The sequence below is a fragment of the Sylvia atricapilla genome, chromosome 1 (genome assembly GCF_009819655.1).
Source record: "Sylvia atricapilla isolate bSylAtr1 chromosome 1, bSylAtr1.pri, whole genome shotgun sequence".
Taxonomy (NCBI): Eukaryota; Metazoa; Chordata; class Aves; order Passeriformes; family Sylviidae; genus Sylvia; species Sylvia atricapilla.
Window position 1 is genome coordinate 120,497,697 of NC_089140.1, and position 72,089 is coordinate 120,569,785.

The 72,089-nt window shown below is 36.7% G+C and overlaps 1 protein-coding gene across 1 annotated transcript; it reads right to left on the minus strand.

The window, feature by feature from the left end:
* Positions 1–26,041: 26,041 nt before the first annotated feature.
* TRPA1 (transient receptor potential cation channel subfamily A member 1) lies at positions 26,042–57,517 on the minus strand. Its single transcript, XM_066332286.1, is given in 28 exon segments — positions 26,042–27,141; positions 28,988–29,085; positions 29,564–29,674; positions 30,281–30,349; positions 31,269–31,451; positions 31,581–31,710; positions 33,770–33,939; positions 34,169–34,258; positions 34,865–35,012; positions 35,437–35,507; positions 36,309–36,407; positions 37,350–37,409; positions 38,020–38,113; positions 38,961–39,127; positions 40,364–40,478; positions 41,133–41,297; positions 41,386–41,555; positions 42,848–42,948; positions 43,881–43,980; positions 46,994–47,042; positions 49,242–49,378; positions 50,636–50,781; positions 51,117–51,225; positions 51,645–51,752; positions 53,440–53,615; positions 54,676–54,838; positions 57,235–57,426; positions 57,428–57,517. Coding segments are annotated over 28 exon segments (3,543 nt in total). The 3' UTR covers positions 26,042–26,909.
* Positions 57,518–72,089: the final 14,572 nt, after the last annotated feature.

A 72,089-nucleotide genomic window follows, 5' to 3' on the forward strand; every position in this document is an offset into this window, starting at 1 on the left:
TCTGTTGCTGAAATAGGTTGATATATATTTCCTGGAATAAGTAGAGCTATGTCAGTTGAAAGCCAAAAACTTGGTATGGAAAAAAAAAATGTGTGTAGCAAAAAAACCAGTGTGGCAAAAAGCCTGTTTGTTTGCACTCACACTTAAAATTCTCAATATTAGCCCACTAGTAGGAATCAACTTCTACTTCGAAGAAAATATAGTTTTGCTCCCAAATACACAACTCAGGCTAGGCTTAGCCAAACAGACACTTGGAGGCTTTTCTTCTATAAAAAATACTGTAATTGCTTTCACATATGGGAAATATAATTATGTATCTCACTGGTGGGGTGGATTATAAATGCAATCCATGAACAATGACTTATATTTCAATAGATAGCAGCTGTGTTTCTGTAAGGAATGCTACAGGAACTCATGGCTAAAACTAAAAAAAAAAAAAAAAAAAAAGCAGTCAGGTAAAGGGAAAATGCAAGTTTCTGATCCTGAGAAAAGAAAGAGCTAGACTTAAATTAACTGCTCAGCTTGCTGTACCCAACCCTATTCAAGTATGCAAGAATGATTGATTTAAGAGAGTATGCAAAACTTGTCTCTCTCAGTAAGGGTACAGTTACTATTGAAACATGTGTGCCTTGTTTTAAAGAATCTCCATGAAAGAAAGGCACAAAATGCTCATTTGGGCTAAAATTATTTCACAGATTATGGAATTTACTGTGTCTTATTTATAAAAGTGGCTACCATCACAGATGTGAACTGTACAAATGGACAGAACTGATTGATTACTCCATAGATAAACTCATTTCACACATAATTAAGAAAAATTAACATTTGAAATATGGGAATAAGTACATAATCAATTCAGTTTCAAGCATAATAATAAAGTTGTTTGAGATGCTTGAGAAATGCAATTAAAAAGGTGTCCCAAGTAAAAAGTTTGTTATGAACACTTAATTTTCCTTTAGCTTTTTGTTTTCTTTTTACTATTAACAGATCACCTTACATTAGCCATAGACTGTTGCTGCTCCAAAGAATATCAGCAACTGAAGTTCAAGACAGTCTGTGAACACAGTAAGACAATACTGTACTTGTCTCTGTCTTCACAAAAGCATGAAAAGCATAATAAAGTGGTTTGTGACATAAAGGCCAGCAACAAGAGACAGTCAGATATGCATACACTATATATCTGTTTTGAAGCACAATTTATGATTTAAACCATGTTAGAAATAAAGTCAGTTTCTTTTTAAATATTTTACCCAATTGAAAATTAGATTTCAAGATTAAAATCCTGACTCCATTGAAGTCATGAACATTTAGTCGTCACCCTTTAACTTCTGTGACTTAAGATTTTCTACAACAGCCCCTCTATAGAATTTGACTGACATATAATGAGCATTTACATGGCAGTAGTGCCAAGATGTGCCAGGGGAAGTCAGAACCTCTCCGTGCTTTACCTGCTATCAGAGACCATCCAGCTTTGGAAATCCATAATTTCCATATATTATCATCTGCCTAGGCAAAGGAGACTGCAGTCATTGCAGTATCAGAGGCAGCAGAGGGATTTGCTGAAGCAAGTGATATAATAAGGGCAAATATCATCTATTACTTTTTGCTGCCATGGCTATTGTGATGTTTTGTCATGTATTTGAGTCTGCCCACAAAACATACTCTTCAAGCAATTCCCAGAAGCAGAGCTAATAAGCCTCAGAATTTTTCTTGCCCATTTTATTTTCTCTGGGATGTTCTAGGGAGCTAGTTTTCTCTGTAATTGTTGGGTTAAAAGAGAAGACAAAACAAAAGAAATTTCCCCAAATTTAATATCTCTCAAAGGCTGCACTGCTAGCTGAATTCACATGACTTGGTTTGTCTGGTAGACAAGATTTGTATTTTTTGTCACTCAAAAATTTTATGAGCAGTGAAAGTAATTTCCTCTCCTCAAAAGTGATATTTAGAAAAGGATTGTTTGCCTGGGCTCCAAGGTACTAGAACCCTCTTAAATGCCCACCCACAAACTCCAGATTGAGTAGGTCTGATCACACATCCAAAGGGTAGAACTTTTGACACTAAGTGGAGAAAAACAGTGTGGGCCTCTGGTTGTGCTGCTTTCTAATTCCATCCAGCCTCTTTAATCACTACATCAGACCCTCAACCAGAAAAAAATAATTAACTGCTCCTTTGTGTAAGATTTATTGCCCTAAAACAAGAAACCATTTCCACTGAACCATTGTCAGAAGTTCTTTTTGCCCCAGCTTGGTCCTGTTACTGTCTTTTCCCCGCAACCTTGCTCTGAGAGGTACATTATCTTCCAATATATTATGGGTTAAGTGTCACTCAACAACCAGTCTTAGGCACTTAGCAATCCCCTCTTCTGAACTGCAATCAATCAGGTCACCATTTCAACTGAGACTAAGTGGGTCTCTGTAGGAGAAGGGGATTTAGGTGACCTTGCCCCTGATAAGTAACAGCTGAGTTAATCACCCAATTTAGCCTCGCCCTGGATGTGTCACAGCTATATCCAATAAAAATAAGTGTGATAAAAGAGAGTGGGTTAGCTAGTGAGGGGAGGATCACAATGTGACAGTCATGAAGAAGAAGGATCCTGGAGATAGTCACTGCAGTAAGAGTGATTATAGCAGTGGGGCTGCAGTTAGTGCTGGTTGCTGGAACCTGCAGTCATAGTCTAGCTGGGTAAAAGCCTGCAGTCAGAGCCTGTACGCTAACACATGCAGTCATAGTGTAGCAGGAAATAACCAGCAGTCCGAGGCTGCAAGGGAAACCTACAGTGGGAGCTTGCTGTAGCTGGAGTCAGTGAATAGTTGGAGTAAGGATGACTAAGCTGTAAAGAGGAATAAACACCAAGATTCTTTTCATGCTGGGATAAACAAGAAGTCTGCATCATGGCTTGTTTCTACTCTCTAACAAGAGGGCTGCTGCCCTCACACCTTGTTCTGGCTGTGGCCCATGAGCTCCATTGCCTTGGGCTCTCAGCTGGCTCCACAAAATCATGTTTTCCCAAGATTGTGCTCTCCTCCCCCACCAGCCATTGCCTGCATGTGCATCACCTTTCAGACCCAGAGATCTTGTTTGGGTGAGCCTCAGAATAGCTTTGGATATGTAATCTCACCTTGTCCCCCAAAAGGAAATAATTGTCCAAGAGAAAAAATTTCACAAGTATGAGACATTTCTGTTAGTCTGCCCAACACAAAGACACCCAGCAACTCCTGGACAGTGAAGCTATCAGGGTGGAATTGTACTGGTGGTGTACAGTACTGGGATTGCTTTGAAGCTTAGCCTTACCCTGTCGTTGCTAAGACAAGTAGTCTTCTAACCTGTCCTCATGTTGAAGAGATCTTTAATGTTCCTAGCAAGATCAGTGTTTTTAACACTGATAAAAACTCAGCTAAAAATGACAGGCATTATTAAAAATGAAATGTGGGAAGTCACCTATCATAAATGTTCCTGAAGGATAAATATCTTGAGAGAGTAAGTATAAATGCCATAAAACCTTGGCTCATGCGTAAGGAGGAGACTCACAGGGAAGGATGAGGCTGCTCAGTATTTACATGCATAGGACAAGGCTAGGGACAAAATATTGACAAGATCACAACTAACACTCAGCTGTGTAACCCCATGGGCTGTTTCTCTACTTTTTATTGTGTGGTACAGATCTTTGTCTCAGAGCGTTTTGGGAGATCACCTGAAAGATGTAAATTTTAAGCAGTTTATCTGATGCTAAATCCAGACCAAAATTCGATCTTGCTCATTGTCTTTGTGGATATGAAAGTTAAAACCTTCTTCTTCAGGAAAAAGGAAAGAAGAATATGTAGATTTTCTGTGTGTAATTAGTTCTGTTAGCATAGATCTGACCAGTTCCCCATCACAAGCAAAGTGATTTTCTTTGAAGAAAGTGATAGCAGAAATGTTCATGTGGGAAATTGTACTACCTCATCCTCCCAAAATTTTTTGTTGCAGTGTTTGCCTACTGTTTGCTGGACTGTTGTGAATCCTAAACTGTATTTTATGTTTGTCTTATGGGGAAAAAAAAAGCCTTGACTAAAGCAATTCCTGTGTGTGGTCTGAAGCTGGTTATCGCGAGTCAATCAGTCACACTTTCAAACACCTCCAGTATAAGTCTCTGGGGTATGGGGAGAGTTATTTTTATACAAAACAACTATATTTCCCTGTACCTCCATTAAACACAAACCGTGTCTCATATTTTCATCACAGGCATAGGCTAACCACGATTCCCTGCAGCCCTGTGCAAGTCATACGTTGTGTGTGATGGAAACTGTAATTTTCTGGCATTTGTGAAACCAAGATGTGTATCCTCGTACCTTATCTTCTCCATTTTTCAGTTAAGAGGTTTGCTCAGACATTAAAACTGTTGTCAACTGTATGGCGAATAATCCTTATGAAGTTTAGCTCTTCTGCAGGGGGAAGTGTTTCTAGGGGGAGAACTATCTGAAGTTCTCAGCATGTAAAAGATTCAAAAAATCCTAGAAAGTATTCCCCATGCAAACCTGCAGATATTCTCTAGAGTCTCTTAAAAATTACTAAGGAGGTGATGCCTTCACTGAGTTTGTAGAGCACTTTCAACTTCAGTCTCTCTTCAGCACAAGGTGAAAAGTCCTGTGATGTTTGCTACTACCCACGTCTAATTTGAACGATTTAGCAAGGCCTCCAGTTCATTGTTTTAAAATCATACATCTTAAAGCCGCACAGCTGTTCACCTCTTATTGCCAGCTAGATAACAGCTATAAAATGCAAGCCATAAGACAAATATTTCTGCAGATTTGCTAGGTTATAACCATTCAAAAATATTCCCTCTGCTGCCCAATATGCAAACACCCTTTCTACTGTTAGGTTTTATGACTGCCAAAGAGGGAAGTTGTAAAGAATGTGATACCATTGTGCTATACCATAAACTGCTATTTCACTAGATTCTGCAATTTCTTTGGGGTAATCTAGCACCAAAAAAAAAAAAAAATTATGTAGAAACCCCCCTTAATTTATTAGAAATCCCTTCCTTCTCAGATACAGTCAAATACATTATCATAAATATGTTTTACAAATAGCGCTCCAAGTTCAGAGACCACCCTAACTAATGACCATGTACAGAAACCTGGGGTTTTCCTGCACAATACTGCTTCTCCAGTTCTAACAGTTATGCATTAATATGGTGTGAAAAACCTATATATAGAATGCTTTTGTTAAATCAGATTAAACTAATTCTATATGAAGTGCTTTAATGAAAAATGCATAATGGCTGAAATACTATAAGACTGCAGTTAGAGTGCAGGTGCAAAAATGATATTCTACACTCCCTGGAGAGCAAACTTGTACATACTGTGAAATATCAATTAAAGTTTATAGTTGCCTGTACCAGTTAAATGTCTTTTTCATGGGAAATTTTCATCTTCTCTTATAAAGCACTCACTCAGGTCAAAATGTGTAGTGAATTATGCAGGCATTTTGAGTTATTAAGGAATAGATTTGTTTTACAAGCAAGCGGTAAACATTCTTTGCAGTTTTTATGAGGTCATCTACATGACTTTTAAATGGTGCTCTTGGCCAACCTCGATTCTCAGATCAGTTCATTAATTCACACAGCTGTCTTTAAAAACTACAAGAATAATATATACTGGAGTCTGTAAGAAAGAGGTGGATTTCAGGGCTGTATTTCAATCAAGGGTTGACATCATAAACTATGAGAGGACAGGCTAAGCTGTTTTGTGAATAGCAGCAAGCTCATGATTGAAATACAGCCTGCTTAATTAATTAATTTAGAATATGTGGAGAAAGGAAGCAAAATTCACTTTCATGTGAGCACACCTCCCAGACAGTGTCAGCTGGGACTTGTGCAATGTTCAGCATTGAATAAAATCTCATATTTTATGGTATATGCTATGGTAGTCAGCCTGCTCACATATTTCTGGATCTGAATGGGGAAGACCTGGAATTAATTTCTGATTCTGCCACACTTCCTGGGTGGTTTTGGACAGGTGTCTGACTTCTCTGTGTTTCTGTTCTACATTTTTAAAATCTGGCATAGTGCATCTCATTTTTTCATTTCTTACCTCTCTTTTTTCTATCTCATTAAAAATTTATGCCATAGTCTGTCTGCCAAACGATGTTTGTATCACAGTTAATGCAAAATTGAGATCTCAAGAGGCTCTTGACTAAGCACATTAATACAGGAAAGACTCAGGGGGAATGTTTAAAAGAATGCAACACAGGTTGAAAAATTTGTATCAAAACTTTCTGAAAACAGCCTGTGCTCACTATTTTTAATATGCATCTCCATAGAGAGCAAAGGTCAAAATCTAAGAAATACTTGCAACTAAGCAGGTATATAGTAGAAAATGGATTCGTTCAGAATGTGGTGACTAAGGCAGTGAGGATCCACCCCAAGATTTTTACCTCTTCCCCTTCACTGCAAATAAAAACTGGCACAAAGAGTAAGTACAGAACTAGAAATTGAGATACATTTATACATCACTTTATTTATTTTTCCGGTGCATTTGAATTAAGCCAGATAAAGTTGTTTAGAGGTATATTTGAACTGAATCTCCTGCAGCTGATTAATGGATAACATTTACTAAATTCACTAAATTCTGAATGTTTTTTGATTGTGTTTATAATGATAGTGATCATGCAGTGTTGATTCCAGGTTTAAGCCCTTTACTTTCTTTGACTTTTGAGAGCTGTTTGCAGCTCATGTTTTAGAGCCTGTGTAGGCAAGGTGGATGATCTGAGACATGCTTCAACTCAGAAAACCTACTGTAACCTCAGTTCTACCTTCCAGCCTCAGCAAGTGGCTCAAGGCCAGCACGTGCCTCTGTCCCTGCTGCAGAATCAGAGATTTCCAAAGGTCTACTCAAAAAACAGAGTAACATCAGCACCAACAGGACTTTGTACTGATGCTGGCATATCCATTAGCCAAGTAAATACTTGGATTTTAGTCCTTGAGGTTCCTCTCTTTGGAGAGTTTCAGATCAGATTACCTGATTTCTACGGAAGGAATGGAAAACCACTGGCAGTGACACATTTACCACCACTTTACCTGTAAATGTGTGGCACACAGATTATTTGCCTTCCATTTGCTCTCTGCCTGGCAGCAGAGACTGAAGCAGGAAGATATGACAGAGCAGTTTTACTGAGGAGTTGTGCCATGGCTGTACACTGTCACTACTGACAATTGCCTGTCATAGTACTCAGCCTGACCCAGGACAAAACATGGGAGCAGGACACCAAGGTAGCCCAGCCTGCAGCAGGAATGGAATTTTCCCTGTCATGTGGTGAGACTCATAACGAGGAATGGCATCAGCAACCTGCTGGTGCATCACAAAGGTGCAATAAGGGTTCCTATCATAGATACTGTCAACCAAGCAGCATGAATGGGACACTGGAAAAGAAATACTGGCTACTAATCAAATGTACAGAGTTTGAGGAAAGAAATGGAACAGGGTCCTTCATTTAAAACATGGTGCAATTAAATACGAATGAGGGAAGAACATGAGGGATGCTGGACGAAGAGAAGCAGAGTTCCTATCCAGGGCATAACTTTATTAACTAGCCTGAAGAGAAACACTGTAAGAAGATAGCTGAGTCTCTATTACCACATCCTGTAAGGAAGTCACTGGGCACATTAAATGTATAAAGAGCCCATAAATGACATTGTAACAGTGGAAATCACTGAAGATCAGATATAGCCTGCTTTTTAACTTAGAACAAGGAGGAATAGCATAAACTATCAACACTGACTAATGAAAGATCTGAAAAAAATGCAGCATGTGTGCTCCGAGAAGTATGGAAACTATTCTACCCCCCTTATTGTCAGAGCTCAAGGGCTGGAAAGAGCAGGGCTTTGGGATCCTGCTAGCTACACCACTGCAGGACTTTGGGAAGGGTGATGGTTTCCTGCAGGGACATTCTTCCCTCCTGCTACCTGTGAGAAATCCAGAACTGTGTAATTTAAATAGCAGTTATAGTATATTATTTGAAGAATGCCTCCTTCCCTGAAGAGGAATGCTAAGGGCTGTCGCTTGGGTTTTGGCCCGTTTTTTTCATTTTAACCTCTTTATTATTTAATTTTGTGTTTTCTGAGCCTCTCCTGAAAGACAATGCTACTTAGTACCACTAGTAATATGCAATACGTGGGCAGCCAGTCCTACATTTTTTTTTCCAGCATTACCTCTCAAATATCTCATTTACAGTATCTTTAGTTCATCAGTGAAAAGTGCTGTGGTTTCTCAAAGTCCTGTTTGCCAGTTAGGAGAAAAGAGGCAAGTCTTCTATACATACCACACCACAGAGGAAACAGAGAAGTTGTGGCTCTTCCATTCCTGGAAGTGGCCAAGGCCAGGCCATGTGGGGCTTTGACCAACATGGTTTAATGAAATGTTCCCATGCCCATGGCAGGAAGATTGGAACTGATGATCACTAAGGTCCCTTCCAACCCAACCCATTGTATGATTCACAAAAAAAAATTTGCAAAAGCCTCTCAAGTACTTATTTAGAGTCTGACGTTTTAAATTGCGTCTCTCATCCTCTGCACAGGAACTCATGACAAGTATATTTGTGTCTAGAATGCCCTTAAAATATCTTTAGAAGTGTCTGGAAAGAGCTCTAGGCTCTAGCCATGCCTCTGTAAATCTCATTATAGTCCCTGACTCATTCAGGGCAAGCAGGCAGGACTTCTACCATCATGGAGAGTGTGATGAAAGCTGGATGGTACATGGATGATGAAATTCCACACATTGCAAAACCTGTGCCTTGTCAGGATAAATGGTTTCCTCTTCCAGGACAAATCCCTTTTTCATTTTAAACTAGAATCACTGCCACTGAACACATTGCAAATAAAAATAAAAAGCTAAACCCTGGATATAGGGCTTCCTTAGTCCTTGAAAGTGTTGGCATTTTGTGGAAAAGCAATCAAACAGGTCATAAAATACTTTGTGCTGAAATGGGCCTTTTGTAATAGTGAAACAGCGAGGACGGTGACACACATGGGCATCCCCAGACGCCATTGGAAAAACTAACCCTTGCTTCTTTGGCTTCTCTAAGTTTTCTGCTAGGAAAGCACCTAATGCATGAAAAAACCATGAAGATGCAATATCATTCACTCTTCAAGTCTTTACATCCATTGCTTCTTCTTGTTCCAGGAACCAGGTAACACTGGCCACAGGGTCTTTGTGGTCTTTGCTGTGTTTGGCAGGTAGGTGCCATTAAAAGGAAAGAATAAAAGGGCTGCCCAGTATTGCTCAGCTTGCCTGTTAGCTTAGATTTACTGTTCCCATTTCATGATATCTTTATTGTATACCTCTGACATACAATGTTCAGTCATTTGGCCTGATAGATCACTTGGACAGAAAATACACCTTTCCAAAATCACTTTCTTCTGTGGGTTATTTTCGTTATCCCAAAAGCATTCCTTCTAAGACCCCTGCACCTTCATGCTTGCCACATATAGCAGTTGAGAAGACAGCACCATTTCCAGCATTACATTTTTAGCACCACTGGCTTCCAGGAACATTTGAAAGTATTAAAATCACCTGCTCCAGCTTTCTGCCAGTTCCCTTCCAAACTCAGACTGCTTCAGTTGTTCCATTTTTCTCACTTGTGTACTTTATTTCTAACACTGTGTAAAAAAGACATGCTGGGAGTTTTGGCAAGGATGCTCAGGGCTTTTCCTCCTTGGGTCATTTCCAGGACATAGTCACGTGATTTTAAAAGATTTGTCCCTGCTTCAGGCATGAATTGGCCCACAGCAACAGCTGTACTCCACAGATGCTTTTGCCCCTCTCTCCTCTGGGTTTCAGGTGATGGAGAAAAGCTGACAGTCCCTAATTGTCCTAACTGCTCCTACATGGCTTTTTCTTCTACTATTGCCTAGAAGTGAGCAGGAAAAGCAAATGGAAAACACTTCTTTTTTGTTTGCAACAGTTGTTCTAGTCTGCAGCTGTGTTTAATTAATTACTTGGGTAAGTGAGATGGATAGAAGAGCTTTTCAAAGCTGTTGAGCAGAGAGCTGTCTGCAGCTAATTATACTGTTATAATAATCCCATGGCATTCCTCAGACTTTTCATCCTCTGACTGAATAACAGTTTAGCAAAATATCCAAGGATCACTTATAGTTTTGAATAAACAGCTGAGAAGAGTGGTAAAGCAGAATAGGATTCAGCTAGGAACAACTAAGTGATTTTCAGCTTGCTCACAGACAAATCATAAAAGATCAGATACCAGGAAAATACAAGGAGGATTTTCAAAATGTTTCTCCTTCTTCACCCAAAATATTTATTTAAGTTTGCTTTTTGTTCTTTAGATAGTTGACATGATTCATTTTAACAAAAATACCTAATACTTATCAGAACCACTTGTGAAAGTTCCTTGTAACTGCCAAGAGCGAAAACCAACCAGACTATCATGTAACATTTTTTGCTCATTTTGGGAAGAAAAATATATATTTGAAAACCGAAACAGTAATACCACAGAGCCAAAAGAAAGATTTTTCAAAGACTTAATAGCGTGGGTCTTTTTTTATTTTTTTTTTTCCAGAACATACTTTTTGTCAAACATCCTAGCTCACACCTGAGAAATTAGACTGGGAGGGCAAAAGAGAAACATTAAGGAGCTGGTGAATTGGGAGACCTGTAATAACAAAATGACAAGTTGCTTTGTTCTTCCATAAAATGCTGTAAGACAGGTTTCTTCTTCGCATGTGTAGCTTCACATTGCAAACTGCTCACACAAGAGACACAACACATGAATCATACTGTGAAAAGTAAAGAATAAAAATGGAAAAGATCTTCCAATCTGTGGCCACAGAAGTAGTATTATTTCAACATGTTTATCTCTGCATAAACCTTGGTGAGCTGTTAGTGCATAGAGCATTTCTCTATGCTGCTACCTATTATAAACACACAACATCCTAAGAGGCATATTTCTCCTAAAAACACATTTGAAAATAAAGTGGACATATGCAAGGTTAGTAAAATTGGTGCCAGCCAATGCCTGATGATAATCATCAGAGCCACTTCTCCAAAGGTTTTCTGTTCACTGAGCTTCCTTCCATTCAGGCAAAAAAACCATGATGGGAGATGATGGTTTCTTAACATCAAGTTATATCTCAGTTTAAACATCATGATTTTTAATTTTGCTGCATACAAAAACATGATAGCTCAGAACGTTCTCTTGAGCATGACAGGTCCAAATATTAACGGAAGTGTTAATTCAGCTTCTGTGTTGACATTCCAGCTAATATTCCAATTGCAACAGCCTTTTTCAAGAGACACTTATTTGCAGAGCTGGGAGTATGCAGCAGCTACTACTTTGACAATGAGCCAGTAGCAGACGCTGTAGGTAGACAGTGGAAAAATATTTCACTTTTGTGGAAATAAGCTTGAATATGAGGTAGGCAGAAAGGAGACATCAGTGTCATGCACAGGCAGCCAGTGCAGACACAGCCTGGAGATTTCATTTGGCTGCCAACTGTAGACAATTTTCTGCGATGGTTCAGAGCTCTACACACCTAGCAAAGACAACATTTTTCCAAGCTAAATTTAAGCCTGACACTTTCATTTAGAACATGTCATTATTAATCTCACCAAAAGGAAGTATCCGAACACCAAGCATCCACAAAAATATCCTTAAAGCCGCTGTCACAATGCAGCAGCTTTTTAATCCTATTGGTGATTTCTCATGTATTGATAAGTCCCATTAAGGAGAGACTGAGCTTGACAGTACTGTTTTTCGTCTATGCCACTCACCTTTCTCCCAAAGGAATAGGACAGTGGTTTCTTTTTTTTGAGGGTGGGAGTGTTCTCAGTGAGGACAATCAACACTTGAAGCCTTAGAGATGTAGCTCCATCTCACCATAATCACATGTGCTTATAATTTGGCCCTCTGGTGTCCCCTGAAGGTGACTTACAATTGTCTCCTGAAGGGTCCTAATGGAGGTAACCTCTGCCTGGACAGACATGGCCTCTCAGAGCTGCTTTGCATCTCTTGATCTCTGATAGATCTCTTGTAAATCTCTTAGAGATCTCTCTTGATCTCTTATAGATGATGCAAAAGGGGATGGAGTATGAGGGGAAATGCTAAACCTGCATCAGGTGAGGTCTTGTTTCTTTCTCTGACATTTCTTTTGCAACTGTTGTATTTTTGGTTTATAACGTGACCACACAACCCTCTCAAATGAGAAGATAGCTGCAAAGTCATTACCTGGACTTAAGTACTTATCCTGGAAACAGAAGCCTGGATCCTAGATGGGACTGGATCTCAGTCCTCTGTGGAGATGTAACAGATTCTGTTTACCTTGGTCAGGAAGAGAACTTGTCTCCAGCCTAGCAAAATGCCGTCAATAACTCAACAGTAACGATAAATAGGCTTTGTGTCATCTCCTTTAACTTAGTCCCTACAGAGTTTTCAGTGCCCTCTGTCTTTGCAGTTCTCAACTAGAACAGGTATGTGTAGCCAAAACAGGCATGCACAAAACATTTATTTATGGATTCTTGTTGGCAGTGTTTGGTTTTTTGAGGGTGTTTTTTGGTTAGGGGTTCAATTGGTCCTACTGAACACCTGAAATAGCAGCTTCCAATTTAAAGGGGAACAAATAGGGGTCTTCTGAGTTCTATTGTCTTCCACAGTCTTCGGAACGTGAAATAGAAAATTTTGCCACAATCAAGGGCAGATTATGATCACATAGTGACTGTGGGAAGCATGGCATTCAGCCCTGAGGGAAAATACGTGTAATTTCCATTTGATATTTCCACTGCTAGTTACAGCTGAAGTCAACCAACCACCATCAGACATTTTCTACAGCATGTTGCATGACTTGGACTCCCCAGTGCCAGTGGGAATAAAGTAAATGAATTCAAAGGATTCCAAGATGATATCAGATAGGCTATCTCACATGGGATTTGCACACTGAGAACCTTTCACAGTGCTCTGGACAGAGAAAGAGGCACCAGGCTAGCACATTTCACAATTCTGTAGTCATAGATGTACAGTGTCTGGTGATTGGTGATCCCATAAAGATGTAGAATATATGGAGTGTACTGCATTTTCTGTCACTTCTCTAGGGAATTTCCCATTTCAGTGACATATATCAATGCTGGAGACATTTCTCCCTGGAAAACTTTGTGCCAATCATTCTTTGCCTCTCGTTCACAGTGGCAAATGAACAAGACAGGGAATCAGAAGGTGATTGGTCTCCCTCCCACCTGGTCTTTAGATAACTCCCTCAAAAGGTAAAACTGCCAAGTGACCACTGAAATGGACAAGGCAGCAAATGTAAAGGCAGAAAATGTATTTCCCCAACAGCTCCACCACTGCTAATCTCATGTGACATTTATAAATGAACTGGATATAATACAGAAAGGCTTTGTTGATTTGATATGTAGCAGGGGGATTTTGGTTTTTTCTATCTCACTGACATAGTTTATGGACCACTTGGCTTTCCATTACTAATTGCACAGCACTCCTGGTGCAATGAGTGCTTACAGGGTAAGTTGATATTCAGGCAACATTTGTAGCATAATTTAGCTTTCTTTTGGCAAAAATATCAGATGGAAACCATGACAGGATTCAGAAACATGTGACCAGTCAGCCAGCCACAGCTCAGGGACTCTCAGCTGATGGTCCCTGTCCTGTGTCATACATTCACTACATGGAGGATCTGCTGTGGCATGGTGCTAATACTCTCTACAATAGAACTATGTTATTTTGATATGTGTGGTGTTATTAAACCCTGCTCTGCTTGTTTCAGAGAAGATCAATTGTAGAGAAATCAAAACTTGTGACAACTGTAGAGTAGAATTTATATGGATTCCAGGTTACTGAAGTTATTTTCAAAGGCAGTCACCCTGTGTTTCATATCTCATGAACAGCAATGATTTAATGTCAAGAAACCACAATTTATTCTAATGAAATTTTCTTCAGAAATGAAAGTTAGCTTCCAGCGGGACTTCATAGATTTTATACTTTTCAGGACTTGAATCATAGATTTTTGAGCTGGAACTGAACACTGAAAAATCCTACACTGTTATTAGATAATTTTCTCTTTAATTTTGGCCAAAAGAACACTGTTTTTTGAAATTCATTCCCAAAATCTTTGTCTAATATATTTTTAAATTACTCTTATGATGGAACTTCTCACATTCTTCTTTAGACAGTATTCCCTAATCTAATCAACCAATTAACATCTTTCCCCCCCTATTTATATGAACTTTGTTGCCCTTTAATATTTTTCTTTGAAATTCCACCTCAGTTAAAGATTTATACATATAATAATAATAAGTTCAAAAAAATTACTCCTAATAATGATTGTTATATGCATAATTCATTGCAGTAGTAGTGCCCTCTGTTCAAAAGAATCTGATCCATATGTCAGATGTTCCTGTATGGACAGTGTCCTTGCAGCCTGGATGCTGACAAGGAGATCGGCATCCTGTCAAAGCCAGAGTGCTTGAGGGTGAAATGAGGCACAAGCGAGAGGTCCACTAACCCAGTGAAATGTGTTTGATTGGCTGTGCAAGATCTCTTTATCTTCTAACTCCTTCTAGACTCTCCTCTCTTGCAAGGTCAGGCACTCGGAGGAGCAATTTATAAACTCACAGCTCATATGCTGGTTGCAGTTCCAGAACTGACACAAAACTAAATCAGCCTTGAGTGCAGTAGGATACAAAAATTACCTTCCCAGTCTACTGAGCCCTTCAAGACTTCCAATAAATCTCCCAGTGGCAGCATTCCAGTGCTGGTTGCCTATCTTCCTTGCCTTACAGAAAGACCTTGAAATGGAAACAGAAGGGTTTTCTTTGAAGTCATATTTCATAGCACAAAAAGACATGCACAGAAGCAGCTGACTTAAGTGGTTTCCCCCTCTCGTTCAAAGTATTTTCTGAAAAGTCTTAAACAGGACTTTTTAGTTAATCCCCAGAACTCTTAATTGCAGGGGCCACAGAACATATGAAAGCAGGAGCTGATATTATTGACAAAAGCTTCTTTTAAAAAAAGATGAAGGCAAAATACTTTAAAAATATGCAGACTAGAAGAAACATTATTATGCTTCATGTAATTGCATTCTTCCCCTGAAAGTTATAGCACTGCTCCCTAAAAATATTAAACTTAAACAAGTATATTCAGTTCATCTTAGAACTAGCACTGACTGCAAATGAAATATATCCCTGCCTAATTATTAAATTGAGCAAGCCATAATTACCTCTGGTAAGATTCTCTGGGCTTCAGTAAGAGGTGTGCTGTGTTTTAGAGCAACTCTTTCACTTTCTCTTTGGAGAAGCAGGAATGGGTCTCAAGTCTGGCTCTGGTCCTTCCAGAGCTCATTTTGCTGGTGTGTGTCCTGGCATGGGTTCCCTGCTTTATCTCATTGGCTTGTCCATCTTTCCAAAGAGCTCATGGAGCTGGAGGACTGGCAAGGCCACATGAAGGCATGGCCCCTGAACAAAGGAGCCCAGGAAATGCCCCCACACTGAATATTACCTGAGGATGATGCCACTCAGAGGAGGAACATCTCCCAGCAGAGAGAGGATGACTGCCCTGACACAGGTAACCACAGGCATCCAGAAAGTTTTCAGAACCTTCATGAAGGTCACCCTATCCTTTCGTAAAGAGCTGCTGTGGTTTCTTTAATGTCAGGTTTTCTGCTGCTTGAACCAGATTAAATACTGTGCAGTGGATAGGGACAACAGCCCTGGCATCTCTCAAACTTTGGTCCTGATGCTGATGCAGGCTTTAGCCTGGGACCCACTTCTATTTTAGGTGTAGAACCCTCTGAACCTGTCTGTGTGCAAGCAGGCTCCAGGAGGAACTCCCACATGAGTGACCTGTGAGGACTTCATTTTGTTTAAGGCTGCTTAAAGTGTTATTGGAAAATTCTGTAAGGCAGCTCAAGTGAGTGAAAATGATTTGCTTAGGATGAATGTAACCACCAGTGCATTACTTCACATAATCTAAACAGAGTTTCAGGCACACTTCATCTATCATTCCCTGAAAGAGGGAGGCTGAGTTAATGCTCTCTGACAAATATTATGTTTCTCAGGCAGCCCTGGTGCTGTCTTCCACATTTCCTGACCCACTTTGATTAGATATATAAACAGCACAACTAAAACACAGGTTGGATTTTGCTGTTGGAAATGCAAGATAAGGATACCATAAAGGCTCATCAACACCCCAGCCCTCTTTGGAAGAGACACCCAGCACTCATGAGATTGGAGATTCCTTCTCAGTGCTGTAAGATGAGTCACTTGGCTAATAACTATGATTTATATCAGCATTTTAATTGCTCCCTGGCTCTCTGATGAAGACAGAAGAGGGCAGGGTGTCACACCTCGGGACAGTGTCCCTCAGGGCAGGGGGAGAGGGGAGAGCAAGTGAACATCAGGAGGAAAGAAGGAAAGGATTCCAGGCAGAGCCACTGATGGCTCCTGGCAGCTGGTTTGCTAATGCTGACACTCTCCTCTGAATATAATATGAATGTCAGGGACAGGACTTGGACATGTAATGAATGACATGTAATGAAGAGGGAAAACTCCTGCTCTTCCATGTCACTTTTGCTACAAAAAGTGTGTCTAGCAAACTTTTTGGTGCTACAACTCTGTACTGGATGTTTGAGTAGGTTAAATTCGCCTTACGAACACCCACTGCATCAAATGTATTCATTCATTAGCTCTAAATAGGCCCATAGCCACATCTCTGGGCATGTATACAAAGAGTAATCAGAAGAAAATTAGGACATTTCTTTGCAAACATGTAAACCTCGTACATCCATCAAACTGCAATTCCCCAAAGTCAGTCCTCACTGCTCACTTTCCCAGAAAGAAGCATTACAGAGAAACTTGGAAGTCGGCAAAAAAATGTACAAGGCACACATCCTCACTATATTGCTAATCCAAAGGGCTCAGAGGTTAACTGAGAGCTGGCGGGAAGAACAAAAGAGTTTTCTCTATCTGGTTTCCCTGATACAATCATGCTGAAACATTGGCTGGAGCAGCAAAGGCTTAAGACAGCACTCCAGAGAACTGGCCTTGTGCCCTATCTTCAGATCTTCACTCAGTTTTTTGGGGAGGAGAGTACAAACTGAGCAATGCCACCTTCCTCAGGCTGTACAGATCTTTCAGGCGGATAAATTGTCACTTGTTGTAGCCAACTGTACAATCTGTCTACCCTGATTAACCAAACCCAGATTTAATTCTTCATTTTGCACAGGAAGTAGGAGTCTTATCTTACTGTATCCTACTGTCTTGTCTATCAGATATCCAATTTACATTTCTACTGAATATTGAGATGGGAAGAAGAGCATCCCAGGGTCAGTGGTATTGCCTTATGTCGGTTATAATAAGGGGATCTTTTATTGCATTGGTGAAATCTTTGCATCAAGAGACCAAAGATTTTTTAATGGCATAAAGGAAAAAAAAATAGCAAACACAATTTCTGTCACTGCTAGGAAATAAACAATGCCTGTGGCTGTCCGCCACAGCAACAGAGAAATAATTAAATTGGTTTTAACTGCCCCCAGAGACTGCACACCAAACTGATGTGGGGGGGATCTGGCTACAGACAGTTATGTTTGGCCAGGTCATGCACAACCCCAGCAGGCAAATAAATCTGTGACCAGGATAAATTTACAAAAGAGAGGACAATTTATTAGGGGTCAGTTTTTACAGTTAGCACGGACTCTCCAGCCTGCAGTGGGCTGATGCAGCAGGGGTAGGAAGAGGCCCAGTCACGAGCTCAGTCCACAATCAGCTGATTGCTCACCAAGCCCTGCTGCCCCTGCACAAAGGGTAAATTGGATTCCATGGAGCCTGCTTTAACCTTCTGTGGGTGAACATTATTGTCTGAAGCTCCCTGTGAGCACAGCAAGGCTCTGTGATGGGGGTCACTGCTCTGTGCAGGGGCAAGGGAAACTTGGGGCAACCTGGAGTCTTGTCCAGGGTCAAAATAGCAGAAAAAGAAATCAAGACAAATATTAGTCTGCAATGAAAACTGAATTAATTTAGGAATTATGAAGAACAGGCTAGTGTTTTGTGTTTTTCTCTCCTGCTCCATTGGGACTTGCTTTCATTTAATTAACCCATTTTATTGACTATGCTTGAATCATCTTCAGGTTGCTGCCCACATTGAGCCTCCTCTGGAAGATGATTTCAAGCTCTCTGAAGTAAAAATGGAACTTTGTTTTCAATGGTCTGTGGGAGTTTCTGCCATGGTCATTATTGTGCTGTCACTTCTGTGCAGTTATTAGCTAGCTTAACAGCAAAATATGACTGGGAGAATGAAGAATCACTGTTGGGTTTGAGGCAGCTACACCATCCCTCCATGGTTGCAAGCTGTGTTACAAATTCTAGCAAGCTGTGGCATTACATAAAGGGTGTCCACAAGGCACTGCAACCCTGAAAGCCTCTCAGAAAACATCCTATTGCTTCAATTTGGGAAAGACCACACACGTTACAATACTTGTGACACCTGCTACACCTCTTGCCAGTCACTGCCTTGCCTTGCCTTGCTGGTTCTGGTATAGAAGGTGATCTTAAAAAAATATCTTCTTATTTCTATACCATTACCACAGTAATACATATTCTTATAAATATTCTGAGGTTGCGTTGCAGGAAGTGTGCAGGCCACTGAGCCAGTGAAAGCCAAATGGCAGAAGCTCAGTTTCTACAGAAGATTAGAAGATTCAAATTGATTAGGGTGGCCACTGGTGCCACCACTGCTTTGGGAGGTTATTTTTGTCCTGGAATATGTAACTCATGCTGCAGCACCTGTTGTTTGGTTTTCCTGGCTGCTGGTTGTTAAGTGCACCCCACAAATGGAGATGAGAGGTCTGAGGGGTGCCCAGTGCAGCACTGTTTGTGTTTCACTGCTTGCACTGACTGACCGACCTGATCTTGCTGTTAGAAGCCAAGAGTCAAGTGCTGTGCTGTGCTGGCATGGAGACAGTGGCAGTGAACAGCCACTTGATGCATTTTGAGCAGCAAGAGACCATATACTCTACTCATGCTTTGACAGAAGTACAGGTTTGCTACTTCTTCATATTAGAATCATCTTGGTGGGGGATTATGCAGCAAAATGTCAGTGGTAGTTCTCCCCTGGGTGTATTCAGACATCCTACACACGCTCTCAAATCTGGCATAATTTTCTGAAAAGTTTGCATGAACTTCTCCAGCTTTTCTGAAGTTTTTCAGACTGGGAATGCCATATCTTAACTAAGGTGCAAGTACCTGTGTGTGTCTACTGCCAGGGACCAGGATTGCCACCTGCCATCAGAAGGACCTTCAAGCATTTCCTAAATTCCTAGGCAATGTGAAGGTTAAATGTGATAGCAAAGCAGGGAAAACTCAGTACAAGAAACACCTCTTATAACTGAAACAATGGAGTATCAGAAGTAAACTCCCCTAAGGCTCTCAGTTGTATTTGAGTAAAACAGCAGAGGAGCTACATGTCCTCCTCTTTTGGGGTGCAGGTAAGCAGATGGACCTGGAAGGCATGGGACAGGGCTCAGAGCAGATTGCCTGTGCTGGGTGAGGGTTCAAGTCCCATCACATTGGTGTGGCATTCAGGCTGCATCTGGGGTACTGTGTCCAGGTCTGGGCTCCCCAGCACAAGAAAGACAAGGAACTACTAGAGCAGGTTTAGCAGAGAGTTACAAAGATGATCAAGGGACTGGGACATCTCTCTCAAGAAGACAGGCTGAGGAAGCTGGTCCTGTTTAGCCCAGAGAAAGAAGACAAAGAGGGGATCTCATTAATGCATACAAATATTTATGTTAATAGCCAGACTCTTCAGTGGTGCCCAGGGCCAGGACAAGGGGCAACAGGCCCAAACTCAAACATAGGAAGTTCGATCTCAGTATGAGATAGATTCCTTCAGTATAAGGAAAACCTTTGTTCCTCTGAGTGTGACAGAGCACTGGAACAAACTGTCTAGAGGTTGTGGGGTCTTCTTTTCTGCTGGTATTCAAAAGCTGTCTGGATGACAGTTTGTGCAACCTGCTCCAGGCGAATCTATTTTAGTGGGGGGTTGGGCTGGATGATCTCCAGAAGTACCTTTCTACATCAGGTATTCTGTGATTCTGTGATGTACGCTTCTGGTTTTTTCAGCCCCTCTTATTAGAGGTTTTAACTTTTCTTAAAGCCTTAGAAGAAGAAAAAGTCCACAGGTATAAAATATGTATACAGTATACAGTCCACAGTATGTATTATTGCTTCGTTTCAAAATTCAACAGTAAGCTCTTTACTGATTATTCAGTCTTTATTTAAAGGCTATTTTGTAAGTTAGGATTTTAGGCACTAAAAAGCAGCTTTTACATCAGAAAATATGCATGCTGGGACTAGGATTCCATTGTTTCACTCTAGAGTCATTAATACATGTTTTATGAGTTCCTCAGAAATAATTGGTGCATTGTTGTGGTTCAGATAAGTGGACGATGCTTTTATCTCTTCTGGAAAACAAAAAACCTCTCTCACAGTGAGGTGACTCACAGCCCTTGTGGACTCTTGGCTCCATCCTTAATTCCCCCAGCACCCCTTGCCTTTTCTTTCACCAGTGACATTTAAGAAGCTTTATAATACTGATAACTTTGCTATCCCAAACCCCAAAGTCCCAGGTGACCTCTGAGCTAGTGTCAATAGAGCACATCCCACGTTTTCTCCACTCATTTGAAATCTGCCATAATTTCCTGCAGCCTCAAACTCCTGGTTGGGTCAGATATGCTTTTTATTTGCAGCTCCTCCTCCTCATCTGACACTTGCTATTTCATGCTGGTTTTTCTTAGCCTCTCTGTTCATATCTATAGATTTCACAATTAAGAAAACAGATATTTGAACAGTGCATGTTCATTTTCTCACGCTTTCTAGAGAAAGTGAGATTGCGCACCTCATGGCCAGGAAGGGGGACACACCTGGCTTCCTCTGTGCCACCTGTGTGTGACCTCTCTGTGTGACATCTACCACAAAACTGATCTCAGGCAAAGGGGACATCATAGACCCACTTCAGGTGCTGTAAAGAAGCAATCAGGATAACCTCCCAGGTCATGGAAGACTTCCCTGCTTTAGGCCACAGCTGACATTGTGTCTTTGAGACAGCAGAGGTGGATTTCAGCAGTCACCTTCACTTTCTAAGCTTCTTTTACAGTGTTTAGAAATGCATATTTCTGCCTTACATTCCTGTAAGGAGTTGGGAAACTTTCACTCCTCCGAAAGTTCTTTCATGGCTGTACCAGCCTCACTTTTGTCCCTCAGTCCTTCCACAAGACCCCATTTGTCTGGTGGATGGGAGGGTGTCTATGCTTCTGATAGTGGTCATCTGTCTCTGCTTTATCTGACATAATTGTAGCATTGGTTTTTGTAGTTAAGTTGTAGGGTTTTTCATTCCCAGTACTCATTTGCCAATGTTACAAAATATTAGAGAACTTTTGAAAGCAAAATATAATTTATTTGAATCAAATGATGGAATGAAGAGCATAGAGAAATCTTTTGGCTAGTTTTATAAATTCATGAAGAAATTTGAAATAACAGAGTTTTTTTTTGTTTTTTTTACATACTCAAGGAGAAAGATTAACTAGCAAGGGAATAAAATCTAAATGAAATGAAATCAGTTCAGCTCCATTAATTATCAAAGTTTTGTGGGTTAAGGTTAAAGGCTGAAGTGATGCAAACTCCTTAACTTTTCCTTTATGTGTGAAACTTGTCCTCAAAACATTTCACAAGGCTATCAGCCAACTTTCTTAAGGAACAAATAGTCAGGGCCCGAACTTAGACCAGATGGAGATTTGAAACACTAACCCTATCTCTCCTCAAAACTAAATGAGGTAAGCACATTCAGAGCACCCTACAGACGTGCTAGATTAAAGATGTCGCCTTTCCTTTTGTTGCATTTTGACACCACCACAACTAAAATCCAACAAGGGGTGATATGTCTCTCATGTTGTCTTTGGAGTGCCAGACCATAGCCTGTTCCACACAGCTCAGGGGAGAGGCGCCCCTCTGCCCATGGATTGCTCTACCTGGGGTGGGAGTCACACTGCCAGTGGCATCATTTAACCATGATTACTTCCAGCCATTTAATGCAGTTGCAATTATCTCACAGACTAGGCAGATATGACAAGAAACGCTAAAATCTGAATCCACAGGAAGTGACTCAGCTCAGGCGATGAGAAATGACTCTGAGGTACATTATGGCTATCTCTCACGGCATCACTTCCATGCTGCCTTGCTGAATCATTCCCATGGACATTGCCAGATCCAGGGATTATCATCAGGACTGAGCTGAGAAGCACACTCTCTGCTTTTAAAAATTTAAGTGTTCTTAACTTTTCCTATCCTTGATCCCATGTGGCTGAATGCAGCTGAATTTGACATTGCTGTGAGCAGCACTCCTGTACTCAGATGGGCCAGTGGGACTTTGGGACTTTCTTTTTAATGTGATCACACTAATGTCAGCATTAGCCCCAGTTCTTTTCCCTTTATTTTTTACTCCAAGTTACTGGCCTGTTTGAACTCTCCGGTTTTCACCATCCTGTTCCCTGCTGCTGGTCAATTTTTAGACTCCAGTCACCTCTCTGGATAAATAAATACTAACAATGGTACTAAAAATTTCTGAAATTAATAGCTTTAAACTTTGCTCTGCTTTTTAAAGCTGTGATTCCCAATTATGAAACAACATTAAAAAACATAACTTCTCATCACTTTCATTACTTTCTGTCTTGAATTCTACACCAAATCTTATAATTGCTGAGATTTTTCCCTGCCTGAGTGTCCTGGTTTCAGCTGGGATAGTTAATCTCTACAACACTGATGCATTCAAGCATTTGAAGCATCTTCTCTCGTGATTACTGTGACATTGTCTTGGTTCATTTCTATAAGGATGTGAATATCTTCACCTCAGAGGTTCAGGTGTGCCTGAGTGGCCTGTGCATGGATCAACCCATGCCCTGGCTCACATGAATCTCTCTTGCAGTGCCTGTATCAGTATGGATTTACACCCTGGCATCACCCAGTATAAAGATACTGCTAAATATAAAGATTCACTGCTAAGAAAATGCTGCCTTTAAGCAGTGGTCTTACTTTCGGTATCAGAGATTTTCTCAGATCCTGTGTCATGCTTTGTATATCCTCTGTCATTTAAAAGAGAAACTCAAAAAACTCTCTTGCCTACTGTAACTCCAGGGTGAGGTTTGCAACACTTCTACCCTTAGGCCCATGCAATGGACTTTGACAAGGGGTCTCTCTGTGGGCAAGACTTAGGTCCATGTAATGAACAGACAGAGAGTCAATGTAAAGACAGCTTAAAACTGATGCATACTACGCTGTAGTCTAAGTGATTCCTGACACCTACAGAGCAGGGTAAAAGGGCATTAACCTAAGGGAAAATCTGCCTCTGGTTTCTTCTCTTGGCTCTCTCTCTACAGATTAAAGATATTTTCTCATCTTCTCCTTCTCTTGCTACATTCTCTGCTTATGGGAATTTCATCTTACAAAACAAAAATCTGACCAGTGAGAAGCATCTCCACTTTGTTCATATAGATTCCTCTTCTTTCTTGATATGTCTAGCCTTCAAGGGTTTGAAATCATTCCCAGCTGACTTTGGGGAGTGGGGATGTTCCCTACATAGAGAGGATGGATGTTATACATATAGAGTATGTTCTCCTCTATAACACAATTTTTCATACAACATTTTGTTGTGAAATGTTTCACAAAGCTAAATCTTCAGTGTGTTGCAGAAAAGAAAATGGTTTTTATACAACAGAACAAGGAGAATGCAAGGCTATTTCCTTAAAGAAAAAATGTGAGTCAACAAATGATGGAGATTTACTTATAGAGTGGCTTTGTCTTTGTTCTAGAATCATATCATAGAGAACACCAATATCCACACTATACAGCTTGAAGCAAGTTATTTCCTATATACTGGAAAGAGTCTCATTCTAATCCACTTCAAATCTGGGCACTTCAGATTTTCTACTAAGGATGTACTTACTGCTCTAGCTAATTTTAATTTACGTGGGCCAAGTATTTTGCTAGTCCGTCCTTATCAGCAAGAGCCTGGTGGCAGAAAGGCAGGCAACTGGATCTTCGGTTTCAGCAAAGGATCTTGTTTCAGCAATCTTGTTTCAAACTACCAACTCATGCAGAAATGTCACTTCTTGTCCCAAATTGTGATCCTCCTGTGTGTGTCACACCGATGAGGTACAAATCAGTCTTCCCAACAGGAACTCATGAGAATGATCTGATTTTGGTGGGAGGAGATGGTGCCATTGCCTGAACCATACTGCCACTCATTTCGAGGAGAAAGCAGTGACAGCACTGCTAAGGAGCAGGAAATGAAATGGAATATTTACCCTCACTATCAGCAGTATTTGATATACAATCCCGAAAGACACAAATAGAGACTATGTGTGCCTGCTGTCAGTACCCCAATCGAAAAGGTGTTACTTCCACACAGACTGAAGGGAAGTGCGTGAGTATTGGATACAGTACACACCCATCAGTTTGCAGATACTCTATTCACACCCAGAGGATACATTTCCCCTGAATAGCAATGCCTAAGTGTGTATTCGAAAATTCACATTGTAACACTTTTGGTTAACATATATTTAGCTGTAGCTAACATGTAACAACATATCTAGACAGGTGAAGGTTGGTTTCCTCTCCCATGTAGCAAGCAATTTGACAAGCAATTGTAGCAACAACAATTGAGGAATCGGCTCCCGTTGAACCAGAGGTTTACATCGATAATTAGGAAAAATTCCTTCACTGAAAGGATGATCAAGCATTGCAAGAAGAATTGTCCAGGAAAATGAAATCACTGTCCATGGAAGAGTTAAAAAAAATGCAGATATGGTGCTTAGAGTTAGTGGTGGATCTGGCAGCGTAAAGTTAATGGTTGCACTCAATGGTCTTTTACTTTACCTTACTTAGATGTCTTTTCCAACCGTGACAATCCTAAGATGATTGCTTCTAGAGATTGCTCAGATGGCCCAGCATGTTCAGCTCAGTCTACACAAAATTTTAACCATGATTTATATTCCAGTTGTACTTGTACTTTTCCTCTATATCTTGTACTTGGGCTCTATTAGATAGTTCTATTACATGACAAATCATCTTAGCCTGATGATTTCCATAGAAAGCTAAGATATTAATTCAATGTTGTAATATTAGCTAATTATAAAATAAATTATTTCTTTCTATATAAAATTGAGAAGGAAAACTTCTCTCAAATTGTGAACACTCAGAGAAGCTGAGGCAGCTGTATGTGAAGGTCTCAGTTCTGTTTAAAGAGGCTTGAAAGTCTCAGGCTTTTTAAATGTTGACTACTTTGTTCCTGCTGTAACCATACTACTGCTCTTCACTCAAAACAATGCATTTAGGTCCCGTTTACTTACCTAAAAATGCTATCGCTCACTGCCATCTAGTGTTAATGGCACAGACTGCCAGAAATTTAAAATTACTATTGTTATCACATTTTTCAAGTTTGGCCCTGTCCTGAGAACCTGGCCACTTTTCCTACTGACAGAGGGAACTGCAGATGTACAGCAGTGCTGCAAACCCAAACAGTTTATTCAAGGGAACAGATCTGACTTTAGGGGCCACAGCAACTTCAGAGACTACAATTATATTTTTACTTCTTCTTCTCTGACTCTGCTTACATGTTCACTCCTGTTTCACTGTCACACCAAGCTTGGCTCTGGAGCAGAGCTGCTCCTCCAGCAGCCTCTTCCTTTCTCTGTTTTTCCTGGCAAGGATTTAAAGTCTCAAAGCTGGGATAGAGCAGTTGGGTGAGAAAGAATTTTGCCTACTGAACATCTGTGGCTATTTTAAGGTACAAATCACACTAATTTACAATGCATCTTCCACTGTTTTCTCAAGACTGAGCAAGTTTTGTACAGTGTGAATTATCTTCTGGTGACTACCTTTTAAATAAACAGGAATCATAATTGGTTTTTATGAGAAGAATCAAAGTATACTAAGTTCTTAAAGAAAATGTCTAAATTCAGAAGCAGAACAGAAAGCCTTACCACCATGTGTCATCATAATTAGTTTATTAGCACTGGTTTTGAAACAAATATATTTGGGTACTTAAGCACATTTTAATTCATGTTCATTTCTAAATGTAATATATTACCATATATTACATAATGCACTGAATATTCAGTAAATGAATAATAAAACCAAAGTGCAGATTAAAGTAGCAAGATCAGTTTTAGTTTATCAGGAAGGCCAAAATCACATTAGCAGTATAAGGACAGCCAGTTGTAAATGACTAATATTAAACATGTCGTTCTACCATTGCTATATGCATGCTAGTACAAACGATCCCTCTGTGAATTGCTTCCATTTATCTAGAAAAGAAAGTAGCTCTTCCCTTACATTACAACTTCATGATCCTTTATTTCCTACCTTTCAGGTCTGATCCTGCAGTCCCTACTCAGCAAAACTTCCAACACACTCAGTCAGATTAGTTTTTACCTTTCCTTTAAGCTACATAAAGTCCATTGTCTCTCTCTCTCTGAATAGTAAATGACTAGAATCTAATTTCTAAAAATTTAGAAATTCTAAAAATATTCGTAACAGAAAATAATGTAATTACATACAGACCTAAGTGTACTAGGGCCAAATCCAGGAACAGATCTAGACAGAAGCCTTGGGAACTGCCAGGACAGCAAGGTTGGCCTCTGTTGAGTTAGGCACTTTCCTGATTAGCCAGTCACTTTTAGGATCACAGTTTTGGGTGTAGACATCTCCAGTCTCCTTAAATACTGTTTAGAGCACCTGTATCCTGGTTTTGGATCTGGCCTTTTTTTATACTTGAGTACATGATGTTTCACATTAACATTATGCAAAGACAATAAATGACCCTAAAGTAAAACAAAATGATAATACAACATGATATCATAGCCAAGTCTAGAAGAAGCTATTGTTCTTTTCTGTGCTTGGGTTAGGCACATTGGTTTTAACAGCTTTTAACACTGTATCCCATTTACTATTCTTGTGCTCTAGCTGCCTTTTCCTAAATTTGTGCTGAAATAAATCATTGCTGTCTTCATCCTCAGCCTCTGATACTATCTCCATTTTTTGGATAATCAGTTTAATGAGGTCATGCTGCTTTTCCAACAATGTTGATATATCTTTGAGCCTAAAAACAAACAAACAAACATCAAGCTTTGTAATTTCATTTCAAAGGACATTTAAATCATTAAAATTACAGATGCAAAAATTGATAGTAGTTAACTTCACCCTTCTGACAGTACTTAACCCTACTGCTAATAAAGACTATTATCTGGAATACATTTAATTCTTCAAGCTGAAGTATTTCTCATGTTACTGGAAACAGGAAAGAACAAATCCATGGTTCTTGTGAAAAGTAACAATATATAGTTAAGGTAGAAGCAACTGGAATCTCAAAATTAAGTTGTTGACTGCTCTATGAAAAGTTTTCCCTAATGACCTATTTCCTTGTCTGGCAAGGAAAAGTGCAGAGTTGCAATGGCAATTAAACTACTAAAAACATTTAGTGAAATTCACAACTACTTTTACAGCATATGAGAAATACTGATGAGGCACTTACTGATCCTTTCCAAAGTGCTATCCAAAGTGCAATTGATGCATTTAAGTAGGTAAACTAATTTAGCATCACACATACAGAGCACAGTATCTATTATCTTTAAAGAAACAGTGAAAGAAATGGGAAATGTGACTAGAAACTGTCTTTTTCAAATTAACCAAACAGGCATTTTGAAAATCCACTTTTCTGAACATCTAGACTCACAAAATTACAACATGAAATCTAGGGACTGAAAAGGTTCTTTGTGAAGAACAAATAGGGGGCTTTAGATGTAGTTTGGATTTTACTTGGGGGTTTTGTTTCTTTAACAAGAAATGGTAATACATCTTAAAATATGTGAAAATCACAAGAATTAAAACGCAAAGCAAGAAAAAGCCTTGTCCCAAACCAAAAACACAAAAATACGTACACCCAGTACTGATACTAGCTCCAGAAGTAACTGAACTCTGTTTTGAACTCCGGTAATAAAAATACACTGACAATGTCATAAGAGTTTTCAGTCAATATTTTCAGAGTATTAAAAATTACTTTCCATAATGATATGGTCACAAGTTATTATTGTGATATTCTTGTAAATAATTAATAATTAATTAATAATAAATTATTATTGCAAATATTTTTATAAAATTATAGTTTTCTTCCTTCTCCATACAAAAAAAAATAAATCCCAACCAAGAAAGAGTCTGTTTTATGCTGTTTTATAATATATTGATGTAATATGCATTTGAAGAAAAACTTGCTGAAGTCCATGATTTGTATATACATAGAGTTCTATATCTGTAGGGTGTATCTGACCCTCCTTCAACTCTTGCTAATCTTTCATTCAAAAAAAACCCCCAACTCAATCTGAATCTGTGCAAGAAGACAAAAAATTGATAGATAAAAAAAAAAGGGGGGGAGGGAGAAAAAAATGGATAGAAGGAAATGCAGGAGAAAATGAGACTGAGTGAGAAAGAATACATTTTTCTAGCTGTACACTCACAGAGGGCTTTTTAGAAGTCATTCTTATGGATATGTTGGTATGACAAGTAAGTCAGGAAAATACAAAGAATTCCTTCCAAGGCTTTGGGAAACATGATTTGTTCAATCAAGACACCAATCCATTTTTGGGGAAACAATGAATCTGATTTACCATCAGACCAGGGGAAGTCAGTAACACACTGTGTATACTTGCAAACCTACTGGAATTACATTGCTTGGGAGTTCCAAATAACCCTTGAAACCTCTATATGCAATTATATAAAAGAATTTAATTCAGATTATTTAAAGAGCAACAGGCTGTGTTGGTTTGGGCCAGGGACACAAAATCTTACATTTTAGATACAATATGGAGCTTTAAAATGGTTTTTAAAATAGAAATATGTTTGTAATATTGGTTCTACTTAGTTTTACAACTGTAAAATATCATAAAAAATACCTGTATTTCTGCTTCAGAACTTCCAGTTCTAGTGTTGTATCAGGGCTCTGTGCATATGTGGTAGAGTCCTCACACCCAAAGCAATATTGGAACACGCTCTAAACAAAATATGGAACCAAACTTAATTAGATCCTATAGTCTGACAATAATTAAATATGTGAATGGTAAGTCTTTACACAGTGTTAACATTGGAAAGACTTTCTGTTATGATGTTATTTTATTATATATTAAAACAAAATTTGTTTTATAGGAAAACTCAGTCTATCAACAACAACTCAAGTAAAAGAAGAAAAGCCAAAAGGGAGTAATTCTATGTTTTATTTGAACATCTTTTGTAGCTTGTCTCACTTCATAAAGTTACAGTTCATTGAGTATTCAAACACTGATTTTATCTGAATACAGCTGCACTCAAACTGGTTTATCATTTTCACTAACCTTAGTCGAGGTTTAATCACAAATCCCTTGATGTCAGTTAATGATTGAGCCTAATAACACAAAATCCTCAGCAATGTGTGTACAAAGTCAATCATATCCCTTTCTGGTAAGAATTCTTCTAGCTAATATTCATCATCTTACCATAAATCCACAGTATCTCGGCCTGTTGGGATATACGGTGATTGATTCCTGGTCCACCCGACTTAAGAACCAAAATGGCAGCTTCTTCTCTAAGTTGGTATGAAGATTCACCTAAATGTAGTTTTGCATTTAGAATGAAATACGTTGTCTTAATATAAATACACATTATATGTGAAAATAACAATTATGCCATTGTATTCAATTCACTAGTACTACCCCACACTGCAAACAGTGGTATAATATTTGAATAGTCCAGCCCAGGCACTAAAACAACATGGTCATACCAGTATTGAGTTATCTTAGCTGAATTTATTGCGTGGATTAATAGATATGCATTCTACTAATTTAGTATAGCAGAATGAATTTGGTATCCTTTTGAATTTTATGTGCCTTCTTACCACTGCATAGGTTCTCTAATAAAGACAACTGTGATTTCAAGCATTGTAGTGACGGACTTCGTGATTCTGGTTTTGGAAAAACTCAAGAATTCCTTGAACTGAGGTTGAAAAATTCCTTAAAAATGCATTTGCTTGTACACTTCCTTGGAAATAAGCCATATGAGTGAAAATGAGATTCAGAATAAGATGCTCACCAATTTGTTTTAGAGATATCCTAAGATAGTTAGGAATATGATGACAAATCAACCAATTATGTAAATGGTTCTCTAGCAATGATATGTATGTCCAGTATTTGATGCTTTCATGGTGTTTTACTCACCTGCATTGCAATCCTTTTGAGTGCAGCATATTTTTGTACTTCAGCAATATCACCTACAGCCAAACCAATCTAGAAAAAAAAATGATTATCTATTTTTTCATAGTTTGTGATTTCAATTTTATTTCTAATGCATACTTAAACAAAAAATATTCTAGAGTTAAATTATTTTTTCACTTGAATTTGGAAACATTTTTTGCATATTTGAAAAATATGTATCAATAAATGTAGATAGTGGTTTTACTGACAACACTCTGTTGGTAAGGCACCGAAGTGTTCATTTTGCCAAGAATAATATCCCTTCTTACATATTCTTCATTACTGCTGTAATGTTAAAAACAGATTGATCTCTTGATTAAGTAGGATCATGGCTGCAATAAACAACTTAAAAAAACATGAGGTGTTTGACTTTTATTGCATTGCTCATGTGAAAATGTGATTTCCTAAACAAAAATGATATTCAATGGAATATGGCTGAAGATTTATTACATATTTTTCCCCCTTTTTTATCATTATAATCTTTTCTGATTCTTAACATTCAGGTCAAGTTTGTTAGTTCTAACACTACTTCTGATTGTTGACTTGCGTGCAATGAAGATTTGAATTTGGGCTTTTTGGGCTTTATTTTTTTAAAAATCTAAATTATTGTTAGTGTTTATTAGGTTACGATGCAAGAAGGGATTAAACAAAAATCATTGTTCCTCAATTTTCTTTATGAAAACCTCAGAACAATACATTGCAGCTCCAATTCAAATTCCATAAGTTAGTACCCAAAGATATACAAAATAGTCCTGCAGAAGTGAGCTGTGGGAAAATACTCAGAGCAGTGAACTGGATGGAAATAAGTGCAGAGAACAGGAACATTTTAATATTTTACTGAAAATATCTGTTAAATAATGGATGGCTGTCACATACTGAAGTAATTCTATACACTGGAACTCTATACACTCATGTTTAACTACTTTTGTATATTAATAAATAGCTTACTTACCAGCAAGTTCATAAGAAGGATTGGAATAAGCAAGGTAAATATAATGAGAACTGTGTAACTCAGAAATGGATATGGCAATTCACTGCTCAGTAAAGGATCAAGGAATGCATCATGGTAATTAATGTCTCCCAGCATCATTGCAAATGTCTTCATTATGGAAAGCAGAGGTGTGCTGTATGTTTGCTGCAAAAAGAAATGTCAAAAAAACAGAAAAGACCCAACTGATGAAATTTATAAATAAAGCCTTGAGATGCTTTAGTCAAATATAGTATTTATAATGATAAAAACTTAACAATATTATTATGAACTAACCTGTGAACCCAAAAGGACAAAGAAACTCAGGCCAAAGGCCAGTATCAGGAAAAAGAAAACCACGGCAATCCGAATCAAAGTCCTCAAAATTTCCCAGAACATCACAACATAAATTCCGTAGTTCTCAAATCTAGACAATAGGTAAACAAAAGAGATGTAGAATCAGTCATAGAATCACTTAGTTTAGAAAATACTTTTAAGATAATCAACCATTAATAAAGCACTTCCATGTCTACCCCTAAACCATTAAATATTGAAGTTAGAGTCCCTTGCAGTTATTTCTATAAGGCAGTAAGTAATGCTGGTTTTCATCTGTGGAAAGAGACACTGCCTCTCTGAGAGATTCTGTGATGGTAACAAACCTGATCTACTTTCACATCCAAAAGAGTGCAAGTCATCCAACTCACTGCAACTTGAACTGCATAATCTTATATTTTAATGCACAAGAACAATTTTAAAGATATTTTTCATGGATGACATTTAATCTCTCCTTAGGCATAGGCAGTAGAGTATTGTACCACCACTGCATTCAGAATAAAAACATTAGCAAATATCCAACTTTTTATTGCTTCTCCAAGCAAAGTAGCAACCAGAACAAAGGACAACTGGCACCATAATCTACGTAGCAGCCACATGGCTGATTGAAATGATTTCACTTTTTAAAAGATGTGAAACAAAGTTTTAGTGTAATACAAAGAATGGTAAACAAGCAAACAAATGAAACACACTGCTCAGGAAGAGAAGGAGAAAACCATAATTTTAAGATGCCTGTGTTTCCAACAACAGTCTGTTGTTGGCAAGCCTCTCCTATTCTTGGTTAACACAAAAACTAAATCTCAGAACAGGAATTAGAATGCAGATTAAATTACTTTTTCTTTCAAACCTGAACTTGGGAATTTATCTCCTCTCTCAAATCCAGGGACCAAGAGATTTTTTATGCTACTACAGTAGGAACTGTGAAAATCCCTATGTATGTCTTACGCTCTGAAACATTATGTGCAAGACTGAAAAAGGCTGGAAGTAAAGCAAACCTGGCCTTCTCTTACTTATTAGGCATTTATTAGGCAAAATTCAGTAGAAGCCAATGGAATCACAGCTTGCTTTGGGAAAAGACAGCCTAAATGAATTTAAAAAAATCATTTGTAGAGTTCTGCTGCTACAGACTTAAAAAAATAGGCAGGCCAGGAAGGCATTTTATCCAACAGCAGAAGAAAGGTTGCACAATCATCTGTTAACTTTTTAATGTTTAGGTTGAACCCCCATTTTGCCCAGGGCAGACAGGACACGCCCATTCATTAGTCATCTAAGGTCACACAGCGAGGGCAAGGTTTGCAGCAGAGGCAAGACCATAAAGGTACTCTCTTTGACATTAACTCTGTTTACAAACCATGTCCTTAAACATCCCTACTACACTAAAACAACCCTGAAATTACTCAGCAAATGTTGTGTTTGTCTGTCTGCAAGACTTCACGGGGTGATTAGTGCATATATGCAATAAGAATCGGAAGAACATTTATGCAGTGTTATCACATGCAGTCCTGCCTGGGTACAAATGTGTTTAATTTATTAATCTTAAGCACTACACCCACACTATTTTTCTCCTCCACCCAGCTCTCCTGCAGTTTGTAACTCTTGGACACTATTGTACCAGTGACGAGATTTAAGATAATTAAGGGCAATAAACGGACATAATGAAATAATATCGTATATTGTAATTCTTTTACAGGATAAAAGGCATATGGAATTTATGGTATAAAGAAGTGAGATGTGCCATTTAGCATGGGAAATGATAAAAGGTATTACTCATATAACCTGACTTCCTGATGCCTTTCATAATTCATATACTTCTGGGTTCTTTTAAAATCAAAGTCTATGCAGTGTAAAGAAAGATGATTTTAAGAAGATAAAATTAAGCCTGGCTATGGTCAATTAACATTAAAATAAATATTGTTATTTCTATAGTTGCTATAACATATGTGGTGATGCTCTACATGAAAAAGACTGAAAACGACTTTACTGGTCATCAGAGATAAAAAATTCTTGTGGTCCTAACCTGGAAACTTGAACAGTTTGAAAAAAATAAAAATACAAAATGGGACTCTCAAACTTGATCATTCAAAAGTTAGGATATGTAAAAGATCTGAAAGTGTTAAAATATTTTGTTGTAAAGCCAGTAAAAAGAATTTTACCGTTGAAGATAAAGCAAGAAGTTCATCCAAGACAAGTATACAGCAATTGCTCCACATTCCCATTGCAAATGAGCTGGTGTATTAATAAATAAAGAAGATACAAAAATTATGCTTGTAGTATAAATGGTCCAGTCCAGTAGATTGGAGTAATCCAACAAATATTTCAATTTCTAGGATTTAAAAGAGAAAGGTTAATATTTACAAGCCATCCATCATTAAAACACTGAATTCAATACACTATTTAAATTCTCTTCTCAGTTTTAATCTTTATATCTAGAAATTAAAAAGAATAAATTGGCATTTCCCTTCTAATCAGGAAAAAAACAGATTAATTTCAATATCATACAAACTGCGATGGAAGCACACTGTCTGATTAATGTTATTTCTCTATGTATTTACCTGCTGAACCAGCTGAAATATTTCTTTGCAGATGCCCAGTAAACTCATAATTAAAACTAAGCACATACACACCCTTGTGAAGTATGAGTCCTGAAACAAAAAAAACAGAGCATAAAAGAAATTAGAAATTATTAAAGGAATATTCATTTCATCTCTACCTAATATATATACACTATATTGCCAAGTTAAGTAACCCTGTTAGCTTGTGCCATAAAATTATTACTATCTAATTCTGTTTTACTAATATTTATTTTGAAATCCATGTACTGGGTTGGGCTGTACATGTGATTCTCATGAATTTTTCAGGTATCAGAATATCTTGATGATATCCCTTCTATATCCCTTGAGTTTATTTTATTTCATATTTCTACTAGCATATCCTTTTTGAGTTCCTGTTTCAGTTCTATGCTTTTTCTCTAATGCGGATGTCTTTTCTTCAATATTAAACAAATATTGCTCACTTCAGGGAAAAAACTGAAGTAACGACGTATCAAATATAAATTTCTCAGAAAAAAATAAAAATAAGAAATGAAAACTGACAATTATCTAAAGAGGCTGCTGCTGAGTGTTTAGAAATATACACTACAATTTCATATCTTAGAGTTTCTGGATCATAAATTAATCTAGAAATTATTTCAATAAGCATACCTTTTTGCTATAAAAACCTAAACATATTGTGACTACTAATAAAAGTACCTCATATTCTAATGGTCTTGCTTCGTAGAGCTCTGTTCCATTCGAAGGTCTTCCTGGTTGTATGTGAGTGACCAGAAGAGTCAATGGGATGAGACCAAGAGAATATATCCCTAAATTCATTAGATGTGCTCGAAACCCATAGGCCATCCTTGAAAGCGAGAATGTTACAGTTACAACACTTTTCAAATTTAGAACGGCATGCATTCAAATTTAACAGCCAATAATGTCTTCAATACAAGGAAATAAACATTTCTTGAAATGTCCCTTTGTGATGAATGTGTTTATCACTTATGTGGACAAAAGTGTATTTGCCACTCTGAAATACTGTTCCTTTCATTTTTTTACTTGGCAACCTTATTACATACTTTTGCAATAAAGAGGAAACAAAGATAGTAGTTGTCTTTTTTGTGAATATCAAGAAATCTTGACTCAATACTAACTCGCACTTTATGGAAAAGACATTCGCTCAGATAGCTCTATAAATACACACAATTTAATAAACAATTTTCAGGCAGAATAGTCTTTATCTTGACATGCAGTATTATATTTTATATCCATTAAAATAGACCAACCATTTCATAAGCAAATACTCTTTACACACAGGATGACTGAGTAGCTCCATGCGATTATGGCGCACCATGGCCTACAAAACACAAACACAAATGGGTCAAACTCAAATTCATCTAGGCAAGATAAGTGCTTACAAAACTGGATAGGCCACATTTTTTACCTATTAGCCTAATAAAAAGTAAAATGTGTGTAAGATACTGCAAAGTTCTTTAGATTAAGCACTTTGGCCCAAACTCGACACTATTCTGCCCTCTCTGCCTGATTAGGCATTCAGCTTCTCTGTTGGGGCTCTATTAGTCTATTTCAAGCTTCAAAAAATACACAGACTATCTTCAACTATACCTGTGGAAGCACACTTTTACAATAAATAAGAAAATGAATAGATTATGAATCTATTTATTATTAGACAGTACAACTAATTGTCAAGAGGAATCCCAAAAAATAAGCATATTAAGCCAGAGAGTTTGTTAAAGAAACATTTTCTGACAAAGAATGAGAGAACAGATTGACAATGCAAAAAATCAGAAAATTTGTTTCAGGCATCATAAGTATTTTGAAATTAGCATATGATACAAATCAGTTTGTCAGGTTTTTAAGGGCTTTACATTCCAGTGCATGGTCACTACAATGCTGGAGTGTGGTTTTCTTTGATGTACTACCTGCACTTACAGCACAATATCTTGAGGATTCATAGTTTTATCTATAATTTAAAAAAATTATTTATTTCTTAGAACTTTGGCCTATACCTAATTTCAATACACTTTTAATCTACAGAGTTATGGGCTTTGGAGAAAAAATATGAAGAATTCAAACCTCTTGGTTTTATCTAAACCAAGACAGCAGGTAATGACGTCAGAGTAAAACTAGAACTTACATTTAAAGTGATAAGTGGTTCATAGAAAATATCCTCATCCTCCTTTGATTTCTTGTTAAGTGTCAAGGGACACTGAAGATATCTGAAGTTATATTCAATCTGTATAACACATATACACCAGAATTTAAATATAATGCAAATGATTATCTCAGGCTTAGATTATGTTCTTAATACAAAAAATGCTATCCTTTAGAGAAAAAAAAAAAAAAAGCTCATATTTTGTCAAGGTAGTCAGAATCAAGATGTATATTCATTGTTAGCTGAACACATGCCATCAAGATACACATTTGTGACTCCAAGATGCTTAAACAGTAATTTTGAATTGTAAAATAAAAAGTGCACATTTCTTGCTAAAATGTTATTAGTAAGAAAGGTCATTTCCATAACTGTGATTTGGTTTAATGCTGACTTTAAAGAAAAGCTTGTCTTTAAAAATTCTATGGCTTTGGTAATACAATATAAAGAAGATGCACAGTAGCAAAAAATTTGAAAGTTTTCTTTTAATGATGTGGACATAATCCAATATAATCATTGAAAAGGTGGTTTTCAATATGGTTTCAAAGGTATCATAACTGGAGAACATTCATGTCTCCCTAGGGTTAAAAGCAATCTACTTCTTAAGATTTTGGATAAGTATTTACAAAACAAAGAAACATGTTGAACTCTAAATTATTGATGACAATTGCACTACTTATTATAAGCATACTTTTGATATGCATAAATAGATATTATGTGTCTTCTCTCACTGCTATTTTGAAATACTCATAACCTCTGACACCCGGCTCAACTGCAAAAATTAACATAGCAAAGATACAGTTAATAGACTGTAGAAGTTTAATAACACACTTATTAAAATATGTAAGCATGAAGATTACAGAAACTGAACTTCATTTACAGTCCAAAGGATAAAGTAAGATCTGTCTCATGTGTTCTGTCTTAAGATCTGAGATTCATCTACAACTGCACCTTACATATATGAGCTTGACATGTATATTAAAATATACGTCTTGTGTACTTTCCCAGACTTTCTCATCTACTTACATAGAAGTCTCGACTTGTCTTTTCCTCTGAAGACTCAATTATGCAGTTGTCCAACACCAGCTTTGCAGATGAACAGAAAAATGAATTAAGGTGATATAGACAATGTTCAACAGAAAGTGTTTAGGCCAGAAGAAAATGACCGTCAAATACAAGGATCAGATAACAGAAGTGATGACTCCATCAGATTTTATGATGTATGTTTTGAAGACATAAAATTCCACAGTTTTCATGTAGGAGTTAAATATAAATGCAATTTACAAGGCTACATGTTAGTTTACAAGAATGAATTGTGAACAGTTTGTGAATACATACCAGTCACTTGTTATTTTAATTAAAAAACATTTCTGTTGTGTCATGTAGTAGTTAGTGAAGAGAGTGAAAATATCTCACGTGATTTTGAACCCAATTCACCTATGACTTTCATTACATTTATACATAATTTTTATATTAATTTTGTAACTCCATTTATCTCAGGAAGCCAAGAACTTTTCTAATACTGAAGAACTTAAACTGGACAAAATCAGACTATCCCTAAAATACTGGTTAATAATTCTGTGAACTTCTATTTTATAATAACACATATTAGTGAGCACAGTAAGCAGAAAAATGAATGTAGCAAAACTAAGGTTATTCTGTGAAGTCATTTCTTTAACATGTGCAGAAAACTTACTTTAAATGAATCAGGAAGATACTCAACCATTTCCAGCAAAGGACATTTATTGGCAGTGGAATAGTGAGAGAAAGTCACAACAGCTTCTTCCCATCTGAAAAAAAATATTTCAGATAATGGAAAACTAATTAATTGTTTATGTTTTAACTTAACTACTTTTGATTATTTGAGTTTTATTTAAGATATTGAAAATCATAATGTAGAACTATTTTATGCACTATTAAATGGAAACTAAGCTGTTTGGGGAGCAGCTGAGTAATATTCTGGATACTTCTGTAAGAATGACTCATGTTAGATTCTGTTATCAATTAAACAGAATTGTTTCAACTATGCTAAGGCCTCCTAAAAAATATGAACCTGGAATTAATTTTGGAATCTTGGGTTACAAAATTAGGCAAGTAATAATAAATACAGTAAAATCCTGTCAGCGTTCCTGTAACTCTTACCAAAAGATGTTATCATTAGGCAATGATGTACTGCTTTATTCTGGAAGTAGGGTTTCACTATACCTTAACCTAAATTATTCTAAATTGCAGTTGAAATGCCGCATTTTAAAATATTTGCAACATTTAAAACTACGATTTTAAATTAAATCTCTTTAATTACTTGAGTTGTATTTACTTTTTGATTGCAATTCTATAGGCATTTAAGGATTATGTGAAAGGTCAAAATTATTTCTGATGGCTTCTACATGTTTATTACACACAGAATCCAAATACTCAATGTAATAAGACAAACAACTTGCCACATGCTTGATGTCCATTACAATTATGCTACTTTTTATTTGTGCTTATTAGAACAAAACCTCTGGAATTTTAAAAGAAGTACTCAATTTAACTTACTAAACTACAGATTTTCAGAACTTAAGCTCATTTGAGACAACCAAAACAAATTCAAGACAAGGGCAAATAAATTCAAGAATAATTTTCTATGTACTTCACCTTTTGTGCAAAATGACAGCAGACACCACATCTTTTCTCCTATTGTGTATTGCTTCATGGAAAAAAGAAGCTAGTGCTTTGTTGAACACAATTTTCGCACCGTAGTCAAGAAGTAGCCTCACAGCTTTTGCATGTCCTTCTCGTGCAGCCAAGTGCAAAGCTGTGTTCTGTGCAGAGGCAGTATACAGCAATACAGGAGTAATTTTAAAAAAAGTACATTTCAGTGCTTCCCTGCTTCGAAAAGCCACATGCAAGTTTTTAATGCTTTTACTAACAACACAAAACATTAGACTATTGTCTGAGATTCTAACAGAGGTTACAGACATGTTCTTTATGTTTACAGTTACAGTAGGGCAAAATCTGAAGAGGAAACTCACTGTAGGTAAGAAAAGCCAATTCATTAATATATTTTAGTTTTGTAATTAATGAACTGCAAGTCAAAAGTAGGCAAAAATGATGGTATCTACAGACAGAACACCTGCATTTGATAATCAAGAAGTGAAACATCCAATTATATCCAGATGTTCTCATACAAAAAAATCTGCAAGAAAATCTGAGGGTGCAATTCTGTAAGTGGAACATTTATCTTTTCTTTTGTGTTTTCATAAAAGCAAAGGAATCATGGTTTAGGAACCAAGTTACACTGGAACTGACTTTTGAGAGTCTTCTGAATGCACACAGATTTTTCTGAATGAAATCAAGGACCTCTCATAATTTGAAATTAAATCTTCTTAAATAAATTTATAGTCAAGATTTGTTTCTAATCAAGTAATTCTAAATATTTTCACACCAGTTCTCAGAGAACTTAGCAACAGCTTCTGTGTTGGGAATTGAACAGTTTTTTAAAATGCTTGCCCTGTATTTCTGATGGGACAGATTCATACAAGAGGCTTTCAATCCAAGAAAGGGATTCTGTCTTGACCTAATACGCAATGCATTTGTCCAAACTGCAGAGCAAGATAGATGCCGTTTTTGCTGGACAACACCGTGCAGGGGATTTCAAACAATATGTTAATGAGCTATAGTTGATACCAGATTTTTTCATGTCTGTTTAAGTTCAGTAAATGTGCATTACCAATGTTTGCACTACATTGCTAAAATGTTATTGCATTGTATAATAGGGAGGCAAGAGGTACATGTCTAACACATTCACTGCTTCATGTTTTATATTAGGCTATTTGAATCTTTTCTGTCTTCCAATTAAAAGAATTAGATAACAATTTCAGCAATCACATATTTATCCAAGGAATCTTTTAACAGTAGTGAAATATAACAGCACTGAGTCTGCCACAGGAAATAAAATATTACACATGTAACATACAATGGAAAACTACTAATAGTCTAGCCCTGACATTTTGTCTAGAAGTAACAGCAGACAAGAAACAAATAATGTTAACACTTACCCCTTCTTCATCCACTCTGTCAGTACACTTCACATTAGTATCCAAAATGATCTGCATTGTCCGAGTGTATCCTCCGAAGGCAGCGTGGTGCAGGGCTGTCCAGCCTTTATAATCACTTACATGTAATGATATAAAATTAGAAATTACAAATAAAAAAAAGCTTTTTATAAATGTAAAGTGAATGTAAACGCCTGTTGCTTTGACTCAGACCTCTTTCCTTTGGCATGACTACTGCAGAGATGTCCATACATTCTGTCAATATTATGTGATGATCATTGCACCATTCAGAAGTAAAAGGTTCAACTCAATAACATTACTTAGATCTCTACCTTTCCATCTGTTTCTGAGATCTGAGGATCTTCAACCTGAAGGCAGGACTTTCAGTGGAAGACACAACACCTGTGAACCAGCAGTCCTAAGAAACCCTACGCAAACCTGTAAGTGTAGCTAAAATGGCTGTAATATTTCCAAAGCAATTTTTTTTTTTAATGAAAATGTTCAATATTCTTCTCTCAGCTGGATTTAGAGAAACCTCAAGTCCCCCCAGCATTTGAAGCCTTGACTTTACAGTTGGCCATGATTCTCTGTTTTACAAGTATTTTATAACCATACTCTTATAGTGCACTTTTGTATTTGCATATATTAATATAATAATTATTTTAATATACTGTACTTACATTTATATTGCATTAACTTCCCAGAAGATAAACATAAAATATAAGGGGATAGGGGTTTTTTTGGCTTAATGAAGAAAAATCTGTACACTTACCAGAGGAAGAGAGCCCCTCTCTTCAGAAGAAACTGAACTACCTTCTCATGACCATTCTGGGCTGCCAAGTGAAGGGGAGTCATTCCCTTCTTATCCCCTTCATTCAAAAGTCTTGTGTCTTTCATATCTCTTATAAGCCGTTGACAAGTATTGATGCGCCCATAGCTTTGCAAGATACACACAGAAATTAAAGTCAAAAACATTAGGAAGAGAACCATGGCATGGATTCCACTGCCCAGACTGTGCTACTAACCTGGCAGCAAAGTGTAACGGTGACTTCTTGTCCCTGCTCTTGGAGTAGATGGAAACGTTGAGGCTGAGTAAATTATTTACAGAGAGGGCCACACCTTGTCTGCATGCATAGTGCAACGGAGTGCATCCTTCATTATCTTCATCCACGACGAGGTTTTTAATATGTTCCATCTGTTATCCCCCAAGAAGTACCCAAAAACAAAAGCATAGAATTACATCTAAATCTTTTCTGATCCATAGTTTCTAATAGCTTGCAACAACAGCATTAATACTCTAAAGCGGTATTAAAAAGGAAGAAATAAATTTAAATAAAAGTAAATTTAGGAACAAAGAGCACTTTTTTTTATCTGCTGGTTTGTGGGTCACCATTTTTTCAACCAACGACTCTTCAAAGAACACAGGAGTCTGCCATCCTGCATCCTGCATCCAAGCCACAGCACAATAAAGGAAATTCTTCTTTCCTCTCATTCCAACATAATGCTCATTGCTGGCAGCAGAAGGCGTGTACCAAACATAAAGGCAGTCTTACAGTCTACATTCAGTAGTAAAACCTCTGGCTGTCAAAGCCCAGCAGCTCACTGATTTATAGTGTAAATTTATTTCCCCTGTTTCTCTTTTTCATCTTCATTTACCCAAATTCCTTGTCTAACACTATCCTATAAAACTTTTCTTAAAGCAACTAAAAAACTCCCACCATCTAATCCACTTATTTGTCTGAATTATTAATACAATCAATAATCAGGAATTCAATCCGAGAACTGAGAGTTATTGTCACTGTTTTAAAACTGATTCACTACATCTGCTGAAAAGGGAGGTTAGATCCATTCTGAATTGCAATCAAAGACGTTCACAGATTTCAGCACATACTATGTAAGATGAGTTATATTTGATTCACATTTAAAAGGCTATTTCTGGAGCTCTGGAGGCCAGTAAATTTAATTTTTGCAGTCAAGCTTAGGCTCTATCAATATGAGTACTTCATTTGAACATAGCCAAATACAAATTTGTGTTCAAAATATTTTTAAAAACCAAATCCAAGACTTCATTAAAGTCCAGTCCATAGAAAGCTCCTGCAGAGTATGCTGCTATCTATAAAATTCTAGATTTTGACTGATTATGAGCATGTCTCCTGGTTTTACTGCATGCAAGCTGGGAAAATAGAAGTGAAAAGTTCTATATTTTATTGCCTACCTCTTGAGCTATTCAATCCCCCAACAGCAAAATAATTTATGGGATTATGTTATTCCTTTGCCTGGCAATAAGAAAACCGTATTATTTGCTTTGAAATGTTTTCATAAGAGATATGTGATATGTACCTCTTCAAACCATTTTTTTGTGACACTGGCCTGTTTAACAAGCATCACAAATTTTTACAAACATACCAAAATAAAATGGTAGTTGCTTTTTTCTTTACATTTTCCTAGTAAGGGTAACAGAAAGACATAAATTGATGCTTACTGTACCTGCAGGTATTTCTCATTCAGATGCTGTAATCCTCCAGGCTGCAATACGGTCAAATGCAAGAAATTCCGACCAAGATGATCTTTTAATGATACATTTGCTCCTAAATAAATATGGAAATAAATACCAGCAACTTCAAAACTGCAGTTTCTTGGCACGACATAATGTTTAAGACAAAGCAAAAATGTTGAACAAATGTTTATTAATCCATAAAATTTTATAAAATAATTTTTATAAATCTATAAAATATTCATTGAAGTGGACCTTTTTATGTATAATTTTCCTTCCCAAAGAAAATCACCCCTACCGAAACTCAGTTTTCATAATTTTCCTGTGTGTAAGCATTTTGTATTTCATCATAGCACTAAATTTTATAAGGGGCCCTTATATTCCAAGATGCTGATCACCCACAAATCAAGAGGAAATTTAAAGATGCAAATAGTCACCTCTTCTAATCTTAAAAGCTGTAACCTTTTTACGGTTTCAAAACTAATGATAAGACTTTTAAAGAAAATCAGTTATACTATTAACAAAATGAAATACAGTAATAATCACTAACTTGCACCAAAATGCAGAAAATGAAAGACATATTTCTCAAACATTTTCAAGGTGACTGATTTTACAAAACCACAGGTAAGGTTTAAATAGTGAGTTTTATCATTTAAAGACTGGTTGCTGGTATGAAACACAGCTCTGTTTAAGTGCTGTACTTATCCTGCAGTGCTGCTTACTTTGTGAGCTAAGTATTACAGGAATGGAGTGCCAGTGCCACCTCCACCTTGAGAAGTGTGACACATGGCATACACATTCTTCTACACCCTGTTCACCCTGTAGTGAAAGGGGTGAAATCATCACACCAGTTCCTCCTTTATCTCAAGGGATACCAGCAGTGTGCAGCTGTTTAGCTCAGCTGCTCCTGAGATGGATGCTGAAATACTGAACTCAAATTGAGAAGGAAGCTGGATGCAGAGTTTTAAAATGAATGAACTCAGCTCAAAGGAAGTATATATATAGTATGTGTATATGCCTTTTTACCTTTTGAAAGCAGTAAATTCACAATTTTCCATGATGCACAGGAAGTGGCCAGCAGAAGTGGGGATCGACCTTCTATGTCCACACTATCAATATTAGCCCCCTGAGAAAAAGAATTCCAAGTTTATGGTGATTAATGGATAAACAAAACTTTAAAATGTTGGTGCTCTTTATAAGCACAGCAGAAATACAGGGATTCTTAGTAATTCCAGATGGTCAAGATAAGTAATTTCACATAACATAATATTAAATAAAAAAAATAAATAAGCAAACACATTGCATCTCTCTATAAAACTGATAGGTTTTCTAACCATCAGCCACAGTCCAGTCATCTATATATAAAAATTCAGATGCTAAAATAGTAGTGGCCTGCTTCTAGGTATACTGAACTTACAGCTTATGATTTTTATTAGAGAACCTTTCCATGTATTTAAATTCTCAATATAAAATGCTAACTTGAAAACACCAGGATTGACACTATGGAAAAATGCAAAAATTGTAGCCCTTTGAATGATGTGGTCTTACCTATCAAACAATTACCAGACAAAACCCTTTCTAAACTTCTACACTGTATGAACATGATTCAAGAAGTAATGCTTCCAGAAATTAGTATATTTAAACCTTCACAGCTCAATTTACATTAGTTTTCTATCCTTCAGCATAAGTGATTTGAACCAAGTACATTTTGATGCCAAAGCAGTTGTATCCACAGGGGGGATATTTCATTCCGTTTTGTCTCCTTTTGCACTGACACATATTGCCAGGACTGTACGGTCACTATAGTCACAGTATCACTATGGTCATATCAGCAAAGTACTACTATAAGCACAAACATATTTATCTCAAATATCCCACCAAGGGAGCAGGAAGATACACGGAAACAAACCAATGAGATGTATATTTTATGATGGTTTAGATATAATTTTTTTTAAATACCACGTTGCAAGTCAAACTTGATGAGTTGAACAAAGTACACAAAAAAAATCTATTTTATTTCAGTTAATATCTGAAGATGATTGAAAAAAAGAGGAAATCAATGGCAGTTTTTCCATTAACTTGAATCATCTTTGAGTCCAGTCTTAATTTGAGAGAAAATTAATCACAATCCTGAGAAATATTTACTCTCTAGGATGGTAACACCTGTAATGTAGTAATAAGAAGCACGTAATAAATGTCTAATGATTACTTTACGACAGAGAACAGGAAGCTTCCAATATATGTTCATTAAATATTTGAGAGCAATACATGCAAGACCCTTTCCCCATTTACCTTTCTACAAGGTCAGACAATATCCTGAAATTTTTTTTTTCATGAAGAAATAGACCATTTTTATCCAAGTACCTCATTTGTTTCAATGAATACAGGGCAGAAATTTCCAGTTCCTTGTGTAATATTTAATCACCTTCCCACCAGCTAACATAATTGTTCAGCTTTCAGTAAAATTGAATTTGGCAGCATTCATAATTACTTATCACAGTAAGAAGTAACTTATATATTGCCATATATATTTACCACATCTATGATTCATCCGAATTAAGAGTTTGTAAAATAGTTTCTGAACTCCATCTAATTTTCCATTTCTGTTGCCCCAAATGCATTAACATAAATGAATTAAATGTATTAATATAAAAACAAACAGGCCAATTTTGTAGATATCAATAATCATTTATACCAATTTAATATTTCATTTTTCTTTTAGAGAAGATGAAAGAAGCAAAAGGGGGGAAAACTAAAAAAATGGGAAGAAAATGTGTAGAACTACTGCTAATTTATTTTTAATAAAATGTGAATATTTAATGCATAAAATAAATAGATGTTGTTCTTTAGGAAAACTAGAGAGCTTTTATGAACTGGAGCCTTTATGAACTGGAATTTGCTAGTCCTTTCAGGCAGTGACATTGCTGCACCTTTCCTTTTGCACCCTCATGTACACCACAGCAGAGGCAGAACCAGGAGTTCCAAGAGAGGAGGCAGCACAGGTTCTACATGCAACACTCCAATAACTCCAACTGGCACATTTTGATCCATTCCCAGACAGAGCAAACCAAAACAGTCCTAAAGCATCAAAACTGAATTAGGGAAACTGACAGCTGTATGGAAAGCCAAAGAAACTCTCAGCAAATCTTCTGTGGAAGAGGCCAAACTAATCAAATGGTACTCAAGGAATGAAAATTTGTTCTTAGCAAATGCACTGTTAAAGATATTTATGATATAATGTTTTGTACGTATAAACCTGCACATGCAAACACTTGTACCTGTATTTCTCAGGTAATAAGCTTTGTTGACAGTTGGTTTTGTGAGACAAGTATAAGTAGTCAAGTCTCACCATCTGATATTTGAATCAAAAATAAGCCAAACATCTAGTTCTAACTAAATCAAATCCCTACAACAGACTTTCTGAGAAAAGCAAAACTATATATAGAACTTCTTTTAGTATAATTGCCATGAAATGAAGTAAAAACCCTAAACACATATAAAACAAAAAAGAAATGTGATGATTTCTGAAAATGTCCCCAGCAGAGTGGGGCACAAAATGATTATATCAGCCTTAGTTTAATTGACACAAATGGACATTGGGAGCATAGCCAGTAGTATCCCTGAATACATTTCTTCTCTTTGTTCTCCATAATTATTCACTGAAGAAATACAACTGAACCACACAGAATAAAAAATATTTCCAGATCATGCACAAACTTTGATATATGGCTATGTGATCCCATAGTATTTCTATGTACAATCATTAAAGAAATGTTTTATTTCTTGAAAAAATCAGATGAAATGCAATGCATATTTAGCATTTATTTTTATATTTCATGTCTGAAGAGTGTAGGAAAACCACACCACTTTACCATATTTTGCAAAAGATGTTTATGAAACTTTTCTGAGTAAGTAAAATGGAAATGTAACTAACATCCCCTGTGTAACTGTGGGATGATATTATGGATCAACAACTACTGTTGTACTGTAACTCTATTATACATTATGAAATGTATATATATACCTATCTAAATAGCCTATACCTGACAAGACATTCTACTTTCTGAATTTCTCTATGCAGAGCTGCAGCAATAGATAGCAATAATCTCTCTAAGCATGTTGCTTCATTAAATATTTACCATTGAAATCAGATACTCCGCCAGTTCATAATGATCAAACAGTGCTGTTCTGTGGAGAAAAATGCAAAAAATACAGTCATATTAAAAAGGACAAAGAAGTTTCAAGCCAAAGGATAGTATTCTTCTTCATTTTCTAATATTTTCAGATAAATCAATTTTAAAATAAAGAGACAGAGGTATACCATTGTTACATAATTCATAAACTGGTTAATTTTTTTTTTCATAGAGTTCTCTTTTCAAACCAAGTTCAGTTCAGTTACTGCTTTCAAAACTCACTGCAGGAAACAAAGACCTCATTGGTAGGTAAACAGGTATTTTACCACTGATTTTTAAGAGAACCAGTAATTTCATATGTCAGATCATTCAGTGTGCCACCCAAGGTCAATACAGAATTCCATAAATTTTATATGTAGTTTTTTCCGAGCATGCCTGGAGCCTCAAATTAATTTCATTATTCAAAAATAATTTGGTTGTTTTTTTGTGCAATAATGCCAGTGTGAGGTTTAAATGGCAATGTCTAAACATGTATTCTGACTGTGGCAGCCAAGTCAACTTGAAAAAAATATGAACCAACTAATTGGTGTGAATTGGGTATTTGGAACTGATAAAAAGTTGTCGTCATTTACCAAAAATATTTTAAAGCTGTCTGTACAGTTGGAATCTTCTTCGGTTTTATTCTACAGTGACGCATTGAATTATGTATTACAGGAAAAAACTGGTCAAAGCATTAAAGTATAGCACAGTAAATACACACAGAAAAAATGTTTTAACAAGTCAGACCTCTGTGAAATATTTGGATTCAATTAGCAACACAGTTCCAAGGTTGTACTGTATCTCAAATGATAACAACTGCCTTAGCATTATAAGAGGTAATAACACATTGGATGCACTATAGTTAGAACTGATTGCTCAAAAGACATATTTTTAAAATCAAATCAATTCCAAATATGTAGAGATGCCTCCATTATTTATAGCAGACCTTTCCAGCCACACATTAATACTGAATGCCTCACAAATGGTAAAATAAATTCCAAGGTGACTGAAGAGAAAGCAGAGTTATTTTATGAAATATTTAGATGGAAACATGACAGTAGAAATGCAAAAACATCAAATCCTACCTGTGCTTCACTGATGCATTGTTTCTCAACAAGTTCCTACTCAGTTTTTTTATATTCTGAGATATTTGGGTGACTTTCTATCTTCGCAATGATTCTTGATAATATAATTTTTACTGTTTCATAGAAACAGAGATTAAAATAGTGTTGTCCTTTTTTTATCAAGCTTTTTTCAAGGACAATAATTTTCACAGATAAGGCAGCCAGTTATCTATTAAGTAGTACATGTGTCTGCACAACTTGCTTTGGCATTCTGTCATCACTTTATCTCCAATCATGTTCTTCCATGGTAACATTTCCAAGTGTACCCAAACATTTTCCTAATTTTACAACAAACACTTTTAATGTCTTCAGTTATCTTTGAATCATTCCGCTTTATATTGCGTCCAAAGAACAATCATTACCACTTACTTCATACTGTAAAACTTCTTGTAGAATAACACTGTCAAATGATTACAGTTAAATGCAGTGAAGCATATCCTTCTTGCAAAAAATTTATAGATGGGGATAAATATATATTCCATACAGTTGGGAGCCAGCATGTTTAACTAAGAACATCTCTCCTACGAAAGATTTAGGAAACTTCTTCACAGTCTGGTGCTCTGGTTTTAAATGGAGTGTGAAAGACCAGAAGTCTTGATGATTATTACATACACAAACACCATCTGCAACTTTGAAGTCACAGGGAAGTGTAAAAACATTCCCTTTTATGTGATCAGATAGAAAGGTTTTTTGAAAATAAAATATTATTTTAAAGAGTTCATATTATTTTTCACTCATTTTCTGGAGAACATCAAGTGATTTTATAAGGGCATTTCTTCCACGTTGTCATAAGATGTTAACAATGTTAATAAATTTGTTCCCCTACAACTTTCCTGGAGTAAATTTTCACTGCAAACTGTTAGTGACCATTCTTCGATATGGTTCCAAGGTAACATGAACTGCTTTTATTTTGGTATCAGCACCAAGATTTTTAACATTCTGACCAAATTTTTAGTTCTGTCATACTGCATTACAACCATCTCCCATAACACGGATAAGTTTCCAATTATTTGGGGGTTCCAAATGCAAGGAATAACTAAGAACATCGTGGCTCACAATTTATAGTGAAATCTGGCACAGCAGCTTCCTACCTGTGAAGCAATGTTTCCTTATTCCCATCTGCAGCATCAATAATGGATTCCTCCCCAGCATAGGATGACATCATTAGCTTTACAATCTCTGTTGCTCCTTGAGTGGCAGCAAAATGAAGTGCTGTACATTTTTCATTCTATAAATGGGTAAACAAGACAAAATACAAATATTTAAACCTCAGAAACCTAACTTTTAATCTATTAAACACACTAGTGAACCAGCCCAGGATTTGTAATTCATAAATGCCTAAATTTCTATGCGAGTAATAAAGCTTTATTTAACTATTAATTCTACTATTTAACTGTAGTAGAATTCCAAAGGGATTGAAAAAAACCAGAAAATACTAAAGAGATAGTTTTAAAGGACTACTATGAAGCTTCTTATCACTTTATACAAAGTCTCTATGATTTCAGATAATTATACTCTTAACAACCATTTGCAGTTTAATTAAAAACCAGATAGATGCAGCACCCTTTAATACAAGAGGTGAAGCAAATGAAAGCTACAGAAAACCATATCTAGGTCAATACAAATAAGTAAGAAAAAAAATGGGCCCATATAATACAGAAAATGCATTATTTTAAAATGTCATTAACTTCCTAAAATGGAATCCTCCTTAGAAGTAATTCTTTAATCAACTTTTCTGCAGGTAAAAAATAACATTGTCCCACATGCTAGAAAACTATTATAAACTAGACTCATGAAATAATTAAGCAATATACAGACGAATAGAACAATATTTGCCAAAATGGGATTTTGTTTAGTTAGATGGAACTAACCATCCATGGGGATATATGCCTATGGGGCTTGAATTTCTCATTTTTAGAGCAGGACCATTTTGGTGAATGCATTGGAATGGGCTTTTCCACAATGCCATAAGCATTCTCAAAACAGTTTTACCCATCTCAAAATCAGCAGCATAAATCACCTCATTCAAAAGCCATGTGTTCAAAGAATCAAACCAGTAAAAAAAGGCAAAACCATATTTAGTTTAACTTCCATGAGTTTTTTTCATCCTTGCATATTTTTCAAAATGTTTATTCATTAATGCATTTGGGTACAGACCCTTACACCAGCAGTAGTATAAAGAACTTGTGTTTCCTTACAAAGACACTGTAAAGGCCAAGGCAAGGCTGAGGATGGACACTAAGGATCAGAAAGGATCAGACTGAAAATTCCACTTCGAAGGGATGACCCTATGTAACCTGGGTAAAGAAACATCACACTTTGCCTGATTTGAACCAGAATTGTTTTCATTTGCTGCTCTCTCTGCTTTGCATTGGAAGAGAAAATGAACAATGATTATCTGCTCATCTTTTTCTCATACCACTCAGAGATTTAGAGATAACTAGGTTTTATAAAAAAATCCATTTTGCACCAATCTGAGTTTTACCTGTTTTAGATCAATTTGGGCTCCAAATTCAATGCACATTTTAATCATTTCGAGGTCGCCACTCTGAACTGCCAAATGAAGTGGACTGCATTTTCCATTATTGGTAAAATTGATGTGGGTTTTAGCAGAGTGACCCAATTCTTCACCTGAGAAATGAAAATAAATGGATTTTTTTAAAGTGAGAATGATCTAACAGAAGATATAAGGCTTTCAACACAAGCATATTAAGTGTGCAATAATATATTCTCCTCTCAAAATATGAACCTGTCACATCTATCCTTTCACAAGGGATGAACATACATTTAGGAAAGCAGCTAGTTTGCTGCTGCAATCATACAAAAGTTGTCGGCATAAATCACCCATATTGCAATAACTCCAATATTTTTTTGTAAGTCCAAACAGTTATAATTGCTTGTTTTCACAGTTATTTGAGAACAAAAGCAGAAAATTGGTACTCAATGCTTGGAAACGTTGTATTTACCTTTCTTCAAAAGAATTTCCAGACATTTTTTTGCACCTGAAAATGCTGCTGCATGGATAGGCATACATCCTGTTTTGTTTTTTTTACATATTTTTCCTCCATTTTCAATCTGAAAAATAGTGTCTCAATACAGCTTAATGAAATACAGAAAAACCTGACAAATGAATATACTATTACAGATATAAGGTAGCTGTCTCCTTTTTTTTTATGTTGCATATATATTATGAAGTTTATATACAAGTATCTTTTGCATTTTATAGCTATACAATGCATGTGCTTCGTTCTGTGTTCTCATGACCTTCAAAATCAGTTTTTTTCCCCTAAGTTGGCCACTCAGATAGCTATAGATATAACATACCCTCCCAAAAGATTAAAGTTTCTTAGTAACCCATGCAAAGCCAGTTGAACACTAGGTCCCTGATTAACCTTGCTGCACTGGACAAAGACCAAACCCAGGAACAGAACAACACTGCATCAAGGTAGAGAGAATCACCTCAAAAGATATAATAATTATACAATTATACCTACCAGGAGTGTCAGTGCTTCAGGATTGTCCTTGTAACACGCTACAATTATAGGTGTGTTCCCTGCTTCACCTTCCAAGTTAATATCTGTACTGCTATGTTGGACTAAAATCTAAATATTTAAGAAAACATTCAGTCAATCAAAAGCCAAACACAACAGCAAAAGCCTAGTCCATTATTTTTGGTGCTTACAACCCATAGCACCCTTGCAACTTACTCGTTTTGCATGCCAAAAGCCCACAATGCATTGGCAGTTGAGTGAAAAATGCCAAAATATGCTGGTGAAAAATGCAGACATAAACAGACAATTCTTTATCTGCCAGTAGGCAACCAGATAACTAAGTTAAGCTCTGCACATAACTACAAAGTATTTTAAAGTCTGATTTAACAATTTCTCAATTATAGGAGAAAATATTTTCTGTAGCACATTGCAGATAAGGATTTTTTACTGAAGTTTTAAAAAGAAAATTCTCTGGCAAGTGGCAACGTTCTGGAATCTGCTTAATTGAACAGTAAAATGAAGGGAGATGGGTCTTGATGAAAACTGGGACTTGCAGTCCTGAAATCCTGCTCCAGTCTCTGTTAACAGCTGACACTGAACTATCAGTACCATCAATTATCTCTATGATTGCTTCCAGGACTTTTTGAAAAGCAAAGGATCTGGAAATTATAATGACCATACTGGTTTACTTATTCCCCTGGCTACATATTTATTTAATGGTCTTCCAGTAATTTCAGTTATTTATTTTCTCTGTACTAGAAGAACTGGTACATTTAATCACTCGCAGGCAATGTGGCAATAAAAAAACCAAGGGACAATTGGTTTGAATAAACAACAGAGTGGAGAAAAAATGAGAGCACAGATTTAGTCAAAACCAAAGCACAGAAGCTGATAAAATGCCCATTTTAAAAATGTCATTGATTTCAGATTTCATTGTTCTTAATTCATAATAAATATAGATTTTGTAAAAGATTTGTGAATACAGATTAGTTGTGAATACAGATAATATGTGTTTCTTTCTTTTGCATGGATGAGCTAGAAAAAGAGACAAATTTAAAGAGAAAAGGAAGTGTTGCAATTTTAAGGTTGTATTAATCTAAAAAACTTAAAAAATTAAAAATTTTAAAATTCTAACCCTACGCTGCATGTGAAGTGAAAACATTCTCATTGCACTTAGGCAAATGATCGAAAATTATGCTGCCTAAAATCTCAAAGCTATTGCTGTTTTACAAGGTTCAACATGGGCACCTTAGTAATTTCTTCACAACATATTTTTGTGTTTTTTAATTGCAGATTTAGATCTGCTACCATTCAATTGGTTATTAGAATGTTGGTTCTAAGAACTCTGCTTTCTGACTAGTTTTAATCTGCTTTTTATTTTAAAAATACACTAATTTCAAGAATGTTAATACTTATAAGATTCCCTATATAATTGTAACAAGCAAAGAAACAGAACACTATAATTTGAAATACACATGTTTACATGAAGTTTCCCTTTTAAAAAGAACACTTTTAAAGAAAGTTCCTTGTGTCTGGAAAATTGAAAAGCCTTTTCTGTGAAACATAAGGACTACTATCATAGCACAAACATCAGTATTTCTACAAATCAGTAAGTTACTTTTTTTACTGGCAGTGCCAAGAGGACACTAGCATTTCTGTAGGCATCATGTTACACACCCTGCTCACTAAAGAAAACATATGAGCAGATATGGCATATAACAAGGCCCTGGTGCTGTGCACATGGCTGCTGCCTGAGCTACTTATCAAGTGTGTATATTTACGTGGACTTTAGACTTACCTTCACAATTTCATTGTGCAGGGACTGAACAGCCATATGCAAAGGTGCCATCATATTGGAGTTGAGAATGTTTGGGTTGGCTCCTCTGCTGAGAAGCAAACGAACGCTTTCAACCTGGTTTTTTTTCGTGGCCCAGTGCAGGGGGGTATTTCCAGAAGAATCCATCACATTTAATACTGGGTCAAAGGAGAGAAAGCAAAACAAAACAAAAAACAAAGCAAAAGCATCCAATGTTCTGATTGCACTGAAAAAACCCCAAAGCAATCTCCAGTGTCAGGTTTAGGTCTGTGCTACTGCATCTCTTTGGAAAAGGAAAGGATTTCATGAGATGCAGTTCATTGTGCTAAACGGATTAAATATTGTGCTGAATATACAGTATTGGTGAGAGGAATGGAGTGCTGAAATGCCTATTTCTTGCCCATTATTATACATGTTTTTCCTCACCCAAGAGGTACTTGATTTACCTCTCTCCTTGATTTTCCTTTTTCCTATATTATTTGACTTTGCAGCTATTTCTTTAGAGGCTGCACAGAATAAATGAGTGTAAATAACCAAAATTAGATGTAACAAATAAGAGCTGGCAAACTGTAAGAAAATTAAAGACCATATCTGCTCTGTTTCACTTCAGAACACAAAAGTAAATCAATTCACACTGATTTTAAAAATTATCCATTCTACACATACATTTTGAGCTTGAAAATTAAAGATAAACTTCTACAAATACCCTAGAAAGTTAGGACTAAAATGACAGACTGAAAATAAAAAAAAATATCCTTCAGCCAGAATAATCTAAAATTAGATTGGCCATCAACAGGTGAAAAAACCAAGCTTTTCAGAGCCATTGCAGGTTTACTCAGTAGCATACAGTCTATCAGTGGAGCCCAACATAGTTCACAATATTTATTATATAAGAGACACATTACATGAATAAGGAAGAACAAAAGTCTTCCGTTCAATCATTGCCATTTTCTTTTTCACATCTGAAAGCTATGTATCTGAGTGTCAAACAAAATAAAACATACTGATTCACTGCATTAGAAAGAAAAGAGTCCTACATAACAAGAGCGACCCAAACCACACCTCAGGCAGTGCAAACTGTGGCAGAGAGTTTGAAATATATTAGAATCTATGAATGGAGATAACACTTATCAGTCCTGCCTCAGTTCGGTAATGGACATCTTGGTTATTCAACATTTTTATTGTGCTAAATAAAGTAGTTAATAAAATGTGTGGTACCTTCATAGGAAGAGTCATCGATGATCAACTGCATTAGTTCTATTTGTCCTCCCTCTGCAGCGTGATGCAGTGGGGTGGCATTTAATTCATCCACTTTCGTAAGCCCAGAACGATTCTTCTTAATGAAGCTCCGTAGCCTGCAGGCACTTCCATCTGAAATAACCTGTTTTGGGTAAAAGCACATTAATTTTCCCATTCTCCTAAAAGGCAGGAAGTTAGCAGTGCTATAATGTGTTTTTGTGGGCATGCTACCACTCAAAACTCCTGCCCAGTTGTTTGGCCAGAGGTTCACAAATCCTGATCAGATTGAGCCAACAGTGAAACTCTGATTGGTTATTGGTTTAACTGACTGCAATATAAGATCCAGATGAGAAACAGTGCAAAATGAACAGAACTGAAAATCCTCTTGAATACAGTTTTCTCTTCTGTAGTAAGATCAAGATCACTCCTTCGCCATGGAAAATCTCAAAGAAGCAAGTTCATCACTTATGTTTTTATAATCTTTCTTGCAGTGGCCATGTAAATTAAAAGAGAGGAAAATTAAAAGTCTTGATAAATACCCTTTTTTAGATCTTTTTACAGAGACCGATACCGTGTCCTTGGCTTTCAAGTTCAGCCATTTGGCTTCTGTGATGTTCTTTGTATCAGAGAAACCAAAATATTTTTTAATTTCAGCATCATGCTTAGAACATCAGACTATTATCTCAGCCTGAAACAACTCAGTATCTTCCCAGTGAGCCCACTGACAGCTTGATACACTCCAGGTACTATGCTTTACAACCAAAGCCCACTGTGGAAACTCCGCTGATTATTATTTTATGATAGTCTCCAAATATTTTTGTTGAAGTTATTCAAACCTCATATTTCCGTGTAAAGAAAAGTGATAGAATAACATGATTGCAGTGGAATGGGCAAGAATTTAAGAGGCAGATACTAAAAATTAAAAGAGAATAATAAAAAAAACTGGTTCAACTACATTGGGTGGGAAAAAAAGGGAAAATGCAAACCGTCAAATGGTGTGTAAGCAAGCAAAGAATAAAAAAAGGGAATTCCCTAAAATCACTACTCCCTACACTCCTGCAAAAGAAAATGAAAACTTTGCTCTCCAGGATCCCCTGAGTCACAAAGACTCAACAATTTTTGCCATCCTTAAGCAAATATACATTACATGGCAGCCCACTCATGTGCTTGAGCACGTGTTTAACTTCATTCAGCTTAATAGTCCCACTGACCTCCGTGAGGTTACTCATGTCAATAACGTCACAAATGTGTTTAAACATTTGTAAGACTGAGGCCAAATACAGGGCTGGTATCTGCTTCGAAAGTGCAATCAGAAAAAGCTAATTGAAAACATGTGATATTGTGGAAAGGATATTTAAAATTAATTATCTGTCACAAAAATAACAGCTCGATTACACGTGCAATATCTATACATTTTTAACACACCAAAAAGCTGTCTAATAAAACTTTATTAGAGAGCCCAGTATTTTCTATTCCTTCTAATGTTCTACCTTTATTATTTCTATTGATCCAGACCACATTTTTCCGCTTTTAACACTCAATTTTTTTCACCATGTTAGACAAAATGTGGCATGCTGGTAATTTCTATCGACAAAAGTAAAACTTATCAGCCAATACTGCGGCGTTTCACTAACAAAATAAGAAATAAAGAAGTCAGTTAGGTGTTCTCAGTAGTTGGGCTAGTTAAAAACAGCAAAGCAAGCTATTTTAAACAGGAGCAGCTCCTTTGCCCTGTACCTGAACAGCTCTGTAGTGACATATCACTCATCAGAGTGACAAGCCATATTATGCTGAAGAGGTGTTGCTCAGGTCTACAGCTAGCACACAGAAAACAGATGTGAATGGAAATTACCTCAGGAGGTATTTAAACCCATCTACAAACTTTGTCAAATTTGTTTAGCCTGCTGTTAAAAATTTCTGAAGTTATCCAAATCTTCCATCCTGCAAGCAAACTCTTCCTTTGCTGAATTATTCTTATACTTACAAAAGGCTTACTAAAGTTTGCTCTAGGTCTGCCTAGCAGCAAGACAAATCCCTGACTTCTCACCGTATTCTCTATTAAAAATGGGAAGATATTATGCCCTTCCTGGCTGCCGTATCACTTTTGTATGTTGCACTGATGGTTCCCTTTCCCTTTGTAACAGCTCCAGCGCTTCTGAATTCTCTTTCGTGTCATTTTTATTAAGATTATCTATTAATTTCCATCGTGACCTCGGCTCCCCTCTAAGAGGGGGTCTCTTTCTGTGCCCCCCTGTGTGGGCTGTGTGTCAGCAGCCTGCCACCCACACGCTCCTCCGCCCGCTCCCCTACCTTGCCACACAACATCAGTGCCCTGTGCCTTCACACCGCACGGCCAGAGCAGCTCCCAGCCGGTCTCCGATCCTCCCTCCCGGGTTATTCAGCGAGCGGACAGGGTGTCCCGGCGGATCCCTAGGACAGAACCCAGCCGAGCCCGCACAGCCGCCTCCAGAGACCCTCCGCACCCTGACCCCCTACCCTCCACCGCCACCCCTCTCTCCCAGCCCGGCCCGCACGCACCTTGAAGACATCCTGCGAGGCGACGGAGGCGGCATCCGCCTCGCACACGACGCCCTGGTAGGAGCTGGCGGCGGCCGCCTTCTCCCGGGAGCGGCAGAGCCGCAGCAGAGAGCGCTTCATGCCGCCCGCCCGCCCGGCTCCGAGCAGCGCCGCCCGCTCCGCCGACCTGCGAGGCGACACGGAGAGTGACGGCCAGCCCGGGGGAGGCGGGGGAGGCGGGGAGAGCAGGGAAAGCAGGGAAAGCAGGGAAAGCAGGCGGGGGCCATCCCGCCGGGGCGGGCATCCCTCCGGGCGGCGGGTCCAGCCGCGGGCGGGCGGCTCCGGGTGCGGAGCGCCTGTGCCCATCGGGAGCCATCGCCTAAAACAGCGCTACCTACACTGCACTGCCCTCCCGCCCCCACAACAGCGACTCGAGTTTTCTGCTGTTAGCTTCTCTGTGTGGCCATAACTTTTTTTTTTTTTTTCCTCAGAATTTGTTTGACCAGCCAGTTTGAGGAAGTATAGGGAAAGATGTAGGAAGAGTACAGAAAGAAGTAGCGTGAGGTGTTTCAAAGGGTTAACCTTAAAGAGCCTGTAACTGAGTCAGTCTTTAGGGAAATAGGTGCAACTCGGGGGACTAACACTTAACGTGAGATGAGTAGCCCTGCCAAAGGTCACGTAGTGGAAGGGGCAGAGGGTTAGGAAAAGCAGTAGGAGCCACAGGAGGTGATTTTTTTTTTTTTTTTTTTTTTTTTTTTTTTTTTTTTTTTTGCCTGTGTTTTCCTGGTTTATGGCAAGCGGCAGTTTACGGACTGCCAAAACCAAGTGTCACACCCCAAATAGCGTATTCAACAGCCCATTTGTAGCTGTCAGCGAGCAATTGTCCATTATTTCGCTCATTCCCTTTTTAAATACTTTTTATACTCTCTGTGCCACAACATCCTGTGGCACTAAGTGCCATAATTTCATTATATATTTGTGAAAAAAAAATAATGTTTTCTTCTGCCACTTAGTGGTCCCCGGTGTTTTTATTTTGAAAAATGGAGCATTCTCCATTTTTTTTTTTCATCCCTATTAGTGCTCATTATTTCACGAATTTCTTCCAGCACTTTATTCATTGATGGGGCCTTGTACACGCGGTTTTCCTTCTTACAGATGCCACTTTTTATCTCTGAATAGCCACATCCTGCTACTTTCAATCTTTTCCATGTTCCTTTAGAAGAGGAATGGGAAGGGTTACATGTTAAAATATATTCAAGCAGTAGTATTCATTGTTTGTTTGATTTTTTTTCTTCATTCCTCTCGTAAATGTTCACAAATATATTTGGGGTTTTTTTTGAATGCCACTGAGCTAAGTTTGCATAGAAGTTTTTCTCCAGCACAATCCCTTTTCTAACTGGTGGTAATATCAATAAATAGCATTCAGGTACACACTCATACACACTCATATGAAGCTAGTTAGGGTTACATTGCTTATGGGTACTAATCTAGAATTTATCAGCAATGAATTTCATCTGACATTTCATTACTGTATCACCAATCTTTTGGGATCTGCTACAATCATCTGTATTTTCGGTCGTTCTGAAAACTCAGTAGTGCCTTCAAAGTCACCAGAATGGTTTTTGCACCTTTATATCAACACTGACTTTAAGGAACCTCCTTGCTTTACAAAGTTGTATCCCTACTCCATATTTTTGAATGTTTAACCAAATTGAGAAAATCCTTCTTGCCTGTCCTCTGACAGATTAGTTTCATTAAAAGGCTACAAGGTGGGATCTTTTTGTAAAACTTTCCCAAATCCACTTATGTCTGACATCATTTGTACCTTTTTTGGTTCCTGATTCCTTAATAGAAGGCATGCTAACACCAGACTTCTCTTTACAAATGCTCTGTTTATTATTTTGGTCTTGTTATTTTGAGCCTGTAACTCCAGAATTGTTTGTTGTAAGTTGCTGAAATTACAAATCCTTAACTAAGTAGTTTTAAGACCATAAAGCTAAATAGTTCTAAGGCTAAATGGATGGGTTAAAGTGCTTGTGGTATAAACCCTCATTCCTGACAATTATCAGGCAACATTAAAAAATGAGACAAAAACTTTCTTCACCTCACACCCAGCTGTAGCCACAGGTATTGCAGATGTTCAACAGCAGTGCATTAAGGTATGTTTTTGTTGCTACATCATTGTTAATTATGACCAAAAGGAACATGGATATTTATACTATAGCAAAAAAGCTGTACTCCATGAAGCTAGCCATTAGTGCCTGCAGAGATTCTAATTATGTGACCTGGGGTTACAGTGCTGGAGGAGATCTCTGTATTTCCCATCATTTTCATGGTGCCTTGATGAGGAGCAGTTGGTGAGAATGTTCACCTTCCTGTGGTGAGAGCCCTTTGAATCCCCTGTCTGGCCTTGACTTTTCTATTGTTCACAGTGCTCTTTACAAGAAATTACAATCAGCATCTGAGTATTGTATAAAGAAAATAAATGCTGTTTTCTGTAGGAATCATTATCTGGAAATAGAAGTGTCACTGGAATATCAGTAAGAATTAGTAAAACTATCATCCATTTCTTCTTAAAATCCCCTAAATTGCAGCCAGAGAAATGCCATGAAACAACAGAAGTCATGAACCTCAACCAACCATAGCTTTACTAATTTTCTTGAATCTGATAATACTGCTTCCTTATTTTAAAATTGCTGCTACATTTTAGTCTTCTAGTAAATGTTCAGAAGAATGTTCAGAGTATGAAAAATAGTACAAAGGTTTTCAATTCCCAGTAGGATTCAAATGGAATTTTAAGTGGGCTGACCACAGCTTTTATTTCTGCATAATAATTTGACATAAGGAACTAATTCACAGAAGTAGTTGAAGAGTAACCTTTCATACAGCTGTTTTTCCCTAGAGTGGATTAAAATACATTTATACCATTTTATTTCAAACATGATCTTGCTAATGGAAGAACTGAATCCATTAGTACAAGCAAAATTCACTAAGGGTAATCATACCACAACATTTCATTAAAAATGTGATTGTTTAATAATTAAATTGTATATACAGTAAATATGCACCATTAGAATCCTGGAGCCTGAGTAACACAGTACTGCAATTTTGTTAATTTTTCAGACCCAGGAACCATAAATTCAAGCAAGTGGCAGTAATGAAAAGGATGTACTGTATGTTTTTTTGCTTTGGAAGTGATTTATTTGGCACCAGTGTTATATAAATTATGATGTGTAAACTCATCATTAGGATTTCGTGAATCAGCTTAATTCAGTAAGCCAAATGAAGTCTTTATGCTACTTTAGATATTGAAATTAATCTGAGTTACTTCCTAAACAAGCGAGAATGCATTGTCTCCTACAAACTTTCAGAAACATACTTGTACTTGCAATGTATGCAATAAGTACTTACAATCTATGTATATTTTCAAACAAGCAGGTCAGCTTGGCTAACATTTTACACTTATGTCTAATGGATTTTTCATTGCATTCTTTGTTCTTGAGATTTTGCTGTAGTAAGGAATATGCTGCTATGTTCAGCAGAAGGATTTGAGTTATTGACATGTTTGTTACATACTTAATTATATAGAAAAAAAGAAGGTATAGAAAACAATTTTATTACACTGCCAAGTCTTTTTTTTTTTTCTCTAATGATAAAATAAGATATGAAATAATATCTAACAGATTTTGAGTCCTACTCTTACTGCTTTTGACAAGAAGACATTTCAGTAGAGGTCAGCAGAGTAAATCTATGACTTGAAATGAAGTATAAATTGATTTTATGGTTAATAGCTGTTGTAATAAGCAGGTGTCTCTCCATGAGAGCATTCTTGGTAAAGATAATTCCTAAGGTATCCAGTGACACCCAGCAATTAATTGAAGCAACCATTGGCTTCAAATTAGCTCATAGACAAAATCCATTATGCTGGATCTAGAAGACTCTTAGGGATATGATAGCAAAAATGAATGTGAGCCCTTGTGCCTGGGAGGGTTGGATGCCTCAGAGGGGAGGGTGTACAGGTGAGGGGTGACTGAGATACCCATTTCAGACAGTAATCTCCCTGTGAAGCTGGCAGCTGAGCCATGTCTTGCAAATTATCATCTAAACAAGTGAAGGGCCTCTTACATAGCAGGCATCATACGCCTCCCTCAAACTAAAGAGATTAAAACATTCTCTCCGCTGCATGATAAAAACAATCATGGTCACCAAATGGCAGCTGGCTTTCTGGTAGTGATGCTTTTTTCCTTCTACCTTTCCTGAACTTTCCTTCAGTTCTATTGGAACTGTACCAATGTACAGACAGAGGTTGTCTGGGTGAAAGTGCTGATGCTTGATTTTCCACCACACTGGAAAACTAATTTTCTTGTTTCTGCCTTCAGCACTGGTTTTGTGTTTTTACATTTAGTTATCTCTGACCAGACCCAGAAACCATTGTGAAGTGGGGAACTACGTTCTGGGTGTTCCCTGACCATGAAATTTGAGAAAATCTAATTCTGAATTATCAGGCTTCAGAAACTTTCTGATTGCTCAGTCTAAAGAGACTGAGGCATGAAATACATGCTTTACACTGCTTATTTTGAAGGAACATATTTTGGGTTTGGAGATTGTGAAGATCTACCTTCAGTTGTATCATATCTGAATAAAAGGGAGAATCTTGATAACAAAAATATTTAGAACTAAATATTAGTTTGTGTTGGAAAAGACCTTTAAAGGCACCTAGTCCAAACCTTTTGCAATGAGCAGAGCCATCTTCAACTCGATCAGATTGAAGATACAGGTGCCTCAGGATATTTAGACATGTAAGAGTCAGACAAGGATTTGTTTGGGGCAAGACAGTCCTAGATTTTGGAAGCTCAAATCCCAGCTGCAATCTAACTCAAGCACTTTCTTGATGACCAGTAATACATTCAGAAACATTATTTCTTAGTGCTACTTGGTCTTTCCTCAGCAGCTGTGTGATTTACGTCATCACTACTGTCCTAATATGCATCCACAAAACTTTCCTTCTTAGTATATTTGCTGCCTGTCAGGGAACACAGCACCCTCATTGCAATGGTGCTTTTCATTCATTAGTTTGTCCTTTTAGAAAGCCTTTTCTCCTTTTCAACCAAATCTGTCCTCTACAAAGACATCTTAATCACACAGCTTCTACTCTCTCTCTTCATCTCTGAAAAGAGCCTTAGATTATGTTTGTTCTTCCAAAGATACAGTCTTTGGTGGTTGCTGATATTGAGCTGTTATGGATAAATGTCTTTAAGGGTGGGAGTTTTTAAAAATGACTGTCTGAAGGAAAACCTGCCAAAATGTGCCCTAGTAATTCATAGCTCTCTGTTGGGAGGTACTGGTCTTTACCATATATAGTAACAGAAGGACAAAATAAGTAGGAATAATTTCTTATCACAATTATATAAACTGCATTATTTACTATTCTCTTGAATTTTTCCATGCATACATTATTTTCTAATGAAAACGCGCAGTAAATTTTAAGCTCACTGGCTTGGAATTCCACCATTTTGTTAAGTATTTCCTCAGAGTGCAGTGCACATTTCACTGCTATACCAGAGCACTCAAACCTTTTCATGTTTGTGTTTGTTGGGAACTGGTGTTGGATAATGCCATGGATGTTTCCCCTGCCACCAGTTTGCAAATATAGAAAATGAAGAGTGACAACCTCAAACACGGAAAAGTAGCATTAGTAAAGCAACAGTACACATGATCTCAAATACATTAATGTTGGTACTTCAAACTCATCTCTATGACCATTTCTGTATCCTTCCTACTATCTCTCTTTTCTCCTTTGGCTTCTCTCTTTATATTTCAAGTCTGCTTAATCTCTTTCTTCTTTTCCCCTGACATTACTTTCTTTCTGTACATATAATCCATCCAAAGTTTGTCTTCCTCTTAACTTCTGCTGACTATAGTTTCTCTTTTTTAAACAAGAAGGGTTCACTTAATTCTCTAACTTTCTTAGGGACACATATTTTTTTGTAAGCACTTCCATGGTTTCTAGTAACTAAAGAGAGATGTGGATCCTCACTTTCCAGTGGTTAACCTGATCCTCTTGTTTAAGTAACCAGAAATAATAAATTAAATCTATTTTGCAGAAACAGGCAACACTGGAAATTTTCAGTAAATGCTTTCTATGGATCATTGCAGACTACCATGACTGCAATGAAATATATATATATATATATATTTATTCAAAATGGAATGCAATTTCTGTTTTTGTTGTCAGACTATATCTCAGGTCTTTACTTCTTTCGAATATCAATAATGTGTTTTGCAAATTTTCTGTATCACTTTTATTTCTTCTCCATGAATTGCTCATGCAATTGCATGGAAATTGTGAAGGATATCTTTTGGTATATTGTTATATTTCTATCAGATTAGAAAAAACCTTTATTAAAAGGTATGTTCTATAGTGCAAATAAGCTATATATATATATAATTTTATAATGAAAGAAAATATCTTGAAAATGTTTACATATATAACGAAAAAAACTATCAGCTCATATACTTGAATCTAAAAAAGAAATTATAGTCTTGTTTTAAATTAGTCAGTTTAAACAAATATAATTCAGGAAAGAAGAAACAGGCAAAAAATAATTAAACTACTGTAAGTACAGTACAGAGTATTTTAGCTCTTCTTTAAGGCTTGTTGACTCTTGACTTGATTTCCATGAGCCCTGGCTGTTCCTGTCCTATCTGAAGGATGGTACTTGAGTCAAAATCAGTCAGAGATTCTGTCTTACCACCTAAGATTAAATTGTGTAGGCTTATTAGATAGAATAGATATGGTTATGTTGTTTGAAATATATTTTTTATTTTATATTTAGTGGATATGAAACTAGGACCAGACTCTCATTAATAACATCTATTTTATTCTATTTAAATAATGTCTAATTAATTTTTTTTACATGCATCACTTGGAAATACAGTTAATATCTACTACTAAGGTAGGTACAATATTTAGAATGTTTTTTTAATATGGATATTATGGGAAAATAAACAATGCCTGGCGGTTAAAAAGAAAAATACAGATTGTGAAAAACTTATGCCAATTAAAAGAAATGAAAAGTCCATACTGAACATGAAAGGATGTAATATTATTTGTTTAATTGCTTGTAAAATATAGATTTAAAAAAAACCCAACTAAAATTTATAAATATATTTTTCCAATTAGGTGAAATTATGCCAAGTCTACATCTCAACACGAATTAAAAAAAAAAAAATCTACATTGTATTTATAACAAAAAAATCTCCCTAAAAGCAAAAGAAAAGTAGGCCCAACAAAAGTCTGAGTGACGGAATTTGAGCAAAAACTATATTGCGCTTACCATTCAAGAAGTTTGCAGATGATTTCTCTCTGAAGCAACACATATATAAAAAATACAAAGATATTACTGTTTGAATCCTTGTCTCATGTTTATATCAAGTTCTGATGGTGGGTGAAGCCACCAGTTGTGTCATCCGGTGGCTCAATTTGTGTAAGGAGATGCTTATTTAAAAGAGGTAGGTATGCATTGCTCAGTGTGGGAGGAGCATCGGTACTCATCAAGGGATCCTTGAAGCTCTCATTTTTTAATACCTCTTATCCAACTCCATTTCAATTCTGGCTGCAAATGTACCTTCCATATAAGAAGTTTTTTTCTAATGCAGTATCTTAGAGTAGTTTCAGTTTGTCAGGTAGTCACTGGAGGGTAGTTGTTTACCTATTTGCAGTGAACTAATTGCCTTTAATGGAAAATCTAAACATCACTGAAGAGAAAAGCTGCCTACTTATGAAATTCACTTTGCTAATAAATGTTTCAAAAATTAGAATTACCATATAAAAAGTAGCGGACTGTGATCGATTCCTAATGTAATGTGGAACAGTGTAAGGATTGCATATGCTTTCTCTTTGAAATATAAATTTTGTCTTCCGCACTTTATTTTCAAAGTGCCACAATGTTGCTCAGTTCATTTGAACTAATTCTCAGAAGACTCCTTGGCCCCATCTGCATTAGACTGAAAACAAGATTACACAGTTCTCTGAAGCTGGAATAGTTACAGTGGTCAGCATTTTGATAAAGAACAAAGTTTCCTTGTACTAGCACCTATCAATTACACTGTCTTACCACATAGAATAGGTAATTGTGGAGCCTGAGGAAAATAACTCATATACTTCAAGAAGTACCACAAATTTACGTTCTGTGCCATTTCATATACTTTCAGAATCCATAAGCCTTCCTGATGCTCAAACAAGAGATTGAATTGTACTTCAGAGAGTGACATTCTCAAGCTTTTCTATCATTTGGACAACATAGAAACTGGATAGTAAAGAAATCTTTTTAATAAAGTACTTAGTCTAAATTTAAATAAAAGTTTATTTAGATTTCTTTTTTAGATAAGGAAATTTAGAAAAGTCCTCTAAATTGACATTGGAAAGGGCTCTTTGTTCTGCAGCTCATCGTTGCCCAGCCTACTAAAGCCACAAAGCATTTTCACTCAGTCACTATTGTACTGGCTTTGACCAGATTGCTTAGAGACTTGAGGAGATAGATGAAGATTCCCAGCTTCTCAACAGTCAAACAAGGTGAAGATTTCTCCCTACAAAAGCTGTCTAGCATCACTCTGCAATTCTATTTATCTGTCTCTTTGGAGATGAAGTCTCTGTCTCAGTAAATACAAAGTAGATATGAACACAAAAATAGTCTAAGTGCTAGTTGAAGCTTTACAGCACCACATGATTATCTTTAAAAACATGGAACCAAGAAAGAATGGTTGTGACAGACTTTGTGAACTTACCAGTGCAGTTTGAGTTGTTTTCCAGTGCTGCTGTACAGTGCTTGAAGCATCAAATTTGTTGTGTTCATGGGCCGCTGTTACAGAAGATAACTACTTATTACAGTGCTCTGTTTTATTAACGTGGACATAGTTGGAATTTTGTGGACAGCAAATAGTGGTTGTCAGCTAGAAAACCTAATTTTCTCAAAATAAAAAAGTCAACTCACCATGATATTTTCTTTGAGGAAACTTCAAAATGAATAATTTTTAAAAAAGGGATTTTCACTAAGTTCACTAGGTGTTCCCACCATATCATTCACCAAGTGAACAGTTTCTACCTTGGAACCTGTTAAGTTTCTTGCCTCTATTTTCTCTCTAATACCTTACTGCTTTCATAGTTAGAGATGTTTCTGTAACTCCCAGATTAAATTTATTCATGATCTAGGGATGATAATTTCCTCTTGGTCAACACTGTTTTCTGTTTTAAGCTATCATTCCCTCACTATGGTGTCTGTCTCTGTGTTCTGAATTACTTCAAAGAGGAAAACACAGCCCTTTACAGCCATGATTTTGTGAGACTCAGCAAACCAAAACATTAATTTTCTTTTCAAAAATTCCATTAGCCTCTTGAAACCTGCCCCTTTTTGTTCTTACAGTTTCCAAATTGGCAGTTTGCACAGTTTATCTTCTGTGAGTCTTAAAACAGGCAGCTACACAAGTAACAGCACGTTCAAGGATTCCAAGTGTACATTAGGATAATTTCAGAACATTTAATGGGACTAATGAACTCATTGCATCCTTTCTGTTGTCCTGAGAGTGTAGTCATGCTTTTGACTACCCAGACATAGACCAGGAGCGTTTAACGTCTCCCTCTCTCCTTTCCTGATGGTCAAATTGTTCGTCAGTTGTTCCCATATATCTCTGCTACTAGGGATTTACAAATCAAGTATGAGGGCTGAGAACTACTGAGACTCATGCTTCAAGGATATTTAGGCCTCTAATTCCTAGATAATACTCTTAAGAAAACAGCAAAGAAAAGATAGTATGACATGATGAAGGAAAAGCTCCAGGATACAACTGTGTCAGCTAAAGGAATACCTAGGCTGCATACATGTGAAAATATATATCACCATGTATGTTATATACTTTGTCATATGAATATCAAAAGCATTCTTTCAAATTGAAAAGCCAGTAAGTGCTATATTAAAAAAAAAAAAAAGCCCTCAAATGAATGGGAGCTTAAATATTTTTTACCCACTTTTAAGAATTAAGCTTTTAAAACTGACGCTAAAGGATAAGGAAGGGTACCTGTGAAAAGTTTACTTTCTTGTTGCAGAAGTGACACAAGCTAAGGGCAAGGTTGGGATGGAAAAAGCAGTGCTCTGTAAGTCATGTGCTACCTGGTGATAATACAGAGAGAAGCAAAAAACACAGCAAAGTAGACTGAATGACAAAACTATAAGTTATTATTACAGCATCAAAGACAGATTAGCAGTGGTAAAGTCAAAGGAAAGATTTTACATATGCCATCTAGTGAGTACAGAGCTAATATTCATAGATTCACTATATAAACATTTAAAAAAGTGAATAACAAGATAAAAGAAGCTATGAGGGTGTCTTTATACAGTGGTGCTGTGAGGAAGGAGAACAGAGTGGATTTAAGAAAGTATTAAACATTCAAGTGTTTTCTTTCTTGAAGGCAATTGAGCTTTAATTCAATGAATTATAAACTGAAGATGAGTAAACCTATGCACAGGTCTTGTTCAGTGACAAAACACATAAGGTACTCAGCACTGTAAAAGGTGAAACAATTTGGAAAGTTCATAACTAGAGGATTTTCTGAAATCTTGTCTAAATGAAATGACTAAATATATCCAGTTGGATACACCCTAGCTAATTTGTTCATTTATTTTCAATTTTTTCCTCTCCTAATGATTTCATTTCTGCTCTCTGGAATGGAGATACTGCACTAGATTTCAAGCAAGAAGCAAGAAAACTATTACTAAAATTACATAGAATGTATATGAAGATAAAACCCATATTAAGTTCAAACTTATTGTTTGAACAGTGCTATCTTCTCAATGAATATGTAACTTCCATGAAAAGACAGATTTTTTTAATACAGAATTTCATTATCACTTCATCTAATTAAACTGTAATAGTTAATGTCACATTGCAAACAGTGCCTTACACTCTTGTTTCTTGGGTACATATTTATTTTTACTTAGGGAAAATTCTAGTAACTGTGAATGCAGGTGACTTCAATGAGATGACAGTGTGAAATGTTATCCAGTGTATTTAAGGCCTTAGTATGTATTCCAAAGAATTCTAACATTTTGACAGAACTTAAACACAAATCATTGTGAATCACCTCATCTATCATTGCCAAAACAGAAGACATCTTAGAAAAAACAAAACAAAACAAAAAACAAAACAACCATCAAAATCCTTCATTTCTTCTTGAGTGTGATTTCTGGCATTTATTAGGACATCAAAGTTGTTCCAGTAATACAATGGCTGTTCCAGTGTTTGACTTACTGATTCAGCACCAAGAACATTAGCAAGCTCAGCAACTGCCCTGGGAAAGAAGAATGGCATTGAGCCACTCCTTTCCTAGCACAGGATTCTCAAGTACTGGGCACACAAAACCTATGTCCATTGTATTTTTGCAGTTTTACCAACACAGAAAGGCATAATAGGATCTCTTCAATGGAAGTGGAAACTGTATCTTTGATTTAGAAACTAAAGAGATTAAAGCAACTAGGACTCATTCCTCAATTCTGTAGCTATTAGTACTTGACAAATACTTGGGTTTTTTTTTCTAAAAGACTATATTCAGTTCTACAAAAGTATGAGCTGTAATGAATTTCTTTTCGTCTTATGTCTAATCAGCTTGTATGATTTCCCTGAGTTTATTATATTGGCCTCAGAGAGATTCTGTACTTTTATTCAGGAATTAAAAGAAACAATCAGTATAATTTGTTTGTCTTCTTTCTATATTTGCTCAGTTTCATGTACAAAACTTCTATGTCAAAATATGTATTTACATTAATCTGTATAAAATATGATATGAAAACAGACTTTCAGAAAAAATTCAGTTATACTTTGTCTTGGGAGCAAAAAGGAGGTTAATCAACTGTTTCTAATATTATTATCTGTTACATTTGCTGTTGTCAAAACCTGTAGATTTTATGGGAGCATTTATAAAGGTAAAAACATATAACATTAAGTAATTATTTAGTAATTATATATTAAAATAGCAGATTTTGCCAACAGTCACTCTTTAGTTGATGGAAAATCATAGGTCCTGTTATAGTGCATCCTAGTAGTCATTTTCACTGAAATGACACTGGATTTTTAGGTACTGAAATAACTGTAAAATCTTTCACTTCGTCAGAACATCCATGGAATGACATGAGAATTACAGAAAATTAGTAGAGTGTTAAATTTCTCTCTTTCATAAGTCCACAGAAGACCTTGGGTTATATATATAATACCAGATATTTCTAAAATGAGAAGAAAAAATCCAAGCCTTATATCAGGGAAGACAGGAAGAAAAGAAAGAGAGGGAAGAAGGGCTGAGAGGCCAAGGGAAAGTGAGGCAGGCAGAAGGCAGGAAGGAGAAGGAGGCAGGTCAGGGGTAAGAAAAGGGGAATTCTTGGCTGCTACTGTCTCTACACTGTCTCTTTCTCCTTGTCAATGAACCAATTGATCTGTTTATACTAATCAGTTTTTATAAGTAGCCCAGTAATCCAGAATTTTATGGTATTTTTATGTCCGTGACAGGTGCCAATTTATTTTATTTCCTATTAGTACATTTCATGGATCCCCACATGAGTAAATGGTAGAATGGTTTGGATTGGAAGAGGCCTTAAACATCACCTAGTTCCAACTCCTTCCACTAGACCAAGCTGCTCAAATTATCACAAATACTCCATTAAAATAGGGTTTGTATCTGACTTAGACACTCTGAAATGCATTATTTGTCAGCTTTGCCCACTGCATTGAACTTCCAGACATGTGTTTGGAGTGGCCATAGTGATTGCATTTGCCCATTGCAAATAGGGCGACAGCCATATGCCAGTCAATCGTGTTGCACAGGAAGTCACAAGACACCAGAATGTTTACATCTGGTTACAGGCTTTACCACATCTGTTAGTGTGACTCATTCTGTTTAGTGAAGGCCACAAGCTGTTTGAAAAACAATTTTTTTCCCTAAAAGTATTGGTAAAACTACACTGAGATAATTGCCCACTCCAGCTGAGAATGTCTTGCCATGAAGCATGAAAATACAAATGAGACCTGCTGAAAAAATAAGAACGTGTTAGAGGGATTTGTAAGGTGCTTGTGTCTAAGAGAGTTTCAGATATACAAGCTGCAAGTCTGAAAATGCTGCATGTCTTTCAACTAATTTGTAATAACTGAGTTATCAGATGATGGAAAAATGAGCTCTACTAATTCTTCATCAGACTTAGGTCATGCCTTGCCTCTGTCAGAACCTGGCTATCAGACTTGAAATACTGTCTGCATCTGTCACCTCCATATATCCTCTCTGAAGCTGGATGAGGATCTCTGTGATTTAAATATTTACATTGGGTCCCTTTTAATGTTTGTAACGTTAGTAGAAACTTTATTAGGTGGATTGTGTCAGGACTGTAAATATTAGCTTGGATATTAATAGTAGTCTTACAAACACAGTAAACTGACTTTGTTTACTTTCCTATTCAGTCTAAATTAAAAATTGTATTGTTGGAAACAATACAACAAGAAGCAAATCCGAACTGATGAAGTGTTCAGTATATACATACAGTTTCTTTCTGCACTTTCCTAATGACAGAAAAAACCTGCTGACAAGAAATTGCACAAAGCCATCAGTCTGCTTATGCCACTTACACTGAACTGATGTGAAAAAATTATCAGCTTTGGGGCAATAAAGCTAATGAACCTCAGTTCAGTTGAATGTCTTATTAGTTAGTGAAAGCAGCATAATCATTATAGACTGCACTTCAGGATTCAACAAACTAAAGGAAAAATAGGAAATAGAGCAATGTAATTAGAAAGTAATAGCAATAATAGAAGAAAATAACCTCAGTTATTCAGTCCAGTTTTGAGAGTAAAATCTTGGTTGTTGTGGAATACCCATTTAGAAATATTTATATAACATGACAGTACCTTAGAATTCCTGACAAATAGGTCCACTACTAAGTGGATCTAATAAACCCTCTCTCAGTACTATTTGCCCTAGCTAATGGGCTCAGTGTTTCCATTTTAAATCCATCTTAAACGTCTTGATTTTGTCCAATATGAAGTCAATACATGAATTTTGTAGCTGTTACTTGTTCAGAAGAGAAACAAAGCTGGATCTGTCACAATCGATGGCTGAAATTCTCACCAGATAATGTGAATTATATTCATCATTGTATTTTTAAAAACTGTATGTACACATGTGTTTTAACCAGAGATTCAAATATCCAAAGATTTAGCATCAATAGCAAAATATTTATATATATGCATTTACAAATTTATATTTAGCTACGTATAATTCTTTTAAAAGTTGGGCCAAGATGTAAAGTATTTTATACAGTTGTATATATCTGATAGTAATCAGCTCCAAACTGTTTGATGAAATCTTCCTTGAAAAAAGGCTATTCTTAAAGTTCTTCAGAAAGGCAGAAGAAAATTTTAATAAGACAAGCCAAATCCAGATGGACAAGTATTTAATTTTTTAAGGAGAAAGCAGTAGAAATCTGCAGCTAAATTATTGCTGTGACTTGAAAGCCCAAGAGTTGAGCAAGGACTGTGGATACAAAAAGGACTTACACTGAGAAAGTTCACATCAGTGATTTCTGTGAATTAGGGAAGATGCTAGCACCACATATGAGGGGAAAACAACAACAACAACAACAACAAGCCCCCCAAAAACCCAAAATTCAGTAATTCCATGTTGAATTGTGAATTGATTTGGTTAGGCTACTGAAGAGGAGACTCTTGAGCACAGAGGAACCTGAAACCAGACAATTCAAGTACAGCACAGTCCACTGTAGGCAATATTCAATTATAGTGCAAGCAGATTCCACAAGGAATTGTTCTTTGTTCAAGAAGTAGAATCC